Genomic DNA, 72,089 nt, shown 5'->3' with positions numbered 1-72,089 from the left:
GAAAGATTGCCTTGGTCCTTGAGCGCCTGCACCCACATGGGAGACCTGGAAGAAACTCCTGGCTCCTGACTTCTGCCTGGCACAGCCCTACTGGTGCAGCCATTTGGGTAGTGAACCAGTGGATGGAAAATCTCTCTCTCTCTCTGTCTCTCTCTGTCTCTCCCTGTCTCTCCCTGTCTCTGTAACTCTGCCTTTCAAATAAATAAAATCCATCTTTTAAAAAAAGAAAAGATTTTGTTTTTATCTGAATTTTTAAATTAATAGGTAATACTTTCTATTCAACTAAAACTAATTTATTGAAGGGATATTCTAAGGAAATTAACATTTTGCTAACAGTGGAGCCTAAAGTCACAAAAATGATCCTCAATATTTATCAGTAGACTTAGATTAATATATGATTATTGAGCACATTTCAATAGTATGAGTAATAACCTTATATTGTTCTTCTGATACAGAAAAGAATAGTTTCAATATATATTCATATTTATTGCAATTTGTTGACTATTTTGTATTTTGTATGAGAAACATTTCCAAAATACTTTAATGTGACCTGAAATCTTTACTCACTAATGACTAATGTTCTAAGTTAGATGAAAGTGCTTTTCAATGACAAAACACAAATTATATAATTAAAAAATAAAAGCATAAATGTCAGTCAAAAATTAATACAAAGCATTCTGCAAATGCAGGTCATTTTCATTCTAATGGAGAATTCATGAGATTATAATACAGATTAAATATTCCTTGGAATCAGAGGGTTTCAATTTTTCATTTTGGGGGGATTTTGTAATATTTGCATAAACATAATAAGGTTTCTTGGTGGATAGTATGAAAGTCTAAATGTGAAATTAATTCATGCTTCATATATACCTTACCCATGTAGCTTAAAGGTAATACTATCCAATATTTTTAGTGTGCTTGCATTTTACTGGGTCCTGGCTCATGAGGTCAGGTGTGGAGTTTTCCACTTTTGCTGTCACGTTAGTGTTCACAGTTTCAGATTTTGGAACATTTTGGATTTTTAATTTTCAGATTAGGACCTTAATCTGTAATTTACTTCTTCATTATAGTATCAGTTTCATAAATATTTATCTTGGAATATAAAATTGCATAATTTTATGTATTATATAGTAATATAATTATACATAATATATTACTTGTAAGCTAGTAGCATTTGGAGAATTTTAATTTACGGTAACTGTAAAGTTCTGTTTGCTTTTTGTGCACAATTCTTTTAGATTTTTTTTTTTTTACATAGATGAATTAAATATGTGAAAGGCGGAATGGTACCAAAGGACTCTAGAACCCCAATGCTCAACTTTGTTCTGTCTTGCACGTTGTCTTCCTTTCAGTCTCAATTCTATTTTCAGTTCCACCTTTGTTCTTAGGACATATTTCAAATTCCGTATGAAGACCTTAGAGGAGTCCATGCATGGAGCATGCCTGCCACATGCTGGGCAAACATAATCCACTATAATTATCCCTATTTTACAAGGTTTGAAACTGAGCTACAGAAAGGTTAAGCCATTTGTGAGAAACCACATATAAGTAAGCATTCCTTAAGATGGAGATAGAAACCTTTAATCAAGAAGAGGTTAAAATGTCAGGATTCCAAATCTGAAATAGATGGTCTGAAATGGCAGATCCTTAAGAAAGAATAATTAAAAGAGTTGATGCCTCATTGTCTTTAATGGTATTCCTTGCTGTTCCATCAAACCTTGAAAAGATAAGAGGTGAGCAGTAAGTTTCAAGCTGATCTTTTATGTAGCCCGATAATTTAGACAAAAGCTTAAAGGGATGGTGTGGAAAGTAAATTCACCTACCTGGCCTCTAAACTCCTCACATTTCAGCAAAGGGTAAATGAATGACACCTAAACACATGGGGCAGAACAAAATGACTCTGTATATTGTGGTTTCCATTTTTGAACTGTGACATAAGCTGTGATGATTGTGTAGGTTGAACCTTGGAAACAGAGGTTGATATGCCATTCTGAATTTTAGACTGAGCAAATTAATTTTATTCATTTTCCACTTTCACGTCACCTATACTCAGAATGCTTATGATTACGCAATGTAAGATGCTTAATTATCATTCTTTATGACAGTGATTGTAATTTCCAGTGTTTAAAGGGTGGAAGCAAATGTCACATTCCCAGTAGGCTAGGACTTACTTTTTAGAACCTTCTTTCCAGATTTGGGAAAGTTCTGCACTGGAAAACTTGGGAGGCACCTTCCCTACTCCTGATTTAAATTCTTATTAGTCTCCTGGGGAAAGTAAATAGGCCATTCCTAAATTTAAAATCTTTGTAAGGAGGTGGATGTAGTGACAGTATGAATTTATCACATCTCCTCTAACAGTTCTGATTCCTGGATACCAGTTTTTAATGGATCATTTTTCTCATTTTTGTATTTTTTTAAAAGATTTATTTATTTTTAAATTAGAGTTACAGAGAAAGAGAGAGAGAGAGATCGATCTTCCATATGCTAGTTCATTCTCCATATATGACTGCAACAGCCAGTGCTGGGCCAGGAAGAAACCAAAAGCTAGGAACATCATGTGAGTCTCCCATTTGAGAAACAGGGGCCAAACACTTGGACCATTTTCCACTGCTTTTTTCTCAGGCCATTAGCAGGGAACTGGATTGGAAATGGAGCAGCTGGGACATAAACTGGCAACCACATGGGATTCTGGCATTGTATATGGTGGCTTTACCCACTATGCCACAATGCACCCCCCATTTTCATATTTTATATGAAACTACACTTGAAAAAATAATGTAATGGTAGTATACTTATTTGTGGATTCTATGTTAGTGTTCTTTTTCCCTTTTGAGAAGTCTATAAAACATGATGCAAATATATCACATGAGCTTCTTATATAAATGAGCATTTAAACTTCATATATATGGGATCTTCTGTTATTTGCTTAGAAGATTATTACCTGTTTAGCTGCTTGTTTAAGAGTTCTTTGAAAAGCTAAAAGTGGGTCTGGCGCTGTGGCACTGTGGCACAGTGGGTTAACATCCTGGCCTGAAGTGCCAGCATCCCATATGGGCGCCGGTTCACATCCCAGCTGCTCCACTTCTTATCCAGCTCTCTGCTATGGCCTGGGAAAGCAATAGGCGATGGCCCAAGTCCTTGGGCCCCTGAACCTTCATGGGAGACCCAGAAGAAACTCCTGGCTTCGGATTGGCTCAGCTTCGGCCAATGCGGCCAGTTGTGGGGGGAACCATCAGATGGAAGACCTCTCTCTCTCTCTCTGCCCACCTTCTCTCTGTGAAACTATGCCTTTCAAATTAATTAATTAATTAAAAAAGCTAAAAAGGACTCTATAAGATTCTAGGATAGGAAGTGGGAGATGAAGAGAAAGGCCAATAGATCATTGTGGTAGAATTCCTTATCAACTGAGAAATCAGTCTTGTCCTTTCTCATTGCCATGGATCCTGATAAAGATCCTTGCTTGTGCGATTTTCTTGAATTGAGAATAGGTATCACCTAGTTTACAGGGAAATTACTTGACTCTCTGAGTTGGATTTTATGGGTCATTGGTCATTCTAACCTTAAGTGTGGGTACAATAAAAATATCTGGAAAATGAGAGTCCAGCTGCTTACATTTAGGTGGGCACCTTTGCAGAGGGGTTTAGGGATATATTTTAAGGCATCCTCTTGATTATTCAACAATTACCTATTTAATGAATTCGAGAGTAAATACCATTGAATTTTGAACTTTTTGATCAACTGCTGGCTGTGTCCATGCCACTGGTGCACTAATAAGAGGAGGGAAAAACCCCTCTATTCCTCAGAGGACGGCTTTTTGCAGTAAAATGAAGCAGAGGATATAGATGCTCCCTAGATTCTCTTCCTGATTAAAGAAGAGGTACCTCACAAAGTTCATGGACAATGGAATTGGAATATAAGCTTATTTTGATGTAAAATATTTTAAAATCTATTTCAGAATAAGCATTTCCCATGAACTTTTTGAAGACTTCTTATATGTTCAATTATGCAAACATCTGCTGGTAAGGCTCTGTAGTTGGAACTGTGGGAGACATGGAATCAATCATGTAAGTAACTTTTCCATTCCTTAAATAATCAACTCAGTTCACCATATCTGAAAATATTAGAAAAAATTAACTCAAAACTTTGAGCCAGTCCTACAACATCATGCAAAAATATGGAGGGCCTCCATAGCACTGTCTGATCTGTACATAGGGATCCCTTTGAAACATTCTTCATTTCTTCAGCACGTAGATAGCATGATATTGCACCATTTGCCATGGCAACATTGTAGAGTTTAATCTGATATACTTAATAAAAGGCATATCTTATGTCTACATTAAATGTCACTATCTCTATGTATCTGTCCATCCATCCATCCATCTGTACATATGTATTTGAGAGGGAGATAGATAAAGAGCAAATACTCCCATCCACTGATTCATTCCCCAAATGCATGCAACACTTGGGATTGGGACATAGGAAGCTGAACCGGGAACTCAATCCAGATCTCCAACATGGGTGGCAGGGATCCAGATACTTGAGCTATTACTGCTGCTTATAGGGGTCTGCATTAGCCAGAATCAGGAATGGAATGCAGGTATTCCAGTTGGGACACAGGTGTCCTAGTTTCATTTTAATGTTTAGGCCAAATACCTACTTCTGGTATGGGTAAATGACCTAAAAAATATATGGAATGTAGCTGGTGCCGTGGCTCATTAGGCTAATCCTCCGCCTTGCAGCGTCGGCACACCGGGTTCTAGTCCCGGTCGGGGCGCCGGATTCTGTCCCCATTGCCCCTCTTCCAGGCCAGCTCTCTGCTGTGGCCAGGGAGTGCAGTGGAGGATGGCCCAAGTGCTTGGGTCCTGCACCCCATGGGAGACCAGGATAAGTACCTGGCTCCTGCCATCAGATCAGCGCGGTGCCCCGGCCATTGGAGGGTGAACCAATGGCAGGGGAAAACCTTTCTCTCTATCTCTCTCTCTCTCACTGTCCACTCTGCCTGTCAAAAAATAAAAAAAAATATGGAATGTTATCAACTAAAATTTTGGAGAAGTAAAAAAAAAATTGCACAGTGATAAACTTTAAGGAAGTAAAGGAAAGACCTATAATTACTAAAAGATATTTGTCTAATTCAGAATAGAGAAGTCAAACAAATTATATTTTCTATGACAGATGGTAGTCCCCTTGAGGGATGGAAAACCTAAAAATTTGCAGAATCAAATCTCATAAAATGGAAGTTTGAGAAGGTTCAATCAATACCGCCTGTTCCAACACACAAGCACACCTATGCACATAGGCATACATGTACATACACTGGCATATATGTGCATACACACTGAATTCAATACAAATGCTCAATGACAGCAGAATACATTGCATTTGCTGGGTCACTATTACAGAAATTATAAAAGTCATTAGAGATCTTCTAATTGATTTATGACAGTGAAATTTTGTTATGAGAGAACATAACTGGGAGTCGTATCCTTATTGAGTGGGAGCTGGATTTAAGAAACAATTTATGCTTAATTTTTCTGGATGAATTGATAACTAAGTTTATCATTTTTATTTATTTATTTTAAAGGCACGTGCACACACACACATGCAGAGGGAGAGAGAGAGAAAGAAAAATCTCCTACCTGCTGGGTCACTTCCCAAATGCCTCAATATCCTGAGCTGGGGCAGGTGGGAGCCTGGCTTGAACTCAGTTTGGATCGTTTATGCAGGTGGTAGGAATGCAAGGACTTAGCCATCACCTGCTATCTCTTAAGGTGCGCATTAGAAGGAAACTGGATTTGAGAGCAGAGCCAGGACTCAAACCCAGGTACTCTGACATGCAATGCAAGCATTCCAAGTGGCATCTTTTCTGATCTTCCCCAAATGCATGCCCTTAGTCACACGTGTAAATTCCAGAAGTTGTGAGGGTCATCTTTTTCCCTCCCTCTCTCCCTCTCTCCCTCTCTTCCTCTCTTCCTCTCTTTCTCTCCTTTCAAACAAAAGATTAAACATTAAAACATAACTCCAGAAGTGTAGAAGTGATAGTATCAGACCTTCCACATCCTATCTCTACTCATTAGACCTAGGGACCTAGGGTCTTTTGTTTATAGGTTATTTTGTTGTGGGTGGGAGTACAGGTGAAAGTTTGTTCAGGATTAGCTGATGTAATTTAGGGGGAGAAATAGGGAATTGACAGTTTATGGTCTTTACTAGAATAAGATATAATAATTATAATAATTCCTAAAAATTTTCTTTCTCTTTACCCTTTCAAGCACAAATCGAACACCACCAACTACTATCTTTAAAGGAAAGTTACAGAAATAGAAGAAAATTTTATTTCATGGATATAATGCTTTACAAAATTGTAATTTAAAAATTATTAACACAAAAAGAACAGATTTTATGCATTCCAAAAGTACAGGTCCAAGAAGACAGCCATACTTACCTCACTCCCCTGTTCTCCAATCCATCTCCTTCCCTCCTCTCTATCAGTTTTTATAAAGCCATAATTTTAATACACTTTATATTCATAGACTTAATTCACCACTAATCATAATATTCAACAAGTAGACAGTAGGAAGACCAAGGAGCATAAAAAGGACTAAAAATGACAATCATATCCCAAAATGACTATTTCATCCTTACACATTTTTTGGTATTTTATTTTAACTGCCATATATCAGAGAAAACATATACATTGGTCTGAGACTGGCTTATTTCACTAAGCATAAAAGTTTTCAACTGCATCAATTTTGTTTAAAAAACGGGATTGCATTCTTTTTTATGGCTGAGTAGTATTCCATAGTGTACATATATCGTATTTTCTTTATCCAGTCATCAGATAATGGGCATCTGGGTTGATTACATATCTTAGCTGTCATGAATTGAGCTGCAATAAACATGGGGGCAGAATTAACTCTTTCATATGCTGGTTTCATTTTGTTTGAGTAAATTCCCAGGAGTGAGGTGGCCTGGTCATATAGGAGACCTGTTTTCAGTTCTCTGAGGAATCTGTACTTCTTCCATAATGGTTGTACTAGTATACATTCCCACTAGCAATGAATTAGAGTACTTCTTTCCCCACATCTTCACCATCATTTTTTAAAATTTTAGGGTGATAGCCATGCTTGCTGGGGTGAGGTGATACCTCATTATGGTTTTTATTTGCATTTCCCTGATGGCTAATGATCCTGAGCATGTTTTTTTCAATAACATAATGTTTTACAAGTTTAAGCATTAAATTATCTTATCTTTAATTTCAGTATAGGCATTGCTAATTTTTGAAAAGTTATCTTGAGACACCAGCAGGGAGAGGAGGGACGCCCAGGGCTCCGAGTCCACACATCGGCACTGGAAGGGGAGGTGAGCTCAGTAACAGGAGACATTGGCGGGGAAACAGCGGACAGAATTTCAGAGGGAATCGGGCTTTGAAGCAGGAAGTTCACCAGACTGACTACAGGAGAGAAGGAAAAAAAAAAAGTGTGGGGGGGTACTGGTACAGACAAGTTTCTCTCTCCTCCAACCTTGCAAAGGCAAGCAAGAGACAAAGAGCAAGCCCCACTTGGGATATACATAATAAAAGGGGAGAGTTACGGCTACAATTCAGTAGCCTAGGCAACCCAGTGGGAGTCCACAGGAGAAACTGAACCTGCACAGACTCTTTGGGTAGAAGCCAGAGATCGGAAGCTAAATACCATCAATTCTGCTCAGCCTTGCAGTATTACTTACCTCCTGAATAAAAAATAAAATAAAATAAAATAAATAAATGAATAAATAAATAAATAAATAAAGAGAGATTTACCACGCATAACCTGAGGGTGTCACCTTTGCACATCTGTAACCCTGAAGAACCAAGCAGAGCTCTCAGGCCACACCCATCTCAAGCCTCCAAGGCTCCTCCAACAGCAGGCAGTCCACTTAACACAGACATAGTATTAAAAAAAAAAAAAAACTCACAGTGAGGGAAAAAGAATTAACCATGCCAAGCAATAAACACAGAAATCGAGGGAACAAGATCAACGATGACACTATGATACCTCCAAATAAACAAAACACCCCAAGCCAAGATTATGAAAATGATGAGATAGAAGAAATGAAAGATACGGATTTATGATAAGAACATTTAGAAGTTTTCAAAAGCAAATCCTTGAACTATAGAAATCCTTATTGGACAGGATTGAAAATCTCTCTCGTGAAAATGAAATTTTAAGGAAGAATCAAAATGAAACGCAGAAACTAGTAGAACAGGAAAGTGTGATAGTGAAGAGAAATCAAAATGAAATGAAGAGCTCAATAGATCAAATGACAAACACATTAGAGAGCCTTACAAACAGAATGGGTGAAGCAGAAGAGAGAATATCGGACTTAGAAGACAGAGAACAGGAAAGGATACAGTCAAACCAAAGAAAAGAAGAGGAAATTAGAAATCTAAAAAATATTGTTGGGAATCTACAGGATACTATTAAAAAAACCAACATTCGGGTTCTAGGAGTTCCTGAAGGCATGGAGAGAGAGAAAGGATTAGAAGGCCTTTTTAGTGAGATACTAGCAGAGAACTTTCTGGGTTTGGAGAAGGACAGAGACATCCTAGTACAGGAAGCTCATAGAACCCCCAGTAAACATGACCAAAAGAGATCCTCACCACGACACGTTGTAATTAAACTCACCACAGTGAAACATAAAGAAAAGATCCTAAAATGTGCAAGAGAGAAACGTCAGATTACTCTCAGAGGATCTCCAATCAGACTCACAGCTGACTTCTCATCAGAAACACTACAGGGTAGGAGGGAATGGCGAGACACAGCACAGGTGCTAAGAGAGAAAAATTTCCAGCCCAGAATATTATATCCTGCTAAGCTCTCATTTGTGAATGAAGGTGAAATAAAGACCTTTCATAGCAAACAGAAATTGAAAGACTTTGCTGCCACTTGTCCAGCCCTGCCAAAGATTCTTAAAGATGTGCTACACTCAGAAACACAGAAACACGGCCATCAATATGAAAGAAGGGAAAGGAAAAACACCTACCAGTAAAAGAGCATGGGAAGCTCAAAGCATATACTAGAAAATATTTCCGGGAAAATGGCAGGGCAAAGTCACTATGTATCAATAGTCACATTAAACGTTAATGGACTTAACTCTTCAGTTAAAAGACACCGATTGGCTGACTGGCTTAAGGAACAGCATCCAACTATTTGTTGCCTACAAGAAACACATCTCTCTAACAAAGAGGCATGCAGGCTGAAAGTGAAAGGTTGGAAAAAGATATTCCATGCCAACAAAAACCAAAAAAAAGCAGGTGTAGCCATATTAATATCAGACAAAATAAACTTTAATACAAAAACTGTTAAGAGGGGCACTATATAATGATTAAGGGTTCAATTCAACAGGAAGACGTAACTATTATAAATGTATATGCACCTAATTACAGGACACCGGTCTATTTAAAAGATATGTTAAGGGACTTAAAGGGAGACTTAGATTCCAATACAATAGTACTGGGGGACTTCAATACTCCACTCTCAGAAATAGATAGATCATCCGGACAGAAGATCGACAAGGAAACAGCAGATTTAATTGACACTATTGCCCAAATGGATCTAACAGATATCTACAGAACTTTAAATCCTACATCTAAAGACTTTACATTCTTCTCAGCAGTGCTTGGAACCTTCTCTAGGATTGATCACATACTAGGTTATAAAGCAAGTCTCAGCAAATTTAAAAGAATTGGAATCATACCATGCAGCTTCTCAGATCACAGCGGAATAAAGCTGGAAATTAGCAACTCAGAAACCCCAGAAAGTATGCAAACACATGGAGACTGAACAACATGCTCCTGAATGAACACTGGGTTATTCAAGAAATCAAAAGAGAAATCAGAAACTTTCTGGAAGTAAATGAGGATAACAACACAACATATCAAAACTTATGGGATATGGCAAAAGCAGTATTGAGAGGCAAGTTTATAGCAATAGGGACCTATATTAAGAAATTGGAAAGACACCAAATAAATGAGCTTTCAGTGCATCTCAAGAACCTAGAAAACTGCAGCAAACCAGACCCAAATCTAGTAGGAGAAGAGAAATAATTAAAATCAAAGAAGAAATTAACAGGATTGAATAAAAAAAAATTACAAAAAATCAGCCAAGCGAAGAGCTGGTTTTTTGAAAAAATAAACAAAATTGACACCCCATTGGCCCAACTAACTAAAAAAAGAAGAGAAAAGACCCAAATCAATAAAATCAGAGATGAAAAAGGAAACGTAACAACAGACACCACAGAAATAAAAAGAATCATCAGAAATTACTACAAGGACTTGTATGCCAGTAAACAAGAAAATCTATCAGAAATGGATAGATTCCTGGACACATGCAATCTACCAAAATTGAACCATGAAGACATAGATAACCTAAATAGACCCATAACTGAAACAGAAATTGAAACAGTAATGAAGGCCCTCCCAACAAAGAAAAGCCCAGGACCAGATGGATTCACTGCTGAATTCTACCAGACATTTAAAGAAGAACTAATTCCATTTTTTCTCAAACTATTCAGAACAATCGAAAAAGATGGAATCCTCCCAAATTCTTTCTATGAAGCCAGCATCACCTTAATCCCTAAGCCAGAGAAAGATGCAGCACTGAAAGAAAATTATAGACCAATATCCCTGATGAACATAGACGCAAAAATCCTCAATAAAATTCTCGCCAATAGAATACAACAACACATCAGAAAGATCATCCACCCAGACCAAGTGGGATTCATCCCTGGTATGCAGGGATGGTTCAACATTCGCAAATCAATCAATGTGATTCACCACATTAACAGACTGCAAAAGAAAAACCATATGATTATCTCAATAGATGCAGAGAAAGCATTCGATAAAATTCAACACCCTTTCATGATGAAAACTCTAAGCAAATTGGGTATAGAAGGAACATTCCTCAATATAATCAAAGCAATTTATGAAAAACCCACGGCCAGCATCCTATTGAATGGGGAAAAGTTGGAAGCATTTCCACTGAGATCTGGTACCAGACAGGGATGCCCACTCTCACCAATGCTATTTAACATAGTTCTGGAAGTTTTAGCCAGAGCCATCAGACAAGAAAAAGAAATCAAAGGAATACAAATTGAGAAGGAAGAAGTCAAACTATCCCTCTTTGCAGACGATATGATTCTGTACTTAGAGGATCCAAAGAACTCTACTCAGAGACTATTAGAACTCATAGAGGAGTTTGGCAAAGTGGCAGGGTATAAAATCAATGCACAAAAATCAACAGCCTTTGTATACACAAGCAATGCCATGGCTGAGAAAGAACTGCTAAGATCAATCCCATTCACAATAGCTACAAAAACAATCAAATACCTTGGAATAAACTTAACCAAGGACGTTAAAGATCTCTACGATGAGAATTTCAAAATCTTAAAGAAAGAAATAGAAGAGGATACCAAAAAATTGAAAAATCTTCCATGTTCATGGATTGGAAGAATCAATATCATCAAAATGTCCATTCTCCCAAAAGCAATTTATAGATTCAATGCAATCCCAATCAAGATACCAAAGACATTCTTCTCAGATCTAGAAAAAATGATGCTGAAATTCATATGGAGGCACAAGAGACCTCAAATAGCTAAAGCAATCTTGTACAACAAAAACAAAGCCGGAGGCATCACAATACCAGATTTCAGGACATACTACAGGGCAGTTGTAATCAAAACAGCATGGTACTGGTACAGAAACAGATGGATAGACCAATGGAACAGAATTGAAACACCAGAAATCAACCCAAACATCTACAGCCAACTTATATTTGATCAAGAATCTAAAACCAATTCCTGGAGCAAGGACAGTCTATTCAATAAATGGTGCTGGGAAAACTGGATTTCCATGTGCAGAAGCATGAAGCAAGACGCCTACCTTACACCTTACACAAAAATCCACTCAACATGGATTAAAGACCTTAATCTATGACCTGACACCATCAAGTTACTAGAGAACATTGGAGAAACCCTTCAAGATATTGGCACAGGCAAAGAGTTTCCAGAAAAGACCCGGGAGGCACAGGCAGTCAAAGCCAAAATCAACTACTGGGATTGCATCAAATTGAGAAGTTTCTGTACTGCAGAAGAAACAGTCAGGAGAGTGAAGAGACAACCGTCAGAATGGGAAAAAATATTTGCAAACTATGCAACAGATAAAGGGTTAATAACCAGAATCTACAAAGAGATCAAGAAACTCCACAAAAACAAAACAAATAACCCACTTAAGAGATGGGCCAAGGACCTCAATAGACATTTTTCAAAAGAGGAAATCCAAATGGCCAACAGGCACATGAAAAAATGTTCAAGGTCACTAGCAATCAGGGAAATGCAAATCAAAACCACAATGAGGTTTCACCTCACCCCGGTTAGAATGGCTCACATACAGAAATCTACCAAAAACAGATGCTGGCGAGGATGTGGGGAAAAAGGGACACTAACCCACTGTTGGTGGGAATGTAAACTGGTCAAGCCACTATGGAAGTCAGTCTGGAGATTCCTCAGAAACCTGAAGATAACCCTACCGTTAGACCCAGCCATCCCATTCCTTGGAATTTACCCAAAGGAATTTAAATTGGCAAACAAAAAAGCAGTCTGCACCCTAATGTTTATTGCAGCACAATTCACAATAGCCAAGACCTGGAACCAACCTAAATGCCCATCAACGGTAGACTGGATAAAGAAATTATGGGATATGTACTCTACAGAATACTATACAGCAGTAAGAAACAACGAAATCCAGTCATTTGCAACAAAATGGAGGAATCTGGAACACATCATGCTGAGTGAAATAAGCCAGTCCCAAAGGGACAAATACCATATGTTCTCCCTGATCGGTGACAACTGACTGAACACCAAAAAGGAAACCTGTTGAAGTGAAATGGACACTATGAGAAACGGTAACTTGATCAGCATAGCCCTGATTGTTAATATACAACTTAATACATTATCCCTCTTAGTAGTTTTTTTTGTCTGTTCTACTTAATATGACTGGTTTAATTCTGTAATTAATACACAGTTATTCTTAAGTGTTGAAATGTAACTGAAATGCGATCCCTGTTAAACATAAAAGTGGGAATAAGAGAGGGAAGAGATGTACAATTTGGGACATGCTCAAGCTGACTTGCCCCAAATGGTAGAGTTAGAAACATACCAGGAGACTCCAATTCAATCCCATCAAGGTGGCATGTACCAATGCCATCTCACTATTCCAAGTGATCAATTTCAGTTCACAATTGATCATAATGAAAGGACTAAGGTCAAAGGGAGCACATAAACAAGTCTAGTACCTGCTAACACTAACTGATAGAATAAATAAAGGGGAGAGTGATCCAACATGGGAAGCGAGATACTCAGCAGACTCATAGAATGGTGGATGTCCTAAATAGCACTCTGGCCTCAGAATCAGCCCTAAAGGCATTCGGATCTGGCTGAAAAGCCCATGAGAGTATTTCAAGTGCCAAGACACTCTGGCCAAAAAAAAAAAAAAAACAAAAAAACAAAAAAAAAAAAAACAGACCTAAATGAAAGATCTCTGTGAGTGAGATCCCAGTGGAAAGAACAGGTCTTCAAAGAAGGAGGTACCTTTCTCTGAAGGGAGGAGAGAACCTCCACTTTGACTATGACCTTGTCTAAACAAGATAAGAGTCAGAGAACTCAAAAGGCTTCCATAGCCTTGGAAACTCATGACTGGAGCATAGGGAGATTACTGATGCCATAAACAGGAGTGTCAATTTGTAAAGTCAACAACAGGAGTCACTGTGCGCTTACTCCTCATGTAGGATCTCTGTCCTTAATGTGCTGTACATTGAGACTTAATGCTATAACTAGTACTCAAACAGTATTTTTCACTTTATGTTTCTGTGTGGGAGCAAACTGTTGAAATCTTTACTTAATGTATGCTAAACTGATCTTCTGTAAAAAAAAAAAAGAAAGAAATTAGCAATTCCCAACTTGACTCTCACTGGGATTAAACATGACAATAGGTCTGATCTGATTTCATCATCATTTAAAAATCATCTATTATTTTTCACTTTATGTTTCTGTGTGGGAGCAAACTGTTGAAATCTTTACTTAATGTATGCTAAACTGATCTTCTATTTATAAAGAGAATCGAAAATGAATCTTGATGTGAATAGAAGGGGAGAGGGAGTGGGAAAGGGGTGGTTTGCGGGTGGGAGGGATGTTATGGGGGGGAAGCCATTGTAATCCATAAGCTGTACTTTGGAAATTTATATTCATTAAATAAAAGTTAAAAAAAATAAATAAATAAGATCAGAGTGATCAATTTAATATGTAGTTAATTTAAACTAATTACTGCTACTCTGTCAAATACATAAATATTTTGCCAAAATGACTATCAAATAATAAAAATAAATATCTGAATTTCAAAAAAAAAAAGTTATCTTTTTGAAATGCAAAGCAACACAGAGATAGATAGATGACAGACAGAGATCTTCCATCCACTGGTCCACTCCTCAGATGCCTGCAAACAGCCTGGGACTGGACCAGGAGAAAGCCAAGACCCAGGAACTCATTCTTTCTCCCAGTGATTCAAGTCTTTGAACCATCATGTGTTTCCTCCCAGGGTGTGCATTAGTGGGAAACTGGGTCAAAAGTGGAGATGGGATTGGATCCCAGGCATTCTAATATGGAATGTGAACATATTGAGTGGCAGTTTAACCTGCTGTGCCATAATACCTATTCTGCTTTTGTTAACTGAACACTTGCTATGTTCGTAACATTATGCTTAACCTTTAAAATGTGATTTATTGTTCATAATAGTCCTGTTATCACCTTTCTCTTACAAATGAATAAAGTGAGGAAACTTTAGAACAAATACTCCCCTAGGGTTACAAAGCTGCTAACGTATGAACCATAGCCTGAACAGAATTTTTTTGCCTTGAATGCTCTTTCCATATTCCCTATATTTTTCAGTGGATTTGAATTTATTGTACAGGAATGATAGACAAAAGGTACTAAACTCTGGGATTAATGCTCTTCTCTTATTACCTGTCTGTGATCGGGTCAAGGTCCTCTCTCCTTTTAATATCTACAACTTAAACAAAAAGGAGATTTTAGCTAAGTTCCTCATTGCCCTATAAATATGTTCTATTTTATTTTTTTCAAATACTTTCTCTCTTGCAACCACCTAAAAGATAACATCTTTTCATTTTTTTATTATATCAGCATGTTTCTTTGTAATCAACTGTGAAACAATTTTTCTTGGCATTCAATCTCATAGATTATCCATTACACAATCACTAGAAGTTCATACAGATGAGGCAGTTTGAAACTATTACGTGTAAAAGTCAATAAAGAATTGAAATTTTAAAATTCTATTCTATTTAATAACATTTTTCATAACAAAGCAGAGTGCTGTAACTAATATGAAAGCTGGGTGAAATAGATGATTTGGGCTGGCACCACGGCTCACTAGGCTAATCCTCCACCTGTGGCGCTGGCACACCGGGTTCTAGTCCTGGTTGGGGCACCGGATGCTATCCTGGTTGCTCCTCTTCCAGTCCAGCTCTCTGCTGTGGCCCAGGGAGTGCAGTGGAGGATGGCCCAGGTGCTTGGGCCCTGCACCCGCATGGGAGACCTGAAGGAAGCACCTGGCTTCAGGCTTCTGATCGGTGCAGCACGCCAGCCACAATGCCTTGGACGTAGTGGCCACCTGTGGGGTGAGCCAACGGCAAAAGGAAGACCTTTCTCTCTGTCTCTCTCTCTCTCACTGTCTAACTCTGCCTGTCAAAAAAAAAAAAAAAAAAGAAATAGATAATTTGACAAGAGCAATATCATCCTACAATTATGTTCAGACAAGTAAGTCCACAAACACAGAGAAAGGACAGAGAATCTAACTCTACTTCCTTTTATAATGTCATAGGTTGTGGCAGGTTAATAAACCTTTCAAGAAAACTAGAAAAGACAGAAGCGTGGTTATTAGAAATGGATGATGAAATCCCTATGATCAGTAAATTCAAGAAAGTAGTGCAAAATGGAGAATTTCATCAGAAAATTTAATTTTTTAATCTAAGAATCATGTGCAACCTCATCACTATTTAATTGTCATACATTTCCCTAACTCCAAAAAGAAACCCTTCCTTCATTCCCTGAAAAACCACTATGCAGTTTATGTCTTAGTATGTGTACCTATTCTGGACATTTCATATAAATGGAACAATATAACATGTGGCCTTTTCCATCCAACTTCTTTTCCTCGGCATAATGTTGTTAAAGTTCCTTCATGCTAGAATGTGCATTATTCCTAATCCATTGCTAAATTGCATTTACTTGTATACATTCAACCACACTTTGTTTATCTACTCATCAGAGGACTCATGTTTGAGTTCATTCCAGTTTAGGATTATTGTGAATATGCTGTGATATGCATCATGGATGAATTCTTGTGTGGAGATTTTCTATTTCTCTTATGCATTAGATCCAAAGTGAAATTTCTGGCTCATGTGATAACTTATTTTTTTTTAAAGATTCATTTAATTTATTTGAAAGACAGAGCTACAGAGAGGTTGACACAAAAGGAGAGGTCTTCCATCTGCTGCGCCACTCCCTAGATGGCTGCAACGGCTGGAGTTGTGCCAGTACGAAGCCAGGAGCCAGGAGCTTCTTCCAGGTCTCCCACGTGGATGCAGGGGCCCAAGGACTTGAGTCATCTTTTACTGCTTTCCCAGGCCATAACAGAGAGCTGGATACGAAGAGGAGCAGCCAGGACTAGAACCGGTGCCATATGGGAAGCCAGCGCTTCAGGTCAAGGCTTTAACCCACTGTGCCACAGCACCAGCCCCTATATGGTAACTATGTAACTATTTGGGGAATATCCAAACTGTTGACATTCCTACCAGCAATGCATGAGCCTTCTCAGTTCTCTGAAACCTCATTCTCACTGGTTTCTAACTCCTGAAGTGTGTGGAGTGGGAATTCATTGTGGTCTTGATTCACATACCTTAATTATTGAAAGTCGAGCACATCTTTGTTTATTTATTGGCCATTCATAAATCTTTAGAGACCATCTATTCAAAGTTTTTGCTCATCTTTGAATTGGATCATTTATGTTTGGGCCAATGAGTTGTAAGTGGTCTTTACAGATTCTAGGTATATGTTCTTTGGTATCTGCAAATATTTTCCCTAATTTCGTAGGGGATACTTTTGTTTTCTTCATAGTGTCTCTTACATCACAAAAGTTGTAAATTTTGTTGAAGTCTAATTTATTTTTTTGTTACTTGTAGTCTTGCTGTTATATCTAAGCAAATAGTTTAATCCAAACATAAACATTTATGGATATTGTTCTTTCTAAAAGTTTTATAGTTTGAGCTCTTACATTTGTGTTTTTGTTTCTATTTTGAGTTAAATTTTTATATATGTTAAGAGGTAAATCCGACTTAATTTCTCTGCCTGTGGATATCTGGGTTAACTAAAACTAAATGCCATACTTAATGCTGAAAACTTTTGAAGTGTTTGACATGTAGACTAGACTTTAGACAAGAGTACTTGTTTACATACACTACTATTGATCATTGTAGTAGAATATCTTGCTAGTGCAATAAAATGAGGAAAATATCCAAACAGTATAAAGATGAGAAACTAAGAAACTCATTATTCATATATGACATGCCATTGTAGATGTAAGACACAATGCACTGTAAATACTGAAATTAATAAGTGAATCTAGTAAGATCACTGAATTCAAAATCAGTATACAAAAATCAATTAGATTTTCATATTCCAACAAAAGGAAAAATAGAGAATGTTGGTTTAAAAGTATACTGTTTGCACCAACATAACAAATTAAATATCAAGAAATGGATCAAATAATAGGTGTTCAAGGGCCCCACACTGCAGACTACAAAATTTTATTGAAAGTAGCAACAATAAGCAAAATGTGGAGGGATAACAACGTAAACAGATTGGAAAGCTCAATAATGTAAATATGTCAATTTTCTCAAGATAAAAATTCTCTTCAAATATTCTATAGACTCAGTATGTTCTGAATAAAATAATAGTAGATTTTTCTGGTAAAAATTAACAGCATGGGATCTGGTGCTATGGCTCAGAAGGCTGGGTTGCCATGTGCATTGCCAGCATCCCATGTGGGCACCAATTTGAGCCTGACTGCTCTGCTTCCATTCCAGCTTCCTGCTAATGCACCTGGGAAGGCAGTGAAAGATGGCCCAAGTCCTTGGCCTCCTGCACCCACATGAGAGACTCAGAAGAGGCTCCTGGCTCTGCCCTGACCTAGCCCTGGCCTTTGAAGCCATTTGGGGAGTGTACCAGCAGATACATAGAAGATTCATTCTCTCTCTCTCTCTCTTTCTCTCACTCTCTCTAACTTTCAAATAGATAAATAAATCTTTTTAAAAATTAACAGCATGATTCTCAAATTTTAAAGGTTAGTAAATGATCCAGGAAATATTGAAAATGAAAAAAAAAATCCGGGACTAACTTCACAGGATATGAAGACTTACTATAATGCTACAGTAACTTTTTTTTTTTTTTGAGATTTATTTACTTCACAACAGAGTTACAGAGAGGCAGATACAGAGAGAGAGAGAGAGAGAGAGAGAGAGAGAGATCTTCCATCCACTGGTTCTTTCCTCAAATAACTGCAACAGCTAGAGCTGTGCTGAACTGAAGCCAGGAGCCTCTTTCAGGTCTCCCAAGCTGGTGCAGGGGCCCAAGGACTTGGGACATCTTCCACAGCTTTCCCAGGCCACAGCAGAGAGCTTGATCGGAAGTGGAGTAGCTGGTACTCAAACTGGCGCCCACATGAGATGCTGGCGTTGTAGATGGTTGCCTCACACATCATACCCACAAATCAATTCCATATCAACTATAATCTAAATGTGAAAGGTAAATCAGAATGGATTCACACCAAAAACTTGGCAAATGGACTATATTTAAAATAAATACACTTTTCACCCAGATGCTGCTAAAGGGGAAGAAGGAAGCTCTTGCCTCTCCTAAAGCTGAAGCCAAAGCAAAGGCTTTGAAACCCAAGAAGGTGGTGCTGAAAGGTGTCCACAGCCACAAAAAAAAAAAAAAAAAAAAAAAAAATCTGCATATCACCCATGTTCTAGTGGCCCAAGACACTATGCCTCCAACAGGAACCAAAATATCTGTGGAAGAGCACCCCCCCCGCCCCGGAGAAAAAACTTGACCACCATCATCAGGTTCCCCCGTCCACTGAGTCTGCCATGAGGAAGATAGAAGACAACACCACACTGGTGTTCATTGTGGATGTCAAGGCCAGCAAGCACCAGATCAAACAAGCGGTGAAGGAACTCTATGACATTGCTGTGGCCGAAGTCAACACCAGATGAAGGCAGACCAGACGGAGAGGAGAAGGCATATGTTCAGCTGGCTCCTGATTATGATGCTTTGGATATTGCCAACAAAATTGGGGTCATCTGAACTGAGCCCAGCTGGCTAATTCTAAATATATGCTTTTCACTATTAAAAATAAAATAAATACTATTTATCAAAAGACATTACAGTAAGAGAAGATGAAAGGATTTCACATAATGGATGAAATAATACACAGACTGCTGTACACACATGTATTCATGACTTAAACTGAATTATCTACCATCTATCATCTGAGATGAATGTTCACTTTGCTAAGAGACATCCGAAAGGCCAAAAAATGAAAAGGTACTTAACTTTGTTAGATACCAGGAAAACTCAAGTTGGGAATCACAAGGAAGAACCATAATACACTTAGCAGAGTGACAACTAAAAATCCAACAATATCAACTGCTTACAAGCATATGAAGCAACTCCAATTCTAAAACATTGCTGTTTGGGTTTGTAAAATTGTTCTGCCACATCAGGAAACGTTTGATGGAATCTACTAAAGCTGAATGCACACAAATTCATGATCTGGCAAATTCACACCTTGGCACAATCCTGAAAGAAACGCATATTTCTATAAATTAAACTGTCTTTGGGGTGATTCAAACTAAGAAATACAACAAACAAAAAACAGATGTCTATTACCAGCAGAATGAATGTTATGATCTATTTTATAGATGGATCTCATAAAAAGTAACGACAAGAAGCTAGACACCAAAGAGTGATTCAACTTATATTAAGTAGAAAAACCGATAAAACTAATATTTTCTATTTATTATGGATGTAAAGATAGTAGTTACCTTTAGAGGTAGCTATTGGGCCATATTTTTTCCTGGAGTGATGGTAATGTGTATTTTGAAGTATCTTGGGGTTTGATGGCTTAAGTTCACATTGGAAAAAAATTCACTGAGTTGCATAGTTATGATTTATGAGCTCTTTCCTATGAACATACTATTTAAAAACTTTTACTTCAGTCAGCACAATAAATTTTTATGGATGCTTCATTGACAAATAAACTCAAGAGAATATCAAATGTTTATTCTAAAACAAAAATGAATAAAGTAATGTGAATCAAAATGTAGCACAAAATAAAAGCTTTCCGGGCCGGCGCCGTGGCTCAATAGGCTACTCCTCTGCCTGCGGCGCTGGCACACCAGGTTCTAGTCCCAGTCGGGGCACCGGATTCTGTCCTGGTTGCCCCTCTTCCAGTCCGGCTCTCTGCTATGGCCCGGGAAGGCAGTGGAGGATGGCCCAAGTCCTTCGGCCCTGCACCCCATGGGAGACCAGGAGAAGCACCTGGCTCCTGGCTTTGGATCAGCGCAGTGCGCCGGCCACAGCGCGCTGGCCTTGGCGGCCATTGGAGGGTGAACCAACAGCAAAGGAAGACCTTTCTCTCTGTCTCTCTCTCTCTCTCACTGTCCACTCTGCCTGTCAAAATAAATAAATAAATAAATAAATAAATAAATAAATAAAAGCTTTCCATTGAATTTTTCCAAGATAAAATATTCTGCTCTATGTAACAGTGATTTTCTAGAAATGGATGCATCCAAGCTGAAGATTGAAGCATTCCTATCAATATATCTTAAACGGGAGTCTTTCAAGGGTAGATCTTGGACAAAATGACTTCCAAGCAATTTTCAACTCTAGGACAATATAATGTTAACTTGTAGCCACACAGTACAAACTCCTGGTTATATCACATGATTTGCCAAACTGTTCATGAGTCAGAAAATCATTTAAATTTTCTGATTCCACTTAACAAAAATGTACTTGCATTTCTATTTTCAACCACTTTATGTTTTAGTATTTAAAAAAATTTATGACTAAGTCACTGGTATAAGCAAGATTATTTCTTGATTTTTTAAAAAAATTTTGCTGTTTTCTTAAGGAAAACCCAAAATAATTTAGAGATAATTGATGACTCTATTGGTGAAAGATAAGTTGCCATAGAAAAATTTAGGATGATGCTAAATTTATCTATTCACTGTACCAGGAAGTGCCTTATGAAAAAATAAGCAAGTTCTATTTATTCCTCACCTAAATATTCATATTAGATATTCATAATGTGTATATGTATTCATATAAACATTGTCATGTATTTTCACTTTACATAAAAACACATTTTTATAGTAAATACTGATTCAGTTTGGGATAAACTAAAATTTTAGGTGCATAAAAGAACAGACTGGCATATATTTTGCATTTAATTCATTAGATTGACTCCTTTTGATGGTCAAATAATTATTTTCAGAGACCAGTAACAATAATCACTTATATATTCTTTAAATTTTGGAACCTAAGATACAATTTTTATATACATTTTATGGTATAATATAGACATGGAAAACTTTAACAAAATTTTGGAGGATTTTCAAACTGTTTTCCTTCTACAAACCCTGTTGATTGTAAACTTCAATCCCAAATTACAAACCTCTGACCTGATAAAGTAATCAAAATAAATAGCAGTGTGTTACTGATCGTTAAACATTGCTAGGCATCCTTCCTTGCATGGTAAATTTAGCTGATTCTTTAAATTGCTGCAGAGACATTAAGTATTCCTTACCATCCAAAACTGTGCCAGGCACTTGCCTAAAGCACATGCAAAATCTTTGAAACTTTTGGAGAAACCCAGTTATTGCTGATTTTTTTTACCCATATTAAATAACTTAAATGACAGAAGAGCCACAAAAAGTTAAGTCACATATCTTACCACACCATAAGCAAAGTGGCAAAAATGTAATTTTTCCATGCTAGTTATGCATGCTCCCATAATAAAATCCTACAAACTCTTAATTTTCCAAAATCAAATTTTATTTCCCCCACACCTTATGTTGTTTCATCTAGTATTATTTATTGACTTCAATGACACCAAGGAAGTCCTAGTATGGAATGGGGAGGAAGGAAAACATTTGCAAGACATTTGCAACTAGAGTGATGGTGAGAAAAGACATACACCTGTAGAACAAAGTAAGAAACAACTAAAGCAACTGTTTTCTTCTGCTCTTGTTTAGATTTATACATAATAGAGAATCACCAATTGCAATCATTAGTATTTACTCTGTTTACCGTGGAAACTATATGGCCAGAACAAAGAATACAGTGTTCAATTTAATAAAATATTTTGACAGATGGAGAATTTGGTACATTTTCCACATGTAAATAATCATTTGTGATGATTTGTTAGCTACTTCAGTTTCTTATATTATAACCATGCATTTTTACTATAGAATTACAGAAATTGCAACAAAAGATATCATTAATAGAATACTAGGAAGATGAAGACATATGTGAAATTCATTCATTCTACCTACCACCCATTCATTCATTCATTCATCCATCCATCCTTTCAATTACATAATGTGGAGTGCATGAGGATATAATTGCAGATGCAACAGATATTTTTTCTCATGGGTTTTTTCACAAAAAAATACACAATGGCTGCACTAGATGTGATTAAAATTATCTTTTTCCTTGTGAATTTTAATTAATTAATGTTATTTGTTTCAAAGGAAAAGAGAGAGACAGAAAAACTGAAAGAGATCTTCCATTGTTAATTCACTCTCCAAATGCCTGGGATAGCTGGGGCTGGACCATACCTAAGCCAGGAGCCAGGAACTGAATCAGGTCTGCTGTGTGGCTGGCAGGGACCCAATTATTTGAGCCATCACCTGTTGTCTCTAAGGGTGTGTATTAGCAGGAAGCTGGATCAGAAGTAGAGATGAGACTTGATCCTAGGCATTCTGATGTGGGATTTTACCATCTCAAGTGGTAAGATAACCATTGTACCAAATGTCTGCCACTTCTTTATAAATTTTTAATCATCGTAATTTGAACTGATATTTATAATCTCATTGTTTCAAAAGCTTTTAATGAATTAACGCAATTGATCCTTCTTATCACCATTTCAGGTAGGAACTCCTATTAGTCCTGCTTCACAGATGGGGAAATAAATGCACAAAAAGGCAAAGCAATGACCTCTGGCCACTCAGCTAATAAACAGTAGCAGCAGGATTACAGATATGCAGTACATCTCCAGACACTGTGTTCTCAAACTCCACAGCCGTGTTGTCTCTCAATAACAGACGTATGTTAACAAAATCAACAATATTGCAAGAATAACAATAAAACAGTTTTTAAAATGCTTTTAATTGATTTGTCACTATCAACAATGGCCTGCAGACATGTTCTAGTTTAATCCTCACAACGACTAAATAAGTCAAGCATGATTGTACTCATTCATAAAATGACCAAGATCAATCAGCTAAAAAAAAAGGAAACAGGTATATTTTATTTTAAACACCCATACTTTATCAAACTTCTCCCAATTAAATAATTTGAAACATATGAATAAAATAAAAACCACGAATGTGTCCAAAAATGAATCCAAATAAGCAGTCTAAAATTTATTAGAGGTTATAATTTCAAGTATTATGTTAGAATTTAAAACAATATTTTGATAATTTATATTAATATTAATAGAAAAATCCTTGAATTTTCTTTTCCTTAATTCGATAAAGCAGTGATTTCAGGCAAGCTATATCATACTAAGGGATATTGCATTCTGGCTTGGACTTCAAACTCTTTCTTGACTGATACCATCACCTTAAGTCAAAGGGTCAGGTGAAAAATTACCAGAGCATTGTTGGTTAGATTTCTAACACTGGAGTCCCTGCAGTTGAATACTTAATACAATTAACAAAGTAAATAGCAGCTACAAGAGTCAATATTTTTGCAGGATTTAGAGTCCAAAGTTATTTGAAATGGGGACAGATAGGCCCTGGCTGCTGATAAAGCACTTAAAAAATCTGCCTTTAAAAGGAAAATCTAATCTAACATGATAATGAGAAGCATATGGGAAGAATCCATGAAATCAAGCTTATAAGGGTTATTCCCAAGATACTGAAATGGATGAGTAAGACTGCAAGGACAAGGAAGCGACATACATCACAATGGAGAATTCCCATTGTTGCGTACCTCTCCACTAGGTGAGAACAGATTCTCTATCTTATATTTATTTTTGCAGACTTAGTTGCTAACACAGTGCCTGACATGGAGTAAAATGCCAATAGAGATTTGCTTTACAATTAAATGACAATTTTGTTGTATTTACAAACGTTTCGGTTTTGAAGAGATCACAATTAAAATCCACACATTTTGGCTAACAGTTGAGTGGTTTCCCAGGTCATACAGTTTCTTCATGATAAACATGACTATAGAATTCTGGCCTCCTTACTCATAATACAGTGTGATTGGTTATACCTTTAATATCTATAAGTACATACTGTGAGTATGTATTTTATGGGTCAACAAACAATTTAAAAGATATTATCAGATGACATATATATATATATATTAAGTTTATAATGCGTTTTCCTTTTATTGATAACACTTGCAACACTCACAATTCACAGTAAGAACCCTATTGACAATGCAGATTTCAATTTCCTTCCATGTCATAGAACTCGTGTTTATATGCTAGGCATCACCAGACCTCTACATTGCTATAACTCTGCTTTATATTGATGTACCTTTATTTTGGCCAAAGGAATTTAACAGTCCATATAATATGTGCATAAATAGGAATAAAATAAAATGTTAACAGTCCATATGAAGTAAGCATTTGGTGCTTGAGTATTATATTAGTTTTTCTCTAATGCTGCCCTCAATGGCAAAACTCTTCTGTAATAACATGATATATACTGAATCATTAAATGTTCCAAGGAAGTTTGCCACTGGTGGGCATTTGGCTCAGTGATAAAGCACAACTTGGGACAACTGCAAGCCCATATTGGAGTGCCTGGGTTTGCAGCACAGATCTGCTTCTGACTAGTGTCCTGTTATTGTGCACGCTGAGAAGCAGCAAGTGATGGTCCAAGTGTGTGAGTCCCTGTTACCCACAGTAAAGACCCAGATTGGTATCCTGGCTCCAGGTGCTGGTCTGGTTCAGCTCCAGTTGTTGTGGGTACTTGGAGAGTGAACCATCAGATAGAGAATCTCTGTCTCTATATCTCTTTTTCTTTCTCTCTCTCCTTTTCAAATAAATAAATAAATGATTTACCTTTACCTGGAAACGCCTATACTTTCTACTGACTTATCTGTGCATGCTCTATTGTGAACAATTCTGAAAGATTTTTTTCAATAATTTTCATCTGATGAAGAAATTTGTATCTCATATTATATCTGAAGTGTGTCCCTTAAGTAATTGTCTTTTAAAATGCAAAGAAGATATATTAGCTCTAAAGAGATTACATAATTAATTTTTATAACTTAGATCAGTCATTCCCAAACAGAAATACAGCAGAGTCTCTGAGGGAGAGAAAGTACAGTATAGGATATTATATTCATCAAAAGGGGCATAGGTTGAAAAGAGTGGAAAGACCTTGTCACAAAGAAAAATTGTCAGGACCCCCCTGGAGAGCTTTCATCAAATGGAAAAGAAAAAGTTCACCAAAGTTAATTGATTAAGAAAATAAACTAAATCTAGAACAAATGAATTTTAATGACTATTTTCAAAGATTGATTAATTTGTTAATTATGAATTCTAAAACAAAATGATGGCATATGTGTCATTTAATGTAGAGAATACAAGACTGAAAGCAAGAGAGAACTGAGTTCAAGTCCACACTCTTCCTGAATTATAAGGTCTTTTGCTGTTCTGGAGGATTTTTATGTGAAAATACTAGACTTGAGGGTTGCTAATTGTCTTTAAAAGTTCTGCTGCTCTACAATTCTACTGAACTTTAGTTCCATTAAAAAAATGATTTATTTAATTATTTGAAAGGCAGAGATACAGAGCCAAGGAGAGAGATCGAGAGAGAGAGAGAGAGAGAGAGAGAGAGAATCTTCCATCTACTGGTTCACTTGCCAAATGGCTGCAAAGGCCAGGCCTGTGTCAGACCTAAGCCAGGAGCTAGGAGTTTCATCCGGGAGTCCCACGTGGATGCAGGGGCCCGAGTACTTGGACCATCCTCTGCTGATTTTCCCAAGCCATTAGCAGGGAGTTGGATTAGCAGTGGAGTAGCTGGGACTTGAACCAGCACCTATATGGGATGCTGATAGTGTAGGCAGAGTGCCAGCCTCATAATGCCATTTTTTTTGGTAAAGATGTTTTATAGTTGGGGCCAGCACTGTGGTGTAGTGGGTAAAGCAGCTGCCTGCAGTGCCAGCACCCCATATGGGTACTCTCAGCTGTTCCACTTCTCATCTAGCTCCCCGCTAATACGCCTGAGAAAACAGCAGAAAATGGTCCAAGTGCTTGGGCCCTTGCTCCCACATGGGAGACCTGGAAGAAGCTCCTGGTTCTTGGCTTGGGATCAGCTCAGCTCTAGCCATTGTGGCTATTTGGAGAGTGAACCAGTGGAAGAAAGATATTCTTTCTCTCTCTCTCCCTCCCTCTCTTTCTCTATAACTCTGCCTTTCAAATAAATCAATAAATCTTTAAAATATTTTATAGTATCCATGGTAAAAAGAGCATATATGCTTCAGGTATGATAGCTATCATTGTTTCCATATCTAGAATGCCAGTGACTTACTGCACATCCAACAGGCCAACTGACTGTGAAGTTTCACCAGATCTGTGTGCCAGAATTATTCTGTAGATCAGATAGTGCATCTGTGCCTATGCAGTTTGAACACTTACAGTGATTTTGACACATATTTCATTAAGAATCACTCTTCCACATACTCTTTTTTCATGTTTCTGGAGTTTAGGTTGCAAAGAACTAAGCTAATTAGGGAAAGAAATGTAAAGTTATGACTAATATCAAAGAAGATAATTTATTTCTTACACATTTGTTGATAAACTTCTTTCTTATTTGTAATTTCCACCAACTAAGAGCCTACAGACCTTAAACATTTTGACTTTTTTTGCAAAACTCAGTGACAATGAAAGATCAGGTAAAAGAAATTCAGTTGACAATGAGATGGATTACATATAAACAGGGACATGCACACATATTTTAAGTTATAGAAGTATGTCAATATATATGTATATATGTGTACAGATTATATTAGAGAATGGTAATTAAGTAACAAATATGTTATGTAAATGCATATCACATATATATGGTCTAATCTCTGATATTTTCTGTTTGCTACTTCAAATTTGCCCATTACCCTTCTTTCCTTTTTGCACCCTGTTCTCTGCTCCAGGATTTGAGTGAGCTAGGTCCCCATGGCCTCTGGCCGATCCTGGTGGGATATTAGTGAAAGAGGAAGAATGAATCCTTTTGTATGTATTATTGCTTCTGGATCACACCTGGCAAGGTGTTTTTTGTTCCTTGACCGGGTTTCCAACCTGTAAATTTTTTACGGCATGACTTACTTCCAAGTTTTGATAATTTCTCTATTCCCTGACTCTGAGGAATGGTAACAGCTCTGTTGTCATTGGCCTCAGTCTGTCACACTAGTCCTTGTGGCTTTTCTGCATTTGTACTTCATAAATAAACTTGTGAATAACTCCCCCACCCCAGAATTATATTATTTGTATGTGCCATCTACTTCCTAAATACTGGGATCCTGACTGACACTGTTTTTATGGAAAAGGTAACTTTAAAGGATTTCTTTGCTTAACACAAAAAATAGTAGAATGGGTGAAGACTTGAACTGTAGCTTTTGAAAAAAAAAAAGTTCTCAGTTTGCTAAAACCAGTAATCTTAATCAGTTGAATAAAATTGTGTTTATAGCCCGGTTGCAGTAGAGGCAACAGTCGAATGAGAAAATAGAATGCTGGTTTGATCTATGATACAGAAGTGAAGCAAGGAAATGAGAATTTTAACTAAATGCAAACACCAAGGCACAAAACTGAGCCTGCAAGTGTGTTTTCCCATGCTCCTGAGACTTGATCTGTGATATTGCCGTCACCTTGGGGCAACTCATTAACAGAAAAATAAAGAAAGGCTGGAAGGAGTTCATGGAGGAGTAACAAATTGATAAAAAGCACTGGAGGATTGACATGTGAGAAGGGATTAAAAGGATGAAATCGTTCTGCTTTAGCTAAGTGGTGACTAAGGGGGGATATGTCAATTGTCTACAATTATGTGAAGGTTATAAACTCCAAAAGAAAGACAGTGATTACTACAAATCAAGGGAACAGTGCTCTGTGTAAAGAGGCATATTTAAAAGCTAAAAGTTTAGATCAAATAACAGGACCATTTTCTAATGTAGAGCTATTTCATGTTTTGTAAAGATGTGTGTTACATACAATAGCCTTTAAAAAGCAAAACAAAAGAAACATTACAAATCATTTATTAATGTTATATGTAGGGATTTCTTTAGAGTTTATTCATCTATCTGTTTATCTAGCAAATCATCTATCTATTGTACCTTAGAAATAGCTTTTATAAAGACATGTGGGAATAAATGTGATTGCTACAATTACTGTAGGCTTTGTGATAGATATATTTAAAATATTCTACTTAATGGTTAATATTACATTTTATTTGATTTTTTAAAAAATAATTATTTTCTTTATTTGAAAGAGCTACAGAGAGGTAGAGACAGAGAGAAAGGTCTTCCATCCGCTGGCTCACACTCCAGATGGCCACAACAGACGGAGCTGAGCTGATCCGGAGCCAGGAGCCAGGAGCATCTTATGGGTCTCCCACATGGGTGCAGGGGCCCAAGGACCTGGGCCATCTTCTACTGCTTTCCCAGGCTACAACAGAGAGACGGATTGGAAGAGGAGCAGCCAGGACTTGAACTGGCCAGCACTTCAGGCCAGGGCATTAACCCACTGCACCACAGCGCCAGTCCCAGTATTGCATTTTAACAATTAAGGAAAGTTATGGTCAGAAAGTTTGAGCAGCATTCAGAAGGTCATCCAACCAGCAAGTGACAGAGCCAGGATATAGACTCAAAACCACTAGATAGTTAAAATACTTTAGTCTAGTACTGCATCCCAAATTTTCACTATTCTATCACTGACATGACTATATACATTACTTTTATCAAGTACTTTGTTACTAATTTCCTTGAGTAGGTAATGATATATTTTAGGTACCTTGCCTTATTTCTACTTATGATGTCAAGAACGCAAAGAATAGCTATTTCCACAGCCATTTCCTATTCTCAAAGAATCCATGTGGTCAACACTCATTTTAGCTGGGTGGATCAGAAAAAGCTTATATAATTTATTTCCTTATCTTTATAGACATCACTTATTTCGCATATTGGAATATAATTTGTTTACTACTTTACACAAAGCAAATTATTGAGTAAGTTATAACATATTTATGAAGTTGTCATTTGAAAGAAGCAATGGTCTGGAGCTCTCTTTTTTAAAAAAAATTAGTCACCTTTCAGACTTTATATTTTAAAAATTTACTTTCTATTTAATTTGTAAAGCAATTATGACAGAGAGAAAGAAAGACAGAGAGTGAGCTCTCATCTTCTGGTTTGCTCCCCAAGTGGTGCCAGGATGAGGCTGAAGCTGGGACCCAGGAACTCCATACAGATCTCCTAGGTGGGTGGCAGGAACTCCACTACTTGAGCCACCACTGCTGCCTCCCAGGGTTCACATTATTAGGAAGATGGAGTAAAGAGCCAGAGCCAGAGTCAGAGCCAGGGACAGAATGCTTGGGTGTGGTATTCTAATTGACATCTTAACTGCAAGGCTAAATATCTGACTCTAGTTTTAAATTAATTTATAGATATTTTAACACATACAATGATAAGGTCTAACATATCAAACAGTACAGAAGACTATAAAATGAAATAAATTAAGAGCCCCCTTTCCCTGCAACCTGCAACCTCTGGGTTAGAGGTAAGTATTGCTATCATTTTCTTATATATATTTCCAGGAATACTCTATGCACATATTTGTGTACATTTTCTTTTTTCCATTTAGTCATTTATCTTGGTTATCTATCTATATCAAACACAATGCTAGTTGTCCTTTTTAATGACTCTAAACATTCTATTTCAAAAGTGCAACATCATTTATCCAGTCCCTTGTTGATTGACATTTAGTTTCTAGAGATATATTTGTAAGTAAAAAATTCTGCATGAACATATATTTATGTTTATCTTTGCTATTTTTCCACATTGATAGGGCGTCTTTTTATCTAAGGCATTTCTTGGCCAAAGAATATGTGCATTTCAAATTTTGAACAGGTTTTTTCCAAATTGCCATGAGCTTCAAATTGACACAAAAAGCATGTGAGAATCTAAAGAAGCTATAAAATCTACAGGAGACCTCTGGTTTGGCAATTAGCCAAAGATGAAAATTTTATTCTAAGTGAATGTTCTACTCTCATCCAGGCTCATTTTTGCCTACTTATATTTTCAAGTCAATAGCACATGACATGTGTGTATTTTTCCAGGAACTAATGTAAATAATAAATCTGATTAAATATTCATTTGAAGACTTGGCTTGAGTTATTTTGACTACCTGGGAAATCTACCTCATTCTAATCTTACGTGTCTACATTGTGCCTTCTCTTAACAGTTTATTCCAAATGATATGTTCTCCATCTAAATCATGTTATCTTCCCCATAATTTTTAGCACCTCTATCTAACATTTTGTGTAAACATTTTACATTAGAAGCCCCCCAAAATGGGAGCTATCATTATTGGTAGGCTCTGGATCTCTCCAGTTCTATGACTGTTCTCATCCTCTCCTGTTGTCATTGCTTGCTCCAGGATTGATTTAGCTCAAAGGGGATATTCAGTATTTTGATAAGAAGTCTAAGTTTTCTTGTAAAAACTGCTTCAGGATTTTTTTTTTCATTTTCCTATAAATTAATTAATGTTTTTAGTCTGAAGGTTTGTTTAAAATTTTTAACACAAAAAAGTTATTCGAAAGTATCTCTTTGGAACCCAGGTCATAAACAAATACAACTTGAAAAACTGAGAGTTAAATCTGAAACATACTGGCGAGAGTAGCATAGTTGCTATCATATTAAAGGCCTTTGGAGGCAAGCTAGCATAGTTTACACGCCAGTGGGCCTATTTATAGATCTGACTCCTTTTTGCAATGTCAACTGTAACACTAGACTTAGTTTAAGCCTCAGTATCTCAAATATCAGCCTCTACTAGTTGTACAGTTCTCCCTTATTTGATACCAGAGAGCCCAATGGAGCCTTCTGAAGTACCTGGTCAGAACAGCAAAGATAATTTTTTAGAAGTTCCTAATCTGTCTGATTCTCTTTGTGAAGATGAAGAAGTTAAAGCTATTTTCAAACCTGGCTTCTCCCCTCAACCGAGCAGACGAGGTTCTGAATCTTCTGAAGAGGTCTACGTGCACACCGCATCCTCAGGTGGCAGAAGAGTTTCGTTTGCTGACAACTTTGGATTCAATCTTGTGTCTGTGAAAGAGTTTGATACCTGGGAATTACCGAGTGTGTCCACCACCTTTGAATTAGGAAAGGATGCTTTCCAGACAGAAGAATATGTTTTATCTCCACTGTTTGACTTGCCTGCCTCAAAGGAAGATCTTATGCAACAACTACAAGTTCAGAAAGCAATGCTGGAGTCAACTGAATATGTTCCTGGTTCTACAAGTATGAAGGGTATTATTCGAGTTTTGAATATTTCTTTTGAGAAGTTAGTATATGTGAGAATGTCCTTAGATGACTGGCAAACCCATTATGACATTTTGGCAGAATATGTTCCTAATTCGTGTGATGGTGAAACCGATCAGTTTTCCTTCAAGATTTCATTGGTTCCTCCTTATCAAAAAGATGGCAGTAAAGTTGAGTTTTGTATACGTTACGAAACTTCTGTTGGTACATTTTGGTCAAATAATAATGGCACAAATTATACATTGGTTTGTCAAAAGAAGGAACCTGAGCCAGAGCCTGGAAAGCCATTGGAAGAAGCTCCTAGTAAACAAAAAAAAGGCTGCTTGAAGGTAAAATCAAGGTGAGGATATATGTTTCATTCTTTACAATTCATAATCTGAAAAGCTTTTCATAAGGCATCTGTATTTCACATCTTGTAAAAAATAGCCATTCTATTTAAAAATATACTGCATGCTATGTCAGAAACAATGGTGTCAGACTTTATCAAGGTCAATGCACTGCAAATTCTAACAGTGTGTTATCTCTTCTGCAAATGTGAGGAAAATATGAGTATAATGTAATAGATGGTGGGGAGCTACATGTATGTATTTCTTGCCTAATGAGTTATAAATTGCTTAGGTTCAAACAATAGATTCCTCACACATAAAATCTGTTTTGACATTTAAAGTATGTTTATTTCTAATATCTTTTGAATGTTCATGCTTCAAAATACTTTTCATTAGCATAAAACCTTATTTCAATATGTATCTAATGCTCAGAAATTTGTTGACTTTCTACAAAAGCTTCGAGGAACTTCTTAAAAACTCACTAAAATCTACCAGGAATGTTTGTAGTGGCACATATTAAGTTAAGTCATAAGAGATGTGGCCTTAAAGATAAACAGAGATACATAAATATGTGAGCAGTATATGAATTTCAAAAAAATTTGCAATTATAGCCAAATTCAGCATTATAGAACACAAGTTAGTATAATTTAGTAAATGCAAATGCAGCAAAATAAAACAAAGGCCCAAATAGACATATGTGTATTCACTACATAGATTAGAGATTTGGGATGTGACCCCCTCATTAGTAACCCTACTCTCCTGCTAATATGAAAAATAAAAATATTGGCATTCAGCTGTAGTTCAGAACTGGCTAATTTCCATGATACTAGGTTAGTAGATAAAACATTCAGAAACAGTCAGAGCCCTTCTGTTCCTCACCATGTCCCAAAGGGAAAGTCCACAGTGCTCCACCAGCCCGGGCGCAAATGTTTGATTGTCTTTTGAGTGGTCTCTCCTAGTCATTTCTAAACCCAGAGATATTAGTAACTACACCAGAACAGTATACAGTGATGAGAAGAGAACTGTATTAAGAATCAAGACACCTACATTCTAACTTTATGAACTATATTTAGTGAAAAAATTCAAGATATGACATTGGAACATTTTAACCTCTTTATGCTTTATGCTATATGTTTTAATGCATAAAATGAAAAATAATTGCTATTACATGTGCTATTTCAATACATTAATGAACTAAGTATAGCATAGGTGGAAGAAATTCAAACATATAAAACATTTGCATTTTTATTTTCCATTAAAGTTGTTTGAAAGATTAACTTAGTTGATTGTGTGAATTATGCCAAATTTCTTGGTCAAAATCAAAATGGTCTCAGATTTTAACTGGGGTTATTAAGAGAAATAATATAATCATCCTTATATATACCAAGGTAATAACTTAGATGTTTATGAAATCACAGAAACATATTAGCTACACAGACAAAATAAGTTCAACACTATTTGAAAAACTAATTTATAGTCATAATCACATACATATTAAAAATATCCCAATTGAGATCCTTGTCAGTGACTATCTACAAATATGCTGCAACTTGCTCTATAGGTTAGACCAAACAGAATTTAGAAAAAGCCATGCCTTGTTATTAAAGATCTCATAAAAGAAGCAATGGATTTTTCCGCAAGTTAAAGACACAGCTTTAAAATTACAAGCAATGCATGCTTAAGCATGCCTTAGATAAGAGGGTTCTTTGATAGACCAAACTTAACTTGATATCAAGAGCAAGGAATGGGTCACTGATGGGCCCAAACTTCTCCTCCGTCACAATATTATTGGAGCTTCTCCTGGCTGAAGAACTGTATGGCTATATATATCCACATACACATTTGTATTCAGAACTGTAATCATTGGATTCACAGCGGACACCATTCAAGTTTTAATATCGCTTTGGGGAAAAACCTGAGAAGAACTAAACCACAAAATGGTCTAAAGGCCTGTAAAGTTTCCTAATGAGTTATAAAAATGGAAAAAATTTCTCTCCTTCAAAACCACAAATATATTTTCTGCACTTCTATAACTTAAAAATGACCAACATAATTCAAACCACATTTTGAAAAAAGTGTGCACCTCTGGAGGAGGCTTTTTGTGCTGAGTTTCAGTCCAACATGAATTTTTACATCTGATTTATATACCACTCAAAATGGAGTGTATAAAGGAAATCCTGACAGATCCTTAGAACAGCATGTGCCATAATAGAATATTTATACAGCTTTTCCATGATATAATTTATATGCAATGGGGTTTCAAATATTCCTAAAACTCACACAAGAGAGCATTATCAAATTTCTAAATGAATATTGCAGTTGGATTTCATTGTGAAGAATTTGGTTAGGGAAAAATAGCACATCTTATTAATGTTATTTTACAAAACGTGTACTTGGCTAAAATAAAAATGAATACTTATTTGATCAAAAAATATAGCTTCCAAAAAATCCTCCTCTCTCCAAATAGTTATACAATCCAAAAGGTTTTTTTTTTTCTTTTTTGATCATTTTCACACTGCCTGTGTAGGCTAATTTGGAAGTGATTTCTTTTAGAAGATAAACACAGAAGAGAAATCTATGTGAATTTTTGCCTCATATGTGCAAGTAGATTAATAATAATATGCAGTATAAGTCGGAGGCAAAATGAGAATTAGGCTGTCCTAGTGCAGAAAGGGACCTATAACTTCAGTTCCTCTTACTACCAAATGTAATTTGCTATCAGAATCCCGAAAATGTTGTCTTCTGAAAGTGTCAGTAATCCCATGAATTGTGGGAACGCATTGAGTCAGGAAGGATTTCACCCACCCAAGCAGTATGTTTTCTCTATGGAGATTTTTCTTGGATCAGAGTTCGTACATCTTGTAATTGATGTGGGTTGTCCTTGACCATCCACTTTGGGCTGAAAGAAATATCTAGAGGAAGATGAAAGCAGAGTTTATAACTCATAGACATGTGACTAAGAGTGATCCAAAGGTATTTAATTGCACTACAAGTCCTACATCAGGGATACTTGTTAAGTTTCACGTATACAGCACCAGGGGCACCGGGGTATGTGTTAGCAAACAAACTAAGCAGAATTCTGATCTATGCCCCATGCATTTTATTTAAAAATCTATGACAGAATGACTTACAAACCACATTAAGTGTACATAGATACATAGCTAAAAAGAGAATGCACTGTAAACTCCAAGTTAAAATTATGGGCTTCAGATTTGAACACATTTGAGTTTGAGTCAAAGTTCCACCATATACTGGCTGTGTGAACTTTTGTAAGTTATACTTAGTTTCCTTATCTACTAGTTGGGGATATTAAAAGCACTATATCTTGGGGTTGTTTGAAATTTACGTGTGGTAGTAACTAGAGAAGTTGGCTATAGTGTCTGACACATCATATGTTATCCATTATAAAATGTTAACTTTTGTAAAAAGACAATGTTATCTCTAGCTTAAAGTATTTCTGAACAATTATAAGTGAGGCTAGAGCTCCCTCAATGTCTCTCTCCTCTTTCCTTTCAGGGCTCATAAATGTCAGTTTTGGAGTACCATTCCTTTTTCTCTTGCAGGATTTTAACCAGCAAGAAAAATTAATTAAACTGTAAATTTTCTTCAGATATATGTCACCTTATATCTGAAATCTTAAAGCTGGAATAGAACTTAGTGATTGTTAAAATTTCCACACATGATAGGTGAAATGGTGAAGGATAATTCTGGAAGGGACAAACAGATAGCATTAATTTTGGCATAGAACAGGCATACATATTAACTCCAATAAAACACATGCTCAGTAGCTTTGTGGCTACGGATGTGCTACTTCTCAAAGCCTCAAATTGTTCACTTGTAATATAGGGTCATGATGCCTGGTCTTGTGATGATTTAATTAAATTAATACAAGATGGTATCTTTAAATCTCCCACTAAAGCGTTGGACACATATAAAATAGTCATCAATGGCTAACTATCATAATTGGCATTTTCATGATCAAATCTCATTCAACTAACTTGTTTCTTAATTCTATAGACCTGTATTTCTTCAGACATCATAGGTTTCCTTGATCAGCTTCAAAGTTCATTTTACAAGCATTGAACAAGGACCCATGTGTCAGTCCTGTGTTTTTAGGTGGCAATGTGCCACTGAGAATCATGGAGACAGGGGTCCTGTGTAGACAAGAAGAGGAGGTCCCAAAGGAAAAGGCCTAACAGGGTGAAGAGCATTGTTGGAGAGAGAAGGCACCAAATCCAGGCTCAGAACCTCAGGGTATACAATGGAAGTGAAATCAGAACTACTTATATTTTAGTTTTTCCAGCTAAAATCTGTAACTGACCTTGCGTACTGGCTATAGAAGTGGCCTTCTCAGTGCCTTTGTGGTTTTTTTTTTTTTCCTTTCCCACTTTTACCTGCTAATGCTCTGCTCCTCACTATAGAGTACACAGATTGCCTTCACTTTGTCTTGCATTTTTATTAAGCAAAGTCAATTTATTATTTTAAGGAAAGAAACAGCACGGTATAGGTATTGGATGGTATTTATAATTTGGCCAGGTAAAGGCAACTGAAGTTCTGAATAACATTAATGCCAAAGGAGAAAACCAATTAGTCCTCAATTTTTGTACCTAAGGAATAGAAGCACATTCAGGAATGGGAGAGAGTGAAATCTTTTCTAAAGCATGATTTGAAGAATACGGACAATTTACCTTTCAGGATGGCAAAATCATTAAGCATTGGGAAAATGGGGCCTAAGATAAGATAGGCCCGAGTCGCATGTTCTCATCAGAGCCATTGGATTGTGAGACTTCTTTTGTTTAAATGTACAATATAATCTGGAGTTCTAGAAATAGCTCAAAGAGGTGTAAATAGCTCCATGTGGCCTTTGGGACCTAATTCATTCCAAAGCTACCTCATTGTGAGTGCACCCTAATTGTGGAAGCTGTGTCTGTTTAGGGGGAGAGACCTCTGGCAAGGCTCAATAGAAACATAAAACACAGATGCACTGGGTCCATCAAAGGGTGTTGGAAGCAGCCAGCTGGTTGACAATGGAGAGCCAACTAGCTTCAGGTTCCCTTGGAGATCTACCAGGGCATCGTGCTTCATGGTCTTGTGGAAATCCACACCTCCACAAGCCTAGATTTTCCCAAAGTGATTTTGAATCTTTTCTAAGAGAAGAGGCAGGAGAGGTTCTCACCATTCAGGATTTCTCTGCAGCCCAAGCTGAAAAGAACCACTGTGGAAACCATGTCTGGAACAGATCCGTTGGTAGGCTAACTTCCCCACCTGAAGCCCATCTGCAACCTGTAAAGCAGGGCAGGGCCAACGAACTCTGGGCCAAAAATGCTCCAGCCAAAAAACGAAGGCACCAGAGTGACATGGCTGACTTGGTTTTCACCTTCTCTGATTCTGCTGGCTGTGACTCTTGTCCCTGTTCCAAGTTTGCAGCCCAAACCACAACAGCAATAATGTAAGGGAAGTGATCTCAAGGGCAGACACTTGAGGTGGGCCTGATTGTCCAATGTCCTGTCAGACTTTAGTGGTCCTCTATACTCTAGCATTTCATTTTGTAACCTTGCTTGAAATCTCTATGTGTGTGTGTACACGTGTAAATATACATTATCTCCCTTCCCCTCCCCTTAAATGTAGATCCGTTGGTAGGCTAACTTCCCCACCTGAAGCCCTCCAGGAGAGCAGGGCCCATCTACATCTTGGACCCATTGAGGTCAGTTGCACAGAGAGGCTTTGGATTTGAATTGACAATGGAAATGGATGATTTTCAGAAGCAGAGAGCACAAGGCCAACTTGAGTGTGTATCTGTGTTAAGGGATCTATAAAGTATGAGGACTTTGAAGATCTGGAGTATATATGTATGGGGGTGAGAATAGATCTCTAAAACAGCACATGAGAATGGAAATGGCAAGAGCTTTAAAGCAATGAAACTCCAAGCTTTAATTCTAATTATTAAGTTTTGGGAAGTTGAATAAATCATATTTTGCACCCAATTTAATCAGGAGTAAAATAAGAACAATAATTTTTACTTGGGAGTCCCGCTATAATAAATACGTTAGCTAACATATATAATCATGTAACCTAGTTGCTGGCATTTTTAGATATTCAAAATGTTAGTGTTGATGGCACTGGTGAGAAAGTCCACATTTTACCATATTGGATGATTTAGCTTTTTGCCCAGGGTTGATGCAGGAATGCTTGCTCCCTTCACTATCTTTCCTGTTGCCAGGACCCAAACTAATAAGAACAGTGTCAAAATTAGCTGTGTAATGCGTTCAATAAACTTTTGGGTATCAACCTGGGAGAATAACAATTACACTTCTATAGGAAAAATGATTTTCAAGTACTGGTAACTATGAAAAACTTTGGTACATCACTGTTTTATAAATATGGTATGAAGTATTTTTAAAAATAAATCATAACATATTTTTCTTAATAGAATTATTCTTATGACAATTCTTTCGAACTAAATAACTGAATTGGCTGTATACAATTGACTGTATCATACTCTTTTATTTTTACAATGATTTATTTATGTAATGATTTTCTTCTAAAATATATGCTATGTACAATTGTGTTTCAGTCATTCTTCTGTGTTTTTTTTTAAGATTTTAAGGGTTTTTTTTAAAGATTTATTTATTTATTTGAAAGTCAGAGTTACACAGAGAGAGAAGAAGATGCAGAGGGGTGGGGAGTCTTCCATTCACTGGTTCACTTCCAAATTGGCCACAACAGCTGGATCTGCACCCATCCGAAGTCAGGAGCCATGAGTGTCTTCTGAGTCTCCTATGCAGATGCAGGGACCCAAGGGCTTGGGCCATCTTCAACTGCTTTCCCAGGCCATAGCAGAGAGCTGGATTGGAAGTGGAGCAGCTGGGACCCTCACTGGCACCCTTATGGAGTGCCGGCACTGCAGGCAGTGGTTTTACCTGCTATGCCACAGCCCTCGCCCCAAGATTTTAAGATTTATTTTTATTTTATTTGAAAGGCAGAGTTACAGAGGGAGGGGGCTAGAGAGAGAGAGAGAGAGAGAGAAGCAGAGGGAGAGGTCGTCCATTTGTTGGTTCACTCCCCAAATGGCTGTAATGCCAGGGCTGGGCCAGGCTAAAGCTAGGAGACAAGAGCTTTTTCCAGGTCTCCCATATGGGTAAGTGGCCCAAGCACTTGGGCCCTCCTCTGCTGCTTTTCTGGGTGCATTAGTAGGTAGCTGGATCAAAAGTAGACCAGCCAGGACTCAAACCAGGGTCCATATGGAATGACAGAAGGCAGCTTAACCCATTATGCCTCAACCCTGGTCCCCATTCCTCTGCTTTAAAGCATTCTGTGCTTTGCACCACCACATGATAAAGGAAAATTGACTCTTCAATCCTATCAAAAAAAAAAAAAAAAGACTGCTGTAGGATTCTTGACAACATTTTAAATGCTGAATAATTGAGAATAATAGAGTATTTTCAAGATACTTAATTTTTTAATGAAATTTCTTCAAAGAATGTAATTCTACAAGCTAATTTACAAGATGTCAAAAAGAGATTTTTGAATAAATTTGTTAAAATCAAGAGATTAGCTAAAACTTAAATGTGCTTAAATATAGCCTTTTGTAGAAAAGGCTAATATTATATCTACTAGCAGAAATCATATGAATATATAATTAATTTCTTGACTGTGTGTGTGTACAATTTTAAGAGCTATTTCATCTAGTCCATGAATATAGGTAGAGGACTGGTACATTCAATTCAGTTGATAACTTATTTGGAAATTAAACACGGATACCTATCTAATACCTCCAACTACACTCCATTCTTTTTTTTTTTTTAATCTTTTTTTTTTTTTTTTTTTTTTTGACAGGCAGAGTGGACAGTGAGAGAAAGAGACAGAGAGAAAGGGCTTCCTTTTGCCATTGGTTCACCCTCCAATGGCCGCTGCGCCTATCTGAATGCAGGAGCCAGGTGCTTCTCCTGGTCTCCCATGGGGTGCAGGGCCCAAGCACTTGGGCCATCCTCCACTGCACTCCCTGGCCACAGCAGAGAGCTGGCCTGGAAGAGGGGCAACCGGAACAGAATCCAGTTCCCCGACCGGGACTAGAACCTGGTGTGCCGGCGCCGCAAGGCGGAGGATTAGCCTACTGAGCCGCGGCGCCGGCCTATACTCCATTCTTGATGCACTGCTTTTTCTATCGAAAAAATACATGCATGTATATGTGTGTGCTTTCTGTTTAACCTGAATCTCTTTGGTGTCTGTTGAGTGTATGCATGTGTATCTAATACATATATTTAAGACATTCTTCAGATAGTTCATATTTTGGCTTGCCGTTTATATTATCTGTGTTAGTAATGTTTCATTTAATGATAACTGGCAAAACAAGTCAAGATTTTAGACAATGGCAGTTATTGTAGTTTCAGGGTACTTGTTAAGAAATCTTATAATAATAAAATCTATTTATTCCAACAGTTTTCCTATTTCTATTACTGATATTGCCGAGTTTGCTTTTGACCTATCGTTCCTGTTAGGGTTCCTTTAAATTACCAGCGTTCCTCGTACTGTTTTCCTATGGAGTAGCTACTCATAGTGTATGAAACACGACAGTTTTCTTTAAATGAAAGAGTTTCTGGATGCAATTATTACATATAAGGCAATTTATATCAAGGCAAAGAAATTGACATTTAGCAAAAGACTTTCTGCTCACCAGATATTTTTGTATTTGGCAGGTAGAAGACTTTTGTCATACTGCCCTCCACCTCAGTTTAGTCAGAGTTAAGAACGATGTCCCTTCTAGGCAGTTCTCAGCCGCTCTGTTTTTTTTTTTTTTTTTTTTGGTGGGGGGGAGTCATCACATTATATTCTATCATCTTTAATTTATATATTTTAATATATGGTTTTATTTATTTGGAAAAACTCCAAAATTATTTTACTGCAGAGCACTTCAGTCAACAACTTAGGCTATTTTTCAAGGAAGATTATTTACTTTGTTTACAGCATTTAAAAATATTGTCATAAGACTAATAATAACGTAGGCTAGGGGATGGAAATGAATATTTGGACTAAATCGGTTAAATTCCAAAAAAAAAAAACAAACATGTTCCTTTAATCCTGCAAGGTAGCTAATATAGATGAAGAAACTGAAACTTCTACTGGTTAAGTCACCCTTGACAAAACTGGGACTGAAGCCTATTCTGATTTCAAAACCCCCTTTTCCTTCACTACTAATGTTGCCTCAATGACCACACGTGACCAGGTAAAAATATTAAATTTCAATGTTGTAGTAGACCATCAACAGATTGAAATGTAAACATTTAGGATGCCCCTCAGAGATTATGAATACAATGCTTTGAGAGCACTTGGGCTTTTCTGGCTTCTGCAGCTATTAAAGAGCAGTATCGATGCGTCAATAACTTACGGGGTTTAACAATCCTATGTTAAGAGATTGCAATTTGGATGTAAACATGGACATATATATATGCATATATATTTTAAATATATTGGCTTAATATAGTATATATTTTAGTACAACTATACATATTTTAAAATATATTTGAAATTATTTTTTACATTTCACAAGGGCCTTATATTTCTTTTTGGCATAGAGTAACGTATTTTTTGATGAACTTTTTTCTTACTTTTTTATGTTAATATGATCTTTCTTTTTTTTTGACAGGCAGAGTTAGATAGTGAGAGAGAGAGAGACAGAGAGAAAGGTCTTCCTTCCGTTGGTTCACCCCCGAAATGGCCGCTACGGCCAGCGTGCTGCATCCAGCACACTGCGCCAATCCAGAGCCGTGAGCCAGGTGCTTCCTCCTGGTCTCCCATGGGGTGCAGGGCCCAAGCACTTGGGCCATCCTCCACTGCCTTCCCGGGCCAAATTAATATGATCTTAATACAAAGAAAAGATTCAGTGTAGATCACAAATTAAGAATATGATATTCCCTCCCTCTTCCTGTCTTCCTTGCTACCTTCCTCCCTTCCTTCCCATCTTTAATTTTTGAGATAACATATTTTTAACTTACATTACAAAGGCTTAATGCTCTATTAAATAAAGAATCCAACAAAGAAAAAGAGCCTAGTTCAATAGAAATATAGGCAAAGGCTATAAATAATAATCAACTGAAAAGATAAACATTTCACTCTTACATAGTAACTTTTAAAGCAATTGCACATCATTAAATCAATAGTAATATGACATTCTTAACCGTTGGTTTGACAAACACATACAGAAAAGTTTGAAAAAACTACTTTTGCAGCAATACTGATACACACAGACATGTCATTTTTGTTGCTTTATTTGTTTATTTATTTTTCAGTGTTAGCCGCTCTATAAAAGGGAGTATATGGAGTATTTGTTGTTCTGTGTCTGGATTATTTCTCTCAACATTATGTCCTATAGTTGCATCCATTTTGCTGTATATAGTGGAATTCTATTCTTTTTTATAGCTGAATAATATTCTAATGTGTATATATACTACATTTTCTTTATCCATTCATCTGATGATGGACATGTTGGTTGATTCCATATTCTGTTGTATGGTTGATTCTATACCAGTGACCTCAAGGTTGAGGTATAGATTTTGGTTAACATGAAAAACATTGATAATAAATATTTATGTTCTTCAGCTTCTGCACTGATAGGAAATGAAAAAGAAAAAAAATCAATGATCAGAAAAATGAATAAAGAATGTTTTTTATTTGACAAATGTTTTGAATATGTGTTATATGACAGGTACCATTCTAAGTTGTGAGTACATTGATGAAAAAAATGACAATCCTTGTCTTCATGTGGCTTACAGTCTAATGGAAGGAAAACTAATAATAAATAATATAAAATGAGAATAAGAAAACTTGTATTAAGAGATCATACATGCAAGTGAGAAAATAAAATTCAGAGAAATGTTAAGTCAGGCTTATTTTGAAGGTAGAGAGAAGATTTTCTCATGAGCTGAATATGGGTTCTGAGAGAATGACACTAGCCAAGAATGATGTGAATATTGTTACTGAGCTCCAAGAAGAATGGGTTTTTCATAAAATGATGCGAAGATGGCTGAAGATACAGGTGTGCAGGGGGAATTCATAAGCTCAGTCTTAAATCTATTCCACTTGAAATGTCTTTTAGAAATCCAACTGAACAGTTGGAGAGGTAGTTAGACATACAAGCCTGGAGTTTGGGAAAGACAAAAGTTTAAGAGCCATTAGCCAGTGGGAGAGGGCATTGGGATGCAGTGGGTTGAGCTGGCATGTGGAATGCCTGTATCCCATTTCAGAGTGCCCGGTTGTATCCTGGCTGTTCTGCTTCCAATCTGGCTTCCTGTTAATGCCCCACTCACATGGGAGAACCAGATGGAGTTTTGGGCTGCTGACTTCATCCTGGTTCAATCTCTGCTGTGATGGCCATTTGGGAGATGAACCACCAGATAGAAGTCCTCTTTGTGTCTTTCTCCCTCTCTCAGTCTCTTTTCCCTCTCCCTCTGTCATTCATTTCAAGTAAATAGGCAGGTTGTTGTTTTAAAAGCATCATTAACCAGAAAATAAATATAAAAATGTAAAGTCTACATGTGGGGATCACCAAGAGCATAATATTCATTAAGAAGCAAGAAAATCAAGGGCTGATCTCTGGGGGGGGGGGGGTCTCAGCATTAACAAATACGGGAAAGATAAGGAAGCAGATCTGGTGATTAAAATTAGGAGCCAAGTTAAACAACAGCTTGCTATTATACAAGTTATCATCAAAACTGCATCTACATGGACTAGTGTAGTGGTACACTGGGTTAGGGCACTGACTGCAGCACCAGCATCCACTATTAGAACACAATTTCAGTCCTGGCCATTTGGCCATTTGGGGAGTGAAGCAACAGATGGAAGATCTCAGTCTCTGTCTCTCTTTGTCACTCTGCCTTTCAAATAAAATAAAGTAAATCTTAAAAAAACATCTTGAATCTACAGAACTAATTCAATTGCCAAAAACCTAAAAATCTCTCTCTTAGCAATAGTCTTAATTTTTTTTTTTTTTTTCAAAATGACTCCCTGCTTATGTTCTTCTCAACAACCCTCTGATGTGGGTCAGGCTGGCTGGTTTGGTTATCTCCACCATGACAACTGCAAAATAATTAAACAGGCTTACACGATTTTCCAAGGTCACAGAATAAGTATGTGAGTTTTATTTATTTTATTAAGGCAGAGAGATAGAGTGATTTGGAGAGAGGTCTTTCATCCGCTGGTGTGCTCCCTCCCCAAGTATCTGCAGCAGCTGGGACTAGGCCAGGCTGAAGGCAGGAGCCCAGAGAGCAGTCCAGGTTTCCCAGGTGGATGGCATCAACCAAAGTACTTGAGCCATCATCTGTTGCCTCCCAGGGTGTGTGTTAGCAGGAACTTGGATTAGAAGCAGAGGAGCCGGCCAGCACTGCGGCTCAATAGGCTAATCCTCTGGCTGCGGCGCCAGCACATCAGGTTCTAGTCCCGGTCGGGGTGTCAGATTCTGTCCTGGTTGCTCCTCTTCCAGTCCAGCTCTCTGCTGTGGCCCGGGAGGGCAGTGGAGGATGGCCCAAGTGCTTGGGCCCTGCACCCGCATGGGAGACCAGGAGGAAGCACCTGGCTCCTGGCTTCGGATCAGCGCGGTGCACTGGACGCAGCGGCCATTGGGGAGTGAACTAACATAACAGAAGGAAGCCCTTTCTCTCTCTCTCTCTTTCTCACTGTTCACTCTGCCTGAAAAAAAAAAAAAAAAAAGGGAAGAAGCAGAGGAGCTAAGACTCTAACCAGGCACTCTGAGATGCGATACAAACATCCTAAGTGGTGACAATCATTGTGCCAAATGGCTGCCTCAGGATGTGGGTTCTGAGGGGACTAGAAAATAGTGTTTTTGACATCACAGACACAGAATGTGACCTTTCCTCTACTGTCTGCTGTACAACCTCATCCACCCACAGCTAACACTTGCTCAGTTTGTTTTCTTGGGAAGTTAGTTCTCTCACAAAGCTCTGCGGCAGGGAAGGTTAGTTTTGCTTTTTAAATTATTTTCTAAAGAATGCTTAAAAATGAAAAAAGGCAAAACTCATGTTTTATTTCATAAATGTCTTTGCAATGTTTCCACTTACCCTATCAGATTGAATTTACTTGAGGATAAATTGTAGAAAAAAAACTTGCATTTTTCTCCTGTTAGTATAAATACATGTATATCTGGTGTGACCATTTTTTTTTTTTCAAAAAAAGAAGAAATTATGTGGTGCGTGTGTATTTAGCTACAACTAGTTTTATTTACTCACCAATATATCATGATCACTGTCCTGGACCATTTTGTAGAGTTGGAGGATCTATTTTAGAATAGGGGTGGTATCCGTGTTTAGAAACAGAATGTTCAAGTGATGGGCCACCCTTATGTTTTTATTGGCATCTATTTTCAGATTTTGCCTCTCCTGTATGCTCTGGGGCTGATTTCTCACAGGGCCAAGTCCTACCCACATGATCTTAGAGAGTTCTGGAGAATGCAGGAATGGCACCAATGAACACATGCAATCAGCAATTTGTCTTTGACACTAAATCTCTCCCTTCTCTCTGGCTGCTTTCACGATTCAGATCCCCAGTCCTTTCTTGTAGAGTCATCTTTTCCACTGGAGGACCCAGTTGCTAATTCTGTTGGAGTTGCTGCATTTAATGTAATCAAAGAAGCTGTTCCACACTTGAGTTATCTTTAAAAAACTTTAAATTACTGCCACAACCATTGCTTTGTTTTTAAATATCTTAATTATCTTAGACATAGACTACTAGTAATGTATGTTTTGGATAAGTTTATGTAAATGGGTACTTAAGAGAAGAAAATATTTTCCATAAAATTAGCCCTGTATACATTATATACATACAAACAAAGCAAACCACTGAAAAGTGATGATGCCAAGTGTAATCTTGTTTGTGCCTTCACTTATAGCCCCATCAGGAAAAAGGAAAAGAGAAGAGTGTATGTGATTGTGGTATTTTTATGTGAAATATGCTTATACACATAATAAACTTCAAATACATTAAACTATCAGCATTGTCTATGAACTAGCATTTAAATCATTATGTTGCATGTTCTGCCTTTTTCAATAACTGTCCCATCACCTCTATTATTTTCAACTCAATAATCTAATTATTTCTTTTATGGGAGTTAGCTTACTCGTGGCCTTGGCAATACACTTTATGGTGCTTACATTTCAGTAATTGTTTGGGCAATTAGCCATATAGTATAGTCACTGGAAAACATTTTGCTTGTCCAGGTCTAAATCTTCAGAACTATGACCAATTTTATAACAAGCAATGGTTGTTAACCTAGAAATAATGAATATCTCTTATTCAAAACAACACCTGAGTTTTCTCACATTTAGAAAAGTAAATTTAAAGTTAATTCTTATAATGAATAAAATTGCTTTATAGACTTAACAATAGCAGATATAAAATTTACATTAGTGCTGATCAGTTTTATAATGTATACCCCCTCTTTCTCCTTCTGTGAAAAATCCTAAAAGCAGAATATTTTCACTAGAGTACTCAATTTCTTTTTTATTTATTTATTTATTTATTTTTTGACAGGCAGAGTGGACAGTGAGAGAGAGAGACAGAGAGAAAGGTCTTCCTTTGCCGTTGGTTCACCCTCCAATGGCCGCCGCGGCCGGCGCGCTGTGGCCGGCGCACCGCGCTGATCCGATCGCAGGAGCCAGGAGCCAGGTGCTTTTCCTGGTCTCCCATGGGGTGCAGGGCCCAAGCACCTGGGCCATCCTCCACTGCACTCCCTGGCCACAGCAGAGGGCTGGCCTGGAAGAGGGGCAACTGGGACAGAATCCGGCGCCCCAACCGGGACTAGAACCCGGTGTGCCGGCGCCGCTAGGCGGAGTACTCAATTTCACGTTACTCACAACTTCCAGAATATTTTGATTGAAGCACTCTTACTTCATACAGTCAAAGCCAGTGCTTCTCAAACTTAGCAGTCCATAGGAAAGGGGAAAACAAGAAGCCTGTTCCTAGGCCCCACTTACAAAGCTTCTAATTTGATAGGTCTGGGGCAAGTCCCAGGTACAGGTGTTTTTTAAAAAGCTCTCAAGGGCTTTTGGGGTGAGAATAGTGGTGTAAAGAAAGGTCAGAGTCACAGTTGTTCTGGGTCGCATCTTAAAGAATAGTAGTGAGTTGCAGATTCCACCATCAGAATAATGTTACGTAGGACACCGAGATATCACAGATAAGCTTGCAAAGTATTAAACATTTCACTCCTATGATCACATGGAGAAAGGCATATTATACAGCAAGGCAAAGTTAATTTATACTTAGAATCAAGTAAAATTTTAGAAATATTCTTTTTTCCTTTTCAAAACAGTAGTGGAAGTGGAAGGACACATTGTAATCAGTGATACATTATTACATTAGGGTGCAGTGTCTAGCATGAGCCTAACTCAACTTGAATGTGTACAGACTGTGGACTGTAGACTACAGGGATGGGGAGTATGGAAGCTGGAGCTTCATAGAGTCAGAATAAATAAATATTAATGAATTAATAAAAATGAATTTAAAGTATTAAAATTTTAATAAAACAAAACATTTATATTCATAAAATTGACAGTAAAATTAACAAAATTTAAATGTTAATAAAATTAATAATAAATTAAAAATTAATAAATGCTGAATAATGCTGGTTAGGCTATTTGTGTTGTTACTGGCAGTTACTGGAGTCAGAATTCTATCTCTCCATGAGACCTGGAAACAGATACACTGCCTGTCCTGATTAAGTTTTAAAGAAATAGCTTCCAGATGCCTGAGAAAAACATTCCTGAAAGTGTCCTTCAACAAGTTCATGGAAAATGGATTTAAAAGATGAGTTTATTCTGGTGTACAAAAACTTCTGAAATCTGTGCAGGGGCCGACGCCGTGGCTCACTTGGTTAATCCTCTGCCTGTGGCACCGGCATCCCATATGCACACCGGGTTCTAGTCCCGGTTGATCCGCTTCCAGCCCAGCTCTCTGCTGTGGCCCAGGAGGGCAGTGGAGGATGGCCCAAGTGCTTGGGTCCCTGCACCCGCATGGGAGTCCAGGAGGAGGAACCTGGCTCCTGGCTTCGGATCGGGCCATGGCAGCCATTTGAGGGGTGAACCAGCAGGGGAGGACCTTTCCATTGGTCTCTCTCTCTCACTGTCCAACTCTAGCTGTCAAATAAATAATTAAAAAAAAAAATCCCTGCAAAGCTTTTTCACAGTAAGCATTCTCTATGAATATTTTGAGGATCTTTCATATCCATAGGTTTCAAAATTTTTGCACCAAAATAAACTTACTTTTTTTTTTTAAAAAAAGTTTACTTATTTACTTATTTGAAAGAATTACAGAGAGAAAGGGAGAGACAGAAAGAGAGAGAGAGAGAGAGAGAGAGAGAGAGATCTTCCATCTGCTGGTTTACTCCCCAGATGGCTACAACAGCCAGGGCTGGGCCATGCAGAAGCCAGGAGACAGGAGCTTCTTCTGCCTCTCCCGCATTGAGTGCAGGAGCTCAAGACTTGGATCATTTTCCACTGCTTTCCCAGGCACATCAGCAGGGAGCTGCATGGAAAATGAATCAACTGGGACAAGAAACAGTGCACATATGGGATGCTGATGCTGTAGACAGTAGCTTAACCTGCTGTGCCACAAAGCTGGCCCCAAAATAAACTTTGAATTAAATTTTCCACAACCTTTTTGAAAGCCTTTTGTGTTTACACATCAAAGGGACAGATAAAGGATTCAGAAATCCCCCTTTATATAAATGCCATAAGAAATGGATGTCATGATACTTACAGTTGTGACTTTAAAGTGTTTATTTATGTTTATCCTTCATTAGAAGGTAAGGTTTATGAGGGTAGAATTTGTTTAACCTTAGTTTGTGCTAGGGTTTTTAACTTCTAACCTAGTTCTTGGCACACATTGAATATTTATTGAATGAATACATGTTGAATTTTATCCAACAATATTCTGAATTAGCATCATGTCCAATAGGAGAACTGAGTCCTTTTAAATCAACTAATAGAAATGTTCTTCAGAATGCTCCATATCAAACCCTGCATTGTCCTGTTACAATCGTAGGAGAGACCCTCATCTTCATCAAAATCACTACATCACAGCAGGATTTTGCTCTTGTATCTGACTCCTTCAACCATATCAGTATGTAGCCCAGCTTCCTCAACGAGTGGATTTGTATCCGGTTCCCAACTTGTCCTCTGCTAAGCACCATATTGCTGTTGTACTAATATCCAACTATCGTCTGTTTTAGTGAGCCCTTCTCGTTTCATCGTAGGATTCTGGAAATGAACTTTGCCCCATTTAATTAAGGAGCCATAAGTCTTCAGGTGGGAGAATCATCTTTGTATACATGAGCTCCCCTCAACCTTGTCCCTCCCCCCCCTAGAAGTAGGCTCCAGAAATGAGTGGTTGTCCGCACGGTGGCTGTTTAGTCGGGTTGGACTCTTTCCTTGATTCTGTCTGCTCTCTTGCATAATCTCTCAATCTGCTTACATTTTATGTTCTCTAGTCTAGAACCCAGGTAGGGCCAATAAATGTTGGATATTTTCTGGCATTTACTATTGAAATTAGCATTAGCCAAAAGACTAAGTATAACCAAGTACTTGTGATAATTATTTAAATAAATTATTTCCTATTTAAATATTTTAATCACATAATATCCATGTGTGATCTCTTCAAGGAAGTGAGGAGCTTAGTATGTAACTTAAATTATATTGATGACTTGGTGAGAGACATGAATATTTTATGATAAACAAATACAGATGTCTGCAGAACTACACAGGGTTTATGGTTGGGTGCATGGAGTTTTTAACTTGGGTCTATTTTCCCTCAAAGTTGGTAAGTAAATGGTAGTGAAACATTATATGGTATTTTGGAATAGATTGGAGCAATATAGTGGCTAAAAAATGAATATCAGAAGTATGTAGGGGCCTATGCTTGGCATGGAAGATTAAGCCTTTGCCTACAGTGCTGGCATCCCATGTGGTTCATGTTCTGGTTTTTCCTCTTCTGATCCAGCTCTCTGCTAATGCACCTGGGAAAGCCCTGACAGATGGTCAAAGAGCTTGGGCCCCTACCCCTGTGTGGAAGCCCCAGAAGAAGCTCCCAGCTCCTGGCTTCATATAAGCTCAGCTTTGGCCATTGTAGCCATTTGGGGAGTGAACTAGCAGGTCGAAGAGCTCTCTCTCTCTCTCTCTCTCTTTCTCTCTCTCTTTCAAATAAATAAAATAAATCTTTAAAAAAAAAGTACTTCTTTCACTTTGCCCAAAACTAGTTTGACATTGAAGAAATATACACAGATTTTTGTACTGAATTTTAAATGATTTCATCAAAATGGTTAAAGAATTTAAACCTGTCTTTTTTAAAATTTGTTTATTTATTTGACAAATAGAGTTAGACAGTGAGAGAGAGAGAGAGACAGAGAGAAAGGTCTTCCTTCCATTGGTTCACCCTCCAAATTGCCGCTACGGCCAGCACTGTGCCGATCCGAAGTCAGGAGCCAGGAGAATCTTCCTGGTCTCCCACTTGGGTGTAGGTGCCCAAGCACTTGGGCCATCCTCCACTGCCCTCCCCGGCTACAGTAGACAGCTGGACTGGAAGAGGAGCAACCAAGACTAGAACCCGGTGCCCATATGGGATGCCGGCGCCACAGGCAGTGATTAGCCAAGTGAGCCACCACACCGGCCCCTTAAACCTGTCTTAAGTCAAAAAATGTGGACTGAAGAGGAGGAGACCTTTGAATGTGAAATGGTAGATTTTACATGAGCATAGGATCTTTTGTAAAGAAATCTGAGACGTAGGAAGGAAGGAAGAAAATAGTTCACAAAAGGTGTGGGTGAGGGGTTGGCAAAGAAAACGTGTAACCCAAAATATGGACACTTGAGAGGTATGCCTCTGTGCTTTGCTTTAATAATTTGCATATTAAGAAGCCACAATTCTTCCAGTTAATGAATCCCTAACTTGTCTCTGACACAATAGACTGATATGTCCCTGGAGGAGTCATTATGGCCCATCATGTCAATGATCCACATATTAATGACTCTCTTACATGCTTATCAACAGGTAGCCTAATAGGCTTGCATTGAGTTCTTTTTCATTTGCTTTTTAAATGTATCCTCTCCTCCCTTCCTATTGTAAAACTATTGTGAAGAATTGACAAAAAGGTGCATTAAGATGATTTTAATGTGTGACGTAAGTTCATAAAGGCATTAAGTTTAGAAATAATGCTTTAAGATGTATTGAAGTCTTCTGAGGAAACTTTCCAAGTGTAGTAAGATCCACTCCCAGTTTGGTAATAGGATTCTTGCCTGGATTTTAATGCAAGCTATTCAGCTCATTTTGTCATATTTCTATTTTCCCTGACATATTAATTTATTGTATGATTAACATAAGTAAAAGAACTAGTTGGAAAATATGCTTGTGAAACAGACTTTTTTGAAAATGGAATGGGTTGGGGCCAGTGCTATGGTGCAGCAGGTTAGGAGATGTTTTGGTGCTCTCGTCCCTTGAGTCTTGGCTGCTTCATTTCTGATCCAGCTCTCTGCTAATGCACCTGGGAGAGCAGGGAAAGATGCCCCCAGTACTGGGGCCCTGATTTCCCACCCCAGGGGAGACCCTGCTGGAGTTCCAGGCTCCTGGGTTCAGTCCAGCCCTGCCTGGATCCAGGCAGCCCTTTGGGGAGTATGCCATCAAATGGAAGATCTCTCCCTCTCCACCTCCTCCTTCCCACTTTCTGCCTTTTGCTCTTTCTCTGTCACTCTGTCTTTCAAATGACTAAATATATCTTGAAAAAGAAAATGGGATGAATTCCAACAAGCTTCATATCAGAGGCTACTAAACATTTATTAAAACTTAAAAAGCAGTAACTGAGTAACATAGTATAAAAATTAAAAATATAGGGGACATGCTGGACATATATTTGATAGCATAACAATCCAGAAATTTGTCTGTCAAGTACCTGTTAATTTTTTTAATTAAAAACAATTTAAGGCAGTAACAGAAAGGCACTGAGTATCTTAATATTTCTATGTTTGTTTCTCATATTTTAGCTTTTGTTACTCCCAATTATGTTTAAGGTAAACTAGTGATTTTTACACACATAAAGCCTATGATAAATCATGAGAAATACTGAAGAATTGCACTTCCTCTACTTTTTTTGAATTAAACACCACTTTACCTAATTTACTCTTCGGACAAAGGGAGGAATATTGATTTATGTTTGAAATTCATTGTCAAAAACCAGGAATGGCACAGAAGTTGGATGGAAAAGTTGGCAAAGTTTGGTACCTTGCTCCCCACAAAAAATAACAAAATGAACAACCAAGTGAGAACATCCTCTTCTTGAGGAGCAGTGGTGAGCACAAAGCTCAGGCTACAGTGAAGCTCTGACCCCACCTCTGCCAGTCCCAGTTTGGCAGATCTTTTTCCTGAAAGACGTCACTGCTGAAAGACTTGACATCCAAGTCTGAAAGTCTCATACCTCTCTCTATTCACCCTTACTCCGAATCCTCCCAAACATACCAATTTACATTTTAAATTACCTTTTCCTAAAAATGTTTTAAGCCAATATGTAACAAATGCTGTGGAGTTTGGGTGCCAGAACTCAGTATTTTATAGAGCAAATTGGCGTAGGTGATGGTTTCTGTGGGTTCCACAGAGAAATTATGTATTAATACGTTTTCTTTTTAACTGTAATTAACTGGCTTTTTGGTTATGACTCTAACAATGACTTTCTACACAGCCACAAACAAATTAACAAAATTATGAAGAAAATAATGCCTGAAATTTAATATTCTTAAGGAAAAATTCACATGGCAATATTTTGAACATTTTTAGAAGATGGATAAGGCTTTTAGTGATTGCTTTGTAGGGTAGTTGTGGAGAAGAGGAAGTTAGACATTTGAGGGAGCAGCTTTTAGCTGGACAATCACTAGTTTCTTGTCACCAACCTGCTTCATGAGTGACATTACTTCCTTTAAGAAGTCAATCAAAATAAGGACTTTAGAACAATAAGTTTAAGAATTTTTCCCTATCTCTCATGTATATGCTTTAGTTTTTCCAGTATCCATCACTTAAAAGCATTTACATTTCTCTCTCAATAGAATATAATTGGCAGAATGTGGCAGAGGAATCCCTTAAACCGGGTTTATCTCTAAGTCTTCTTCCACTTAAAATTCATAAATTCTGCTTGTAATTACATTTTATTCCAAAGCAACCGACAGGTTTTTTTTTTTTTTTTTTTTTTTTTTTTTTTTTTTGGTTCAGACTTGGCTGTCCAAGATTCTGCTTACTTATGCACTAGATCCTTATAATTTCGTGCTTTGTTAGAAAGTACACATCTCTACAGAACTGCACATGGTACTTGATCCAATCATAGAATTAAATATAAAAAGTTTTTTTTACCCTGATTCCTTTAGGGTGAGCTTGAAAAAATGTCACCCACCCCTTTGACAAGACAAAGCAGATTTGGACCTCTACTGCTCAAGTACTTCTTGGTAGGAAATGAAGAGTCAGAACATGAAGACACTCTGGAAAAGAGACATGCCAGATAATTCACTGGGGTTGTATCTTTCAGTTGTGTTTTCCTCTGCTGTTGAAACTTCCTGCCTTAAGAAGGCAAAGTCCTATAATTTTCAATACATTTTCAAGTTTAAGCACCAAGGTTATGGGAACATATTCTGATTTAGAAACTAAAATGGAGAAGAGTTTTAGGAATATAGTAATTCAATCTAATGCAAAATGTAAACTAATCAATAAAACCATCTGGTCACCTAGATAATGGGATGTTCTTAGGGACTTGAAAGCTTGAAGAGTTCGCTACAGTTTACTGATGGAGTCTGTCATTTGCTATGGTTTGTGATTTTTACATTTTAACAGTAATTATGTAGTTTATAAATTAGAAATCATTTAATATATTTATTTATCTTCATCAGTTATGGATATTGGTAATGTTCTAATTGAAAAATTTTAGTTGGACATTAATAAAATAATGCGGAAATAAATCATTTCATAATGTATAATGGAAATGATATTATAACTCTGGCTCACCAATTATGCAGGTAACATTATGGTATTAAATTTGAGTTTACAATGCTGACTATGAAATTTTTGAGAATTTATCTTTAGCTATATTACAATTATGTTAACGTTGTTTCTATTGATCCTTCCAGCATTTATATCTTTTGAAAATAAACCAAGAATTCCAAATTAACTTTTTCTAAATTATATTCATAGAAAACATTTCTTAATTCTATAAATATATAACTCTGAAACTTGAAGGCATGTGTTTAATATCAAACTTGAAAAGAATGAATTGGTTCCAATTTGAGCAATAAAAGGTTTGATTAGTAGTGACTGCCTGGTGGAGTGAAAGAAGGGCCAAGGTATCTTAGCAAGGAAATTCTTTTATCTGTTATCAGTGCTGGAAAGGGAGGTCAGCAGGTGTGGATTGTACTTGTTCTCCTTAAGAAACCAGAGCCTTCCCTTTAAAGATAAGGAAAGGGATGCCCCCCCCCCCACACACAAATTGCCCCTTTCCTTGCCAGTTATCTGTCCCCAGACTCGCTACGGAAGAGGAACACAAAGCCATTTTAAAAATTCTGATGCTTTTCTCCTCAAGTTTATTTCTTGCTTCTTTCTGTGCCTGTTAATGATGCAGAACTGCATTCATTTCCCTCCTTTCTGGCATTATCATCAAGGAACCGAACTTGATGCATCTTTTCATCCTAAATTCTTTCTGCATAATGCCTTCAAATTTTTCCCACCTTAGATCCTTCTATTCACAATTAGACATTTATCTCAATTGCTTCTCTTATGATAATATATTTCTTTCCCGTATTTTGTTTTATTCGTGATCAAAAGAAGACTACTGGTACTTTAGCACCAAGGGAAAAAATATTAAACTGTCTAAGGTGGCTAACGTAATAACAAACTTTATCTCTCACTAAGAATAATTCTTGATTTTCTTCATTCAGTTTTTTAATGAATATGAAAGGTAAGAATGGTAGAATGCCATTTTTACTGGAAATATCAACATAACAGTTATTTCTTTCTTTCTTGGGGGATGGGAGAAGCAGATGAAAGAGATCAAATGAGACCACAGCTTTGAAAAATAGATACTGGTCTGAACTTGAGCAGTATAACATTTATGTTTTAAGTGTTTATCATAGGATGAGAGGTGATGACCAAGAATCCTAGTTAAGTCCGCTTTAGATAGTTCTGAGCACTTTCAGGTGGGATTAAAGAGACACAAATACAAAATACATGACTTATTTTGGAAATTATCCTTTTTATGCCAACATTTTGACTTCTCTTGGAGAGTTACATATTGCTGAGACAACTTAATCCTGCCATTCACCCTAACTGGTTGAATAATTCCCTCTCCTCAGACTTACATTTTGTGGAACAGGTTTCTGAAAGATTTTGTTTATATTTTAAGAGACATAAGGGGTTTTAACACAATGGCATAATAGGACTGTAGGAAAAATCATATAATTACTTATACTAAAAGCTAGTACATTTTGACAGTGTTAAAATTACCCATAACTCCAAAAGCAGAACTGCAACATATCCAGAAACTATAGTGATATTAACCTGGTGCCTAAATCCTGACACTGAATAAATCAGTTGAGTAATAAAAAAAAGTGTGATTTAACATTCCAGTGAACACTGTATTTGGAGCAGATACCTGTAAGTAAAAGTTTACTTTCTCTGAAAGTCAACTAATTTTGGGGTAGGAGGATGTTCTTCTGATAATAAGGGCATATTCAAAAAGGTTAAGCATGTATGTTACCAGGCACTGCAAATTTTACTCTTAAAATAACTTGTGAATTAGATTATGAGAGTGCCATAAATATTAAAATATAGGTATTTAGATAGATATAAAATATAGGTAATATAGCATGAGAGTTTGTTTCTGTGGTAATAAAGAACAAGTGATTGCCATGGTATTATTTAGTACCTTTCATTAATAATAATAATAACAGACATTATACACACTATGGCTTCAAAAATATGATTAATAATTGCTCAATATTTTGGAGAAAAATACAGCTTAGGGAAGTTAAATCTTGTCTGGCCCATATTAGTAATTGGCTTAGTAAGTGTGAAATAATGAAAGGACAGTTTTGCATCCTATTGTCTCTACTCTTTCTCATTGCAAATTAATTCTCAATGGAAGGAACACTGGCATGGTGACCAAGATAATTGAATCTAGTTATAACTTTGTTATTTGCTATCTTGTGTTACTTCTGCCATATTGTTAAACTGGGATTTAATCTTTTTGTCTATAAAATGATGGAATGCCACCAATCAATTATGAAGTTCCCTACAGATTCCCGATCTTTATGCATCACAGGAATTTGGCCTGAAGAGTAAACTTTCTGTAAGTTGCATGGGGTGCAAGTGTTAAAGAGTTTGTAGAACTCAAAATTCTGAACTAATAACAGCTGACTTGGAGACACAAATCGCTGTTTACTTAAGAGCTGATTAGATAGGTTAAAAATACCTTTAATTCCTATGCCATTAATGTTTCATCATTTTATTGTCTAAGGCATGTAAGATTGGTCTACTCTTCAATGCATTTTGTATTTTCTGAGTATGCCTAAGAAGCATAAAGAATTGTCTTATTTTGCACATAGATTTGCAGCTGCCTTAGCAGAATGGGGTGTAACTTGCTGAAAAGTCTGTGGCATAAAGCAGCACTTCTTGTGGTGGGCATTTCATGCAGCAGTTAAATTGTAGCATGGAATGCCTACATTCTATATAGGAACACCTGATTCTAGTCCTGGTTCCTCTGCTTCCAGTCCAGCTTCCTACTGATGTGCACCCTGGGAGATAGCAGATGGTGGCTCAAGTACCTGAGTCCCTGCCACCTATGTGGGAGAAGCAGATTGAACTTTTTTGCCTCTTGACTTCAGTGTGGTCCAGCCCTATCTGTAGGGGGCATCTCTCTCCATTTACTTCTCTCCATTTATCTGTCTCTCTGCTCTTGAAATAAGATGAAAATAACTAAAGTAATTAAATTTTATAAAGGAGCACTCTGTTCAACAATCTCAGAGTGTCAATATGCCTGTAGAGCTTTTTTTACACCTCCAATTAGACCAGAGTGTTTCCAAACACTACTGTACCTCAGCAAACTCTGAGGTTCCACTTAAAAACATAGATTCCAACTCTCTGCTCCATAGATGCTGATTCAGTGCAGCTATATTGAGGCCCCAGAAGCAGCATTTGTACTTTCCAGGTCATTTTCATGTAGGGGAACCATAACCACATTTTTAGAGACACTGATTGAATTTAAGTTTGTATCTCTGGAACTAGCTGACTGCCAATTGGTGTTGGGGATGACAGTCTTTCATTTTTTCTAAAGTATATTTTGAGTTATATGACATGTTTAGAATAATTTTTTTACTAGTATGGTATTTGCTTATGATGCCTAAGCTTGCAATTGCTGCTGTCCTTTTCTCTAGCTAGTGCCACTTCTTGTGGAGGCTTCAGCATAGAGGCCAAGTCCTCTTGAAAGCAAGTTCACCTCCCTCTGCACCTTGCTCAGCACATACTTATGCTGGGCATTTTGCTTTGTTTAAATGCTCACCTTCACAAGTAGACTGTGAGTGCCTCCAGGGAAGGAACTGTTTTTGATTACGATGATCTTGTGCAACATCTGGAAGTGTGTGGATACTCAAATATTTGTAAGATGATGACTCAGTGAATGAATGTGGATCGCTATACATTTAAAATTACTATTATGTTAAGTAAGCTTAACTTCTGGCTAAAACCTTTCACTTCATTCTGTGTTCAGCACATATTTATTTAGTGTCTCCTTTTGTTTATCACAAAATTTTCAGTATTTGGTCTCATTTCTTTGAAGAGGGGGTACATTTACCTCTAGTTGCAAAGATAATATAAGTCTTTGTGCAATGATAAATAATACAGTCATGATACAGATAAATGATGTGATCATGATACAGGTAATGATAAAATGATACAATCAGCAGTTTTCATTCATGAAGCACTGATTGTTATTTACCATTAGTCAAAGATCTTTGAAGCTTAACACATTCCCATCAGTGAAACTCATCTTCTTTTCTTTGTTCATTTTTCTAAATTCTTTCTCAAGTTATGACAGTTCCACCTTTTAAATTCTCAAATTAGAAGTGCTTGCATCATCCTTTATTTCTCCCCCATCATAAGTATTGTGTGAGATAGCAAAACGTGTTAAGTTCATACAAAAATAGCAGGAAGGGGCAATGTTGTGGTATAGCAGGTAAAGATGCTACCTGTGATGCCGACATCACATATAGGCGGCAGTTTGTGTTACATCTGCTCCTCTTCTGATCCAACTCCCTGTTCATGGCCTGGGAAAACCAGTAGAAGATGGCCCAATTACTTCAGCCCATGCCACCCATGTGGGAGACCTGGATGAAACTCCTGGCTCTTGGCTTTGGCTTGGCCCAGCCCTGTATGTTGCAGCCATTTGGGGAGTGAAACAGAGGATGGAAGATCTCTTTCTCTGTTTTTCCCTCTCTCTCTGTAACTGTCTTTCAAATAAATAAATAAATAAATATTTTTTAAAAAAATAGCAGGAAATAAGATAACTCGGTTTAGGACCAAGAAGTACATCTAAGGGAATGACTATTTCAACTGCCTATCATGCAGGGAGGGACAATCTGTGTAGCTAAATTCAATGGTCTTTATACACTCTAATACATTGGGGTCTATGTCAGTAGTGTGCAAATATGGCCTCACAGCAAAATCACTTAAAGAAATTCTTAGCATCAACATTCTCTATACTCCCTCCTTTTCTGCATGCACAGGTGTATTAATTAGGATTATAGGTAAGGTCAATGTTTCTGATATGAAAGTCAATTCTGGGAGCTATTGTTATATTGCAGTTATAGTCTTCATGTGAGAATGGGGAGCAGAGGTAGCAGGTCACTTGAACAATTAAGACACTTAGAGTTTCTATGTAGACTTGACTTCTGCTTCCTTAGAAATGTCCAAAATTAGTGTAAAATAGTCTGTCAAGAACTACTTAGAGTCAAGCTAAACAGAATGTGGATGAAGAGACAATTTATGTTTCCCAGTGAAGGATTAGGATAAAAACCAGAAACATCGGTATACTTTTATGCTCTAATAGCTAAGCATGTGTACTACAGATTAGGGAGGAAGGCTGAAAGAAGTGTCTACAAGGACACTTGAAAAGATTACCCATCTTGGACGACTTCAGAAACCACCCAGAGACTAATTCAAGATCTGATTTACTTGCAGAAGCCCTCAGTTGGCTACCAGACTTACCTCTCTCTGACCTGGGTCCTGGCAGCGGCAACAAAGCAGATTTCTAATTCTCACATATACCGCCAAGGTTAGGCAGAAGGAGGCAACTATGTACAAGAACTTGACAATAAATCCTATTGATACTACTTCAAAAGTTATACTTTGAATGTGCTTCCTCTCTTTCCTCATCATTGTCATCCTTAACCATCATCATTTTGTCCCTACAAGGTTGTAGGAGCTTGTGACCTACCCCTCCTGCTGCACTGTGGCTCTCTCATCAGACTCTCCTTCACCTAATTTCCAGAGATAGGTCCTCGAAAGTTAATCCAACTATTTCTCTCTCCCATTTAGCTGCCCTGCTCCACAGGTTAAAAAGTACCTAAAGAATTCAGCCCCATTTTGCTTGGTTTGCCAAACACTTTATAATCAGATCCAGACTAATTCCAGTCCTTCTCTTGACATTCCAAACCCTCTAAAAAATCCCATCATTCTTGGATGTGGGTTTCTTTTTTAACCTACTGTACCATGGCACAGTAGGTTAATGCTCCACCTGTGGGGCTGGCATCCCATATGGGCACTGGTTCTAGTCCCAACTGCCCTTCTTCCAATCCAGCTCTCTACTATGGCCTGTGAAAGCAGTGAAAGATGGTCCAAGTGCTTGAGTCCCTGCATCCCCATGGAAGACTGGGAAGAGGCACCTGGCTCCTGGATTCTTGTGCAGCTCTTGCTGTTGCTGCCATCTGGGGAGTGAACCAACAGAAGGAAGACCATTCTCTCTGTCTCTCCCACTCACTGTCTGTAACTCTACCTCTCAAATAAATAAATATAATCTTAAAAAGATAAAGAGAGAGAGAGAGAGAGAGAGAGAGAGAGAACCTTCTTTCTACTGGTTTACTCCTCAAATGGCTGCAATGGCTGGAGCTGGGCTGATCAGAAGCTAGGAGCCAGGAACTTCTTCCAGGTCTCCCATATAGGTGCAGGGGCCCAAGCATTTGGGCCATCTTCCACTGTTTTCCCTGGCACATTAGCAGACAGCTGGATTTGAAGTAGACTTGAACCAGCACTCACATGGGATGCTGGCACTGTGTTAGCCAAAGGGAAGACAGAAAAGACATTCCCTTGATTAAAAAAAAGATAAAGGAGAGATGAGAAGAATTAGAATGATCTTTCATTTATATCACAATCATACATAGTTTTGGTCCCTGTCATCATCAACCCTCAAGTTCTTCATTTTCCCTTTAAACTTTCTAATAGCATTTTATTAAATCTTCAAAACTAGGTGATCATTTATGTGACTGATATTTTCAATTTCAGGGTGGGATTTAATTTATGGACCTAATCTAGGACAGGGAACAATCCATTTCTTTTCTTTTTTTTTTAGAAAAAGACTTTATTTATTTGAGAGGTAGAGTTTCAGAGAGAGGGAGAGACAGAGAGAGAGGTCTTCCATCCGCTGGTTCACTCTGCAAATGGCTGCAACAGACAGGGCTGTGCCAGACCAAAGCCAGGAGCCAGGAGCTTCTTTTGGGTCTCTCATGCAGATGCAGGAGCCAAGTATTTTTGCCATCTTCTACTGCTTTCCAAGGGCATAGCAGAGACCTGGATAGGAAGAGAAGCAGCCAGGACTAAAACTGGTGCCCATATAGGATGCTGGCACCACAGGCAGAGGCTTAGCCCACTACGCCACATTGCCAGCCCTCCATTTATCTTCTTAATTCATATAAAACTTGAATTGAGCTAATTAGATATTTTTAATAATTTAATAAGCACCCATAAACAATTACTCAAAACAATAGCTGATTTCTATTCATTTTCTTTCCATCTTTCCAGATTCTTCTTCCCTAAATTGCCCCATCTGATGTAACTGTAATGTAGAAAATTAAGTGCTCTCTGTTTTTTTTTTTTTTTTTAAGATTTATTTATTTGGAAGGTGGAGATACAGAGAGAGAGAGACAGAGAAAGACAAAGAGAGAGAGAGAGAGAGGTATAATAATGCTGATTATACCGCTGTTTTACTTCCCCAATGGCTGCAACAGTCAGGGCTGGGCCAAGCCTAAGCCAGGAGGCAGGAGCTTCTTCTTTCAGATCTCCCATGTGGTTTCAAGGTCTCAAGAACTTGAGCCTTCCTCCACTGCCTTCTCAGGCACTTTAGCAGGGAGCTGGATCAGAAGTGGAGCAGCCGGGACTCTAACCAGTTTGGATTGCCAACATTGCAAGCAACAATTTTACCAGCTACGCCACAGCCCTAGCCCTGAGCTTTCTCTTAAAAAAATTTTATTTTATTATTTGAAAGGCAGGGAGAGAGAGTGACAGGAAGGAAGGAAGGAAGGAAGGAAGGAAGGAAGGAAGGAAGGAAGGAAGGAAGGAAGGAAGAGAGAGAGAGAAAGAGCAAGCGAGCCAACGCCGCAGCTCACTAGGCTAATCCTCCACCTTGTGGCGCCCACACACCGGGTTCTAGTCCTGGTCAGGGCACCGGATTCTGTCGCGGTTGCCCCTCTTCCAGGCCAGCTCTCTGCTGTGGCCAGGGAGTGCAGTGGAGGATGGCCCAAGTGCTTGGGCCCTGCACCCGCATGGGAGACCAAGAGAAGTACCTGGCTCCTGCCATCGGATCAGCGCGATGCGCCAGCTGCAGCGTGCCGGCCGCGGCGGCCATTGGAGGGTGAACCAACAGCAAAGGAAGACCTTTCTCTCTGTCTCTCTCTCTCACTGTCCACACTGCCTGTCAAAGAAAGAGAGAAAGAGAGAAAGAGAGAAAGAGAGAGAGGGAGGAAGGGAGGAAGGGAGGAAGGAAGGGAGGAAGGGAGGAAGGGAGGAAGGGAGGAAGGAAGGAAGGAAGGAAGGGAGGGAGAGATCTTCCATCTGCTGGTTCACTCTTCAAATGGCTGCAGTGGCCCAGTCATTTCCTGCTGAAGGCAGGATCCTGGAACTCCATCTGGGTCTCTCGTGTGGGTTTAGTGGTTCAAGTACTTGGACCATCATCTCCTTCTTTCCCATGTGCTTTAGAAGGGAGCTGTATTGGAAGTAATAAAACTAGGACTTTAAACCAGAACTCAAATATGGGATACCGGTATCACAAGCAGTGGCTTAACCAGTACACCACAATTCAGGCCCAATGCTCTTCTTTTTGTATACTTTTTATTATAGTCTTTGCATGCCTTTATATATACTTACATTTATATTACTTTAGTGGTTTTTAATTTAATTTAATACAATATTGCTAAGAGTTATCTATACTGTTGCGTATCTCTGTGGTATATTAACCTTGGGTGCTATGTAATATCCATGTTTGTGATATTCAAGTTTTGTATCCACTATTATGTTTATGGTCATTTCTTTATGTTCAAGATTTGAAGAGCTGATATTGATGCCAACATAAAAGTTCCTAGAACTATCTCAGTAGTATATGCAAGAATTTCATAGATCTATATACTCAATAGTAGATGTAGTGATCATTATAATTATATAAATATCAAATTTTAGGTGATTATTTCAGTCAAACTATTCTCTAAAAAGGTCTCCTCTATTTATTTTTCTACCAGCAATGTGAGAGAAAGCCTATGGGCCCCAAATCATCTCCAACTCTTGGTGTTGATAGGTAAAAAAATTTTAATTTTTATTTATTTGAGAGGAAGCGAGAGAGAGAACTCTCATCTGCAGTTTTACTTCTCAACTGCTCACAATAGCCAAGGCTGGGCCAGGCTGAAGCCAGCAGTGGGGAACTCAATTCCAGTCTCCCAAATGGATGACTGGAATCCAGTTACCTGAGCAATCTCTACTGTTTCTCGGGTTCTGCACTGGCAGGATGCTGGAATCAGGAGTCAGAGCTGGGTATCAAACCCAGGCACTCTGATACCAAAAACGCCGGTGTCTCCACCAATAGAACAAACAACTCTTGGTGGACTTTTTCATTTTTATCAAGTAAATGGATGCTGAAGGGTATTTCTTTGTAGTCCTGGTTTTCAGTTTTATGTTCTCTAATAATGCTGATTATACCCTTTAAATGTCTATTAGCCATTGGTGTTTTCTCTCCTAATGAAATGTTTGTGCTTTCTTACTGATTTCTAGTAATTCTAAAATAAATTCTTGATTCTTATTTGTGTTGGTATTTTTGTGCAGTGCAAACATCTTTTCCAGGTTTTTTTTTTTTTTTTAAGATTTATTTATTTTACTTGAAAGTTAGAGTTACACACAGAGAGAGAAGGAGAGGCAGAGAGAGAGTCTTCCATTCACTGGTTCACTCCCCAATTGGCCACAACGGCCGGAGCTGAGCTAATCTGAAGCCAGGAGCCAGAAGCCTCTTCCGGGTCTCCCACATATGTGCAGGGGCCCAAGGGCTTGGGCCATCTACTGCTTTCCCAGGCCATAGCATAGAGCTGGATTTGGAAGTGGAGCAACCAGGACTAGACTCTCTTTAGAACTATATTTTCATAATTTGTTAAAATGTTTTTGGACTTTTGATTAGAATTAAGCTGAGTCTGTTGACCAATGTAGGAGAGAATTGGGATCTTCATACTTCTTCTACTATCTATGAAAATGGTATATTTCTTTTTTTCTAGATATTCTTTAATATTTCTTGATACAATTTTTATTCTCTTCCCTGTAAAAATCTTAAACATTTCCTATTAGTTTTTGCTCATAGGTATTTGATTTAAGATTTTAATTTCATTTATTTCTACCTTTTTTCCTTTTATTTACCCCTGAACCTAAAGTTGCCACCTGCATTTCTGAATTACAAGTTTTTGTAAGATGCTGCCATAATGAAGCACAATCAGGCAAATAATCTTTTGTTCTCTTAGTGAGTTTAAAAAAGCAGGCTCCTGTCCTTTAGACTTAATCATTTATAAAATTTAAAGTATTCTAGAAAGTTGAATTAGAGAAATGATTGACAACATTTTGATTAGATAAAAACAGAAGACTAAATGCCTGTGATCTTTTTCTCTACAAATGAGATTTGTAGCATTTTTATGGGAACAAAGAGGAAGCAGGGACAATTAAGTGTTCTAAAATTATTTGTATATTTTAAACACATAGATATTATGTACATGGAAAAGGAAAGATGCGCCAACTTGCATGTAAATTTCATAAAGTAAATCTCAGCATAAAAATAAATCTTTCCATACCAATTGACTTCATTAAATAGCATGGGCTTATAGATTAAGTCAGTACTAATTATGCAGACATTTTCTAATGAAATTATGCTTATATATTCATAGGAACATTATTTTCATTTATAGGTCCATTAAAGTTACCAAATATTTTCATAGTAAAGTTAAAAGTAAGCATCATAAATAAACACAGAATTGAATTATCTGCTTACATAGTCAATATGGAAGAAATTGTGCATGATTTATTTAAATAAAATTAATATTTTGGGGATCAAAATCTGCTGTATATTAAATACTAGATCATGACAAGATTATCAGTCATTGCCAACTTTCCAGGTTTCCTTTGTTGCAGAAAAATCACTGAGAAAGGTCACTAGAAGAAAATTCAGCAGAGATGGTACAAGTGGATGTTAATATTGGGCCAAATATTTCTGATAAGTTGACTTGTGATGTAACTCTACACACAGTGTTTTCTTTTCCCCACTAACAACATTTTTCACCCTAAGTGTCCTGTTCAAATCTACATTCTTGGGACTCCACAAATACACTTGCAAATGGATTACATTTGTCAGGAAATGGTATTTATCTTTTTCAATCACTATGCAGAATATGCTAGAAAAAGGGATGTAAGTTGAATCATTTCAAAGAAAATATATGCTTGCATATGAGAGATCTGAAGTCTTGGTTATAAAATTGGCCTGTGGCAATACATATATAAAGTCTTTAACTGAATACAAATTTAGCTGCCTTTCAGGTTTTAGTTAACTTGATTTTTTTTCTTCCATTTCTGGAGAGAAAGTTAATGTCATGTCAGTTCAACTGAAATAATTTTGATTAAAATGAAGCAAAAAATTAATAATTGAAATATTAGAAATTTCCACAACCATAAGTGGACTCTCAGTTCATACTGTTCTCATTTGCAAAGATGAAAATCATGAATGAGAAAATAATGTATATTTACATGTATTTTTACTTTAGCTTCATAAGTTACAACATAAACAGCATAACCCTTTTTAGAAATATGGAATTTTGTGAATTACTTTAAAATTTTTTCTATGGTTGATAGTTGTTGCAAATTCTGAAAGACAAATTTTGCTTAAAATATACAATATAATGGAAGAAAATAAGGGGAATGTTGTATATGTTTATTTGATTTGTTATAGACTTGAATTCCCCCCTTTATAAAAGTACTTAAGACATTTAGTTCCAAAAGAAATATGTATAAGGTTTTGTTTTCATTTTAACAGTAAGGAAGAATCATCAGAAACATCAGAAGAAAATAACTTTGAAAATTCAAAGATTGCAGGTAGTATTTCTTATTTTATTTTTAAATAAAATTTGTCTCTTTTGTTAAATCCTACAATGAAAATAATCTTACATGGGAACAATTATATTAACCTTACAGATACCTATATCCCAACAATTGTTTGTTCTCATGAGGAAAAGGAAGACTTGAAAAGCAGTTATCAAAATGTAAAAGATGTAAACACGGAACATGATGAACATAATGAAAAAGAATTAGAGTTGATGGTAAGTGTTCTGGTTGCCACGGTATTAGAGAAGACGAATCCATTTAAGCTTCAAAGATGCTGCAATGCCTGTCTTTCAATAGCTCCAACTAATATAATTTGCAAATGTGAAAGCACAGCGTATTCTGTCCTTGCATCTCCAGCTTGATCAACAAGCCACTTTGATTTCAGTATGTTGCTTCTGGTCTCTGCAGTGGTAAATTAATGGCATTCATTTCTTATCTCTTTACCAGCGGCTCTGAGTAATAGTTTGTAGGAATTGCAGGAGAGGTAGCCATACCCTGATGTGCATTTCTAATCTTTGTGACAACTGTACACTTAGCATAAACTCGTTTGTAAAATGAGAGAGTTGGGATTCGATGAGTGTTAGGGTCCTGTCCAACTCTGCAAGTCTATAATTCTTGTATTTAGCAGCAACATTTAAAAAAAAAAAACTGACATCCATCCTTGTAAGAATGCCAAAGTTCTATATTATTGCAAAGTATTAAATTACCAAGTGCAAAGAAAATAGTCTGTGCTGTAATTTTTAAACAGGAAACAATTCAGTACTGTACAATTTAATTTTAAATTTGTTATCATAAATTTCACATTTGTTGAACATAACAATCTATTTTGAATTTTGGGTGGAGTGGTTTAGATAGCATTTTTATCACAAAAGAAGAAATAAGAGTAAATGAGTCACATAATGCAATTTATCCTTTTCTGTATTTGACTGGAGTTCATATCATTGGGATACATGGATTCATAATCATCTAAGATTAAAATGGCATTTGCCTCTTCAAATGTCAATGCTGAAACAGAAAAGAAATAAAGCTCATCTCCTTCCCCACAGATTCTACCTTTTCTATAGTGATATGGTAGCTGCATCACTACAGTATGCAATTTACTTTGCTCCAACTTTAAGAAACTACAAAGTTGTCACCCATTGTGAGAATTCTCACCGGCTGAAAGTTAAAATCGCCATTTTTTTTTAAAAAAAACACAGAATATAATGAAAGGGCCCAGAAAAATCACATACTTCACCAATACACCTCATTACAGTGAGCAGGCTCAAATATAAAAGTTTGTTTAGAAGTTACTGAGATTGTACGTCCAATAAATGAATAGGGAACTATAATTTAGATGCTAATTTGCTCCACACTGACATTAATGCATAAAACAATGAAGTTCTGTAATAGATGGAAATACAACCAAATCTGTGGAACCCACAGGCATTGGCTTACAAGACAGCTGTGCAGTTGACAAGTAACATGAGCCTTATGTGAGAAGAAGGGGAAAACGTAAGATTTGCATATAATTATTGAGATCATGCAAATGTCAGTTATGAGGAGAAAAAAAAAAAACACAGGCATCTCACTGTTAAATCCTGACAGTTGGCATCACTGAAGAGCTCAAATACATTTGAGTACCAGTTGGCAGAGGGTCATTAAAACAGAATTTGCAGAGACATTAACTCCCTCACTTTTCTTTGAGTGACGTTTTGCTATTAATAGTTTGCAGAGGCTTTGCAGAAAACATATTAATAAGAGAAACTGTAATGGGGGCACCTACAGCAAGTGTAAATGCAGCAAGGGGCACCCAGGAAGCTGCTCTCTAATTGATTAGCATGGAGCTATCAATGTGTATATCCAAAGTGAAGAGAAAGTGCAATGACAAGCAAGAATGGTTGAATAATACAATGTGATATTTGGAGCTGGAGGGAGAGTGATTAATTTGGGCCCCTTTTCTTACTAATCTCATTCTCAAGTCACAGCTTACAAGGATCCCCCCAAAACATCTGGCTTCCAGAGTTTGTGTGAAATCCACAAAATGAAATGAGTCAAGGAAATCTATCAGCTAATTATCTAGCCAAGTTAATGAAACCTATCTAATTCATTTTGTATATATAGAAAAGATCCTATGGTCATTATTTGTTGTTGTTGTTGTTTTTATTCCAAAAGATAAATCAACGCTTAATAAGAACTAGATGTGCTGCTTCTGAATATGGAAAGAACACATTGTCATCAGATCCATCCAATATTCCAAATAAACCTGAGGAGTTACAGAAGAACCAAAGCCACAGTGAAGCATGCACTGACTTGTCCCAAAGGCTTTTGTCTCCAGGTTCATCAGCAGAAAGTTCCTTAAAGGGAGATTTTTACCACACTGAAAAATATTCCTCAGGAAATGAGTCCAGTCATCAGCCTTCAGATATGGGAGAAATCAAACCCTCATTGGGAGGTAGTACCAGTGATGGATCAGTGCAATTACACATCAGCAGTAAAGAAATCCTGGATGATAACGCTAATCCAGCCCATGGGAGTGGCAGAGGGGAAATATCTTGCTCCTTCCCAGGTCAACTTAAGGCAAGTAACCTAAATAAAAAGTATGAAGGAGGGGCTGAGAACAGTGAAATGAAAGATTGCGAATGTTTACCAAGAGATGTCCACTTGAAAGCATCGGACTATTTCAAAAAATCAACAGAAAACAGACCCTCCGAGGAAGATTATGGGACTAGTAAGGATAATAAGGAAAAAAGAATACAGTTAGATGTTGATGAAAAAACAAGCAAAAATTTTCGATCAATCTTCTATGACCAAGAAAGAAATGTAGGCCACCTTGAAATAACTGTGGAAGGGATTGAAGCCAGTGACAGAGACTTAACTTCTCTGCCAACCAAAGATACCACAATTCCAACTTGGGCAATCATGGAAGATACATTTCACTCATCAAGGACACCTTTAGGTAGGGAAGAAGCTGTGTTAACAACCCCAGAACATGATCTCTCTTCTAGTGAAGGCACTATTTTAGGAGGGCTAACTGGAGGGGTTTGTTCACCAAGAAATGGAAATGTTTTGAAGAATGATTATCTTTTCCAAGTTGAAAAAAGAAAATCCGGTTGGATTAATCCTGAAGATCAGAATAAGGACACACAGCATCAACAAAGTTGGAATGTTCTGGAAAGTCAGGAAAAAGCAAGAGGGAGTAAGACAAATATAGCAGAGCAGATCAAAGAACAAGTAGACTGTGAAGACATGTGGGAAAAAAGAGATAACACAGGGAGTTTGAAAGCTACTCCTGCTGAAGCATTGTTTACCTGCCAAGAAGCAGAGCACTGTGAACTGTCTCCTCTAGCTGATCATGGTATTCCTGGGAAAGCAGAAGCAGGTACAGCTTATATAATTAAGACAACATCAGAAACTACCCCAGAAAGCATGTCTGCTGGAGAAAAAGCGATAATTGCTAAGCTACCTCAAGAGACAGTGCGAAGTGACAGGCCCATGGAGGTAAAGGAAACAGCGTTTGATCCACACGAAGGGAGAAATGATGATTCACATTATACCCTTTGTCAAGGAGACACAGTCGGTGTAATCGATGACAACGGTGTTGAAAAGGAATCCCATTTAGATATTTGTAATGCTCGTCTAGATGAAATGCGGAAGGAGGAAGCCATGTCTATGCACAGCCCTGGGAAGATGCGTGACGGGGAGAAACTCGGCATTGGAAACATCACATCTGTAGAAGAATCCTCACAGGTCATTGCAAATAATGAAAAAGCAACTTCAAGGCTGGATTTACATTTGGAAATGCCATCAGCAGATAAAAAAATATTTCCAGAAAATAGAGATCTTGGGCAGGTTCAAGAATTATCAAAGAAAACCGACATAGATAACACTGTTCACTCTGCCTTTAACTCAGACACAAACAGAGCTTCTCGGGATGACTCTCTTCTTTCCAGTCACCATACAGAAACTTCAATGCTGTCTTGTGAACAGGCAAATGCTGTAAAGAATACAGTTACTACCACTGCTCTCCAGACTTCTGCTACTGAGTCAGAATATAATTGTAGTCCAACAAGGGAAACTCAGGGTCAACCTGCATCTAAACCTGAAGAAGTTTCCAGAGGTTCAAGAAGAGTGACATCAGAGACTAGGAAAGAAAAATGCGTAGGCCAGATGTTCCAGTCAGGAGAATGCAATGTGGAAATGTCGCAAGGGCCAATGATTTTAGTCAGTGAATCTCGTGAGAACGTAGAAAGGGAAAGGCATGAAAATGAAGGACTGATTAACTCAGGTGACAAGGAATTTGAGAGCTCTGCTTCTTCTAGTCTGCCTGTGCAGGAAACTCAAGATCAAAGCAATGAATCTCTTCTTTCAAAATACACCAACTCTAAAATACCTTATTTCCTTTTGTTTCTGATGTTTCTTGTAACCGTCTACCACTATGACCTCATGATAGGCTTGGCATTCTACCTTTTCTCATTGTATTGGCTATACTGGGAAGAGGGCAGACAAAAAGAGTCTGTCAAAAAGAAGTAACCTCAGCACTATTATTATTAAAAGATAAGCTGTTTAGCTCCAAACATTTGGATTGGTGAAGGAGACTATTCATTGTTCAAAGAACCAGTGCAGTTTTTCTCTTGAAGGATCATTTAAAAAGGAATGCCTATGAAGTTTGCTCCTTCATATAAGTAATTATTCTATATAGGACCATTATGTTTGGATCATTAAATACCTATATGAATATGAGATCTGAAGCACGTCAAGTTGAAATTAGGTACAGCTGTTGCTCCTTAGCAGGCTATGAAGTTGCAATGCTTCACGTCTCTTCACTACTTAAAGTGCTATTTCTTGTGTTCATTTCTTTTGCAGTAAAGCTTCATTTTTTTCCCCCGAGCACATCTTTCCCTCTATGGTTTTTAAAAATAGATAAAACATGGACAATGGCAGAAGATTTTCTTCCTTTTTTTTTGTCTTTTAGGATTGACAATGAAATTTTCATCTACCACTGTATCATTTATTAGCACATAATGATAGATCAACTATTTCAACTCATATTTCATAGTAAGAGAACACCCATATATATTGAAAAGCTTAAATTTAAAGAAACATTATGTTCTGTTGAATAATAGTTTACATACACACACCCCTTATACCTCTTTGTACCTACAAAGTCAGGGCATTCAGAGGTCAAATCCAACAAAGACTGAAACAATAGGGAGATTATCTTTCAGTTCTACAAAATCTTGTGGGTGGTCTATCTTGAAGCAATGTTTTTGTCTTCTAAAGGAAGACTTAGCAGGCTGAACAATTTCAGTGGCAACTATTATTCAGAGTTGGAAATTTAAAAGTTCCACAAGCATTGTTTCAGAATGAATCTGTACTTATAAAACATAAGGTATTAATCATAATAGCTTTAAAACTTTTCCAAATGCACTATTTGTTCTGTGTGGTAGTATTTTTGTCTTCAGAAAAATTTTCAATTTTTTCTTGCTGTAAAACAATGAATTATATCCCAAGGTATATTTAGAAAACACATATTTAGTCTTTGGTGATATTCATTATATAATTATCAGGTTGTTAGTTGATAACTTAAATTTTAAGTAGGCAGATAGGAGTATGTGAAAATCTACTGAAGAAAAAAATGAAATACCCAGTGTAACAGTGTCATAGGAAGCCATTAATAAATATGGCTAAATGTGTGAAATGATGGCATTTATCATTTCAGTTAAGTAGAAATGGTGTAAGGATTAGCATGCAATTTATTTCAACAGCTATTTATCGCATAATTACTGTATGTGAAATGCTGTGCTTTGTTTTATGGGAGAGCACTTTCTTTGATACTCTGCATAGCTACTCCTAGGATTAGGCACGAAATATGGTAACCTGTAAAGTTTAGCATAGGTTTGTAATGTGATGCTTTTGGCTACGCTGGGAGCATGGATGAAGGTCATACAAAGAAGCCTATTTGGACAATTGTTTGTGTTTTTTTTTTTTTTTTTTTTTTTTTTTTTTTTTTTTTTTAACATTAACTTCCTTCCTAGAATAGGCAACATTGACCTTCAGAGAGAATAAGCTATCTGTTTATTTATCTGTAAAGGTAAATTCAGTGAGCAAAAATTTGCCTATAGATCCTCCACATTTAGGAAATATACATTCATGACTAAACAAACATGCAACATTCAAACT

The 72,089-nt window shown here is 37.3% G+C and overlaps 1 protein-coding gene across 1 annotated transcript; it reads left to right on the top strand.

Annotated features, from left to right (window-relative positions):
* The first annotated feature begins 31,466 nt into the window (after positions 1-31,466).
* Positions 31,467-70,966, top strand: PPP1R3A (protein phosphatase 1 regulatory subunit 3A). The gene is given in 4 exon segments (NM_001082303.1): positions 31,467-32,266; positions 65,860-65,918; positions 66,018-66,142; positions 68,082-70,966. Coding segments are annotated over 4 exon segments (3,330 nt in total). The 5' UTR covers positions 31,467-31,478; the 3' UTR covers positions 70,440-70,966.
* Positions 70,967-72,089: the final 1,123 nt, after the last annotated feature.

Source organism: Oryctolagus cuniculus, chromosome 3 (genome assembly GCF_051225735.1).
Source record: "Oryctolagus cuniculus isolate XC-2025 breed Fujian yellow rabbit chromosome 3, ASM5122573v1, whole genome shotgun sequence".
NCBI lineage: Eukaryota > Metazoa > Chordata > Mammalia > Lagomorpha > Leporidae > Oryctolagus > Oryctolagus cuniculus.
Note: the sequence above shows the minus strand (reverse complement) of the source record. Positions and strands in the feature narration are given on the sequence as shown.